Consider the following 72,089-nt stretch of genomic DNA (forward strand, 5'->3'; position numbering starts at 1 on the left):
AAATGATTGCTTAAGGAAACTCACAAGCTGATAAAAATTTTGCTCTTTTTGCCTCAGAAATTGTCCATAAAATTTCCAAGATGAACATTTGAATACAGAAGCTTCCAGTGCTAGGATGAGTTGATATATGCCATACTTCACTAACATATCACTGGACATGACATCAATTTGATGTGGTTTGAGGGGTTCAGGGACCCCCCCCAAAGGACTGAAGTACAGGATAGGGTCCTCTGGAATGAATTCATGGACTCAAGCATTCTTTAAGTCAAGTTGGCAAAGGTTTATTTTTACACTATTCAGTGAGCAAAAGTTGTTAAGGAACCTGCAACCTTAAACGGGTACAGTTAAACTTTATATAGGAAAAACTATAGTAAAACATGTGCCAAATATGCTAACTAGGTGATTCAGGGCGGGATTAGGGAGTGTTTAAGGAGTAGTCAGTTCTTAAAAGAAGATGCACTTTTTGTTATCTACTGCACAGGCATTTTACCCAGAATTCACCAAGAAAAGCCTGGGGTGGGGGTGGGGGGGGTACATGAAGGTGTGGTTTTAGTCCTGCTAAGTCACTTAAATTTACTAGTGGTTGGGGCCAACTAAGGGTTGTCCAGTCTTCTACCAATCAATGTCTTGTTTGATAAGATAGATGTAGGAAGTATACATGTCTTAAATCTAGGGTATACATTAGGAGTCCAAGATGCAGACAATGGGGTAGGGAGTTGGTATAGATAGTCCAGTGGGTATGAATATCTTTATGAGCCAGTACAAAGCCAGTTGTTCAAACTAATAATTCCTACAGGTATAGTTTGTAACTGCACCAGGGAGAGAGATAAGTGTGTTGCTGAGGCTCACTCATGAGTAACTGCTAGGCATAGTGTCTTTGAGATAAGTGTGTTGCTGTGGCCCGCTTATGAGTAAATGCTAGGCATAGTGTCCTTGGGTTGGGGAGAAACTGCCAGGGATAGTGTTTCTGAGACTAGGGAGAAACATGGTCTTGGAATTGAGGTCCAAGTACAAACATCCAGGCACCTCATCATATTCACTGTGTGACGTTTCTGATGATCTCCTTCACAACTGTTCGGCTTACCTGAATGTGCTCTTCAACAACTATAATATTTGCCATTGCCAGCTTTGAACCTAGCTTATTCAGATCTGAAGTTTGTCATTTCATCCCTCTCTCTTTCCCCTTATCTTTCTATATTCAAATTCTGGATCCTTTTCAAGAAAGACTCCACCTAAATTCGGGGTTGGTAAGCAAATCTGCATCTTTGATCTATAATCAGATGAATTACATTTGTCTCTTAATAACATGAGTTCTGATATCCCCATCTCTCTAGTATGCTTTTCCCATTAAAAATGAACAATTGTCTTAGAAACTCTGAATAATAATAACTCTAACTATAAGAATTCTATCAGAAAACTCAGCAACAAAACGGTCCATGTGAAAAGACAGTACCTTCTAGAGCTACTTTACCTCTGCCTCTTAGAGTCCCTAATTTCCTTCAAGGTTCACTTACAGTGCTACTCCCTATACAGTGTTTTTGCTGATCACCCTAGTGTTGTCTTCCTCCTGAAATTGCTGTTTATTTAGGCTCTTTGTGAGTACATGTTATATCCATACACTGTAAGCACCTTGAAGTATAGGATTGTTTTATTTTGGTCTTAGTATCTTCAGAAACCTAGTAGCTTCCACATAGTAGGCACTTGATAATTCTTGGATAAATTAAGTTAAATTAAAATTTACATCACTGGATAATATAATCAATGGCTTAGATTCATAATAATTAGTCCAAATTATTTTAAGGAAGTAGCTTCCTTAATAAAACAGAAGATCCATTCTCCTATTTTACAGAGAAGATTGAGAACAACCAGTGTAAACTATCTCATTTATGATTTCGAGAATTTGTTCTTGAGATATCAGGCAAATAAGATGACTATACTTTATTTTATAATAATAACTTTAATAAGGTCAGCACTTGGATATTTGTAATGAACAGTTTCCAATTTTATTTACTACTGCTTCCCAACATAAGCCCTACATTGGAATCAGGATAGTCTTTTTACTGTCCCAGGTAAACACCAGGATTATTTCTTTTCTGCCTATACAAATCTACATGTTAAGGCACATTTCAAATACTGCTTAAAGTGTTCAATTTCTTCAGAAAATTAAATTCAATAAACATCTACTATGGGCAAAACGTTGAGGTGTTCTAGGTTCTATGATTTTTTTTTCTTTTTTGGACCAGAGGTATGATTGCATTGATATTGGAATCTACTGCTGAGGAAACCCCCTCTACCAGTTCATATGAGCTTTCACTCTGCAACTTATAACACGTATAGGAAATTACCTAGGGCATTGAAAGTTTAAAGAAATTTCCCAGGATCACAATTCAGTATGTTTCAGAGTCAGAAACTGAGCTCGTTCAAATAATTCCAAAGGTGGCAATCCATGGCACTATGTCAGTGGTTGTTAAAGTGGAAATCTTTTTTCTGGCCACAAGAGATATGTTATCATCTAAACAAAGGGTGAGAAGATGGATCAAATCCCACCTTCTCCACAATAACTGATCATGAAACTTGTATCCAGTATAGTCACATCTACATTTATCCTCCAACTCATGTACAACCCTATGAAAGAGTGCAAGCTTCTAGTGTTCTATCTTTTTTTTAAAAAATCAGGTTTTTAGAACAGTTAGGAAGTAATATACCCAGGCATCCACAGTAGCTGTTGCACATTTAACATTAAACAAGTTATCTTGTATCCCAGAATGTCTAAGTCTGTCCTCTAGATCATGTCTTGGGTAAAGCAGATGCCCCTCAGAGAGATGACTTGGGGTTTAGGATAGTGACTGATAAGTTGAGTTAGAGTCCTGCTTCTTTCTTTTCATCTTGGTACATGTAAAGAGCCAATAACAGTGGATAAGCAGGCATGAATAGGTTGTGATATTCATACATAATCTCTCCCCACAAATCCACCTCTCTTCCAAGTCTCAAGTCTCTCCACTATCCAAAAGCTCATTCTTGCAGGTGAAAAAAATAATTTTCATAGAAAGTATGTCTGATTTTATTACTCTCTTACGGGGAAAAATTTCAGTGGGTCCCTGTTGATTTGTGAATAAAATATTTTTCATCCTTTCTAATACTTTTTAATTTAAATATGTATGTAAGTTTACAATTTACATTATTGTTTGTGATGCAGCTAGGTGTTGTAGTGGATAGAGTGCTAGATTTGGAGAAATACCTGACTTCAAATCCTGCCTCAGAGTTACTAGTTCTGTGACCCTGGGCAAGTCATTTAAGTTGATGCAGTTTTCTTCATCTGCAAAATAGAGATAATAACAGAACCTGAATCACAGGAATTATTGTAAAGTTAAATTAAAATAGCATATGCAAGGAATTTTGATAATCTTAAGTGCTATAAATATACTCTTACTAGCTATTATTATCATAGAGTTGTACATAAATATGATGCATAAATAAGTAAACATACATATTTTGGAGATGTTTCCTCAGAAATTTTCCCAAAAGGGCTCTATGATGTATAGTAAAAATCTAATAATAGTAGTTCATACTAGTGATTTATTTGTAGACCACTACATCAAGAAATATTCCCTCTCTGAGGCAGTTGAGGATGTTAAGGAAATTTATTAATAATTAAAGAAATTCACTGACACTAAGGAGCCTGCCTCCTACAAAAGGTAGAACACATGCAGAGGTAAGTAAACAAAAAAGAGGCGTAAATGGATTGATGCAAAGTAATTTCACAAGTAGAGAGCAGTAATAACTTGGAGGACAGCACTCAGTTCATATTCTTTTTAAAAATAATTTTAGAATAATTTTTATTTTGTCTTCTATCAACAGAATTCCTTCCATTATCCCTCCCACTATCCTCCTATAGAATTATCCCATATAACAATATTTTGTAAAGAAAAACAAAAAACCAGAGAAAACCACCAAAAGTTATTATTACATTGAAAAATTCTGAAAATATGTGCAATATTTATATGCATATTATATGTGTGCATGTATATATACATGTAAATACATATATATATGTGTGTATGTGTGTATACACACACATACACACAAACAATGCTGTGGACTTATCATCTCTATAAACAAGTGATATGGGAGTGTCTTCTTATATCTCTTCTTTGAAGTCATTTGTGTTTTTTTTTATTTGATTTAATGTTTGATTTTTCCCCAGTTACATGTAAACACAATTTTTAACATTTGTTTTTAAAACTTTAAGTTCCAAATTCTCTCCGTTCCTCCTTGCCTACCCCCTTTCCCATTGAGAAGGCAAGCAATTCCATATATAATCATGTTGTGAAAGAAAACATAGACAAAAATACTAACTGAAGAAAAATAAAGAAGGTTTAGAAAAAAAAAGTATACAGCAATCTCTATTCAAACATGAAGAGTTCTTTCTCTGGGGATGGATAGCATTTTTCATCATAAGTCGTTCAGTGTTATCTTGGATTGTTGTATTGCTAAGAATAGCTAAATCATTCACAGCTGATCATCTTACAATATTGCTGTTACTTTGTACACAATACATTTCACTTTGAATCAGCCCATGCAAGTCTTTCCAGGTTTTCTGAGAACATCCTGCTCATCATTTCTTGTTGTACAATAGTATTCAATCATAATTACATGCAACAACTTGTTCAGCCATTCCCCAATTGATAGGCATCCTTTCAATTTCTAATTCTTTGCCCTCAGAAAAGAGCTGCTATAAATATTTTTTGTACATGTAGGTCCTTTTCCTTTTTTTAAATCTCTTTTGGGGTATAGACCTAGTAGTGATATTGCTAGGTCAAAGGGTGTGCATGGTTTTAGAGCCCTTTGGGCATGGTTCCAAATTGCTCCACAGAATGGTTGAATCAGTTCACAACTCCACCTACACTGCATTAATGTCTCATTTTTCCCATATCCCCTCCAAGATTTGTCATTTTCCTTTTCAGTCCTATTAGTCAATCTAATAGATATGAGGTTGTTCCTCAGAATTATTTTAATTTGCATTTCTTTAATCAATAGTATTTTTTTATATGGCTATAGATAGCTTTGATGACTTCATCTGAAAACTGATCATATCTTTTGATCATTTATCAATTGGGGAATGGCTCTTATTTTTTTTATAAATTTGACTCAGTTCTGTTTCAGAAATGAGGCCTTTTTCAGAGAAAAGCTTCATATTTTTTTGCTTTTATTTCCCTCCATCCTGTTGTCCCTACCCATTTATTCTGTTGTCTCTCCTTTCACTTTGTCCCTCCTCAACAGTGTTTTGCTTCAGACTGCCACCTCCCCCAATCTTCTCTCTCTTCTATCTCCTGCCCCCTTCTTTTATCCCTTTCCCTCCTACTTTCCTGTAGGATATATACCCAATTGCATATGGATGTTATTCCCTCTTTGAGCCAATTCTGATGAGACTAAAGTTCACTCACTATCCCTCACCTCTCCATTCTTCCCCTCCACTGTAAAAGTTTTGTCTTGCCTCCTTTATGTGAGATCATTTACCCCATTTCCCTTTCTCTTTCTCCCAGTACATTTTTCTCTCACCCCTTAATTTTATTTTTTAGATATTATCCCTTCATATTCAACTCATACTTATGCCCTCTGTCTATAAATACTCCTTCTAACTACCGTAATAATGAGAAAGGTCTTTTGAGTTACAAATATAATTTTCCCTTGTCTTACAAATTCTTAATGTAAACATTTTAATCTTATTAAGCCCTTTATTATTTCCTTTTTTCTGTTTACCTTTTTATGTTTCTCTTGAGTCTTGTATTTGAAAGTCAAATTTTCTATTCAGCTCTGGTGTTTTCAACAAGAATGCTTGAAAATCCTGTCTCGCTGAATGACCATTTTTTCCTCTAAAGGAATATACTCAGTTTTGTTGGGTAAGGTGATTATTAGTTGTAATCCTAGCTCCTTTGTCCCCTGAAATGTCATATTCCAAGCCCACTGATCCTTTAATTTAGAAGCTGCTAAATCTTGTGTTATCCTGACTGTGGCTCCACAATACTTCAATTGTTTCTTTCTGGATGCTTGCAATACTTTATTCTTGACCTGGGAACTCTGGAATTTGCTATAATATTACTGACAATCTTCATTTTGGGATCTCTTTCGGGAGGTGATTAGTAGATTCTTTCAATTCCTATTTTACTCTCTGGCTTTAGGATATCAGGACAGTTTTCCTTGATAATTTCATGAAAAATTATGTCTAGGCCCTTTTATTGATCATGTCTTTCAGGTGGTCCAATAATTTTTAAATTCTTTCTCTTAGATCCATTTTCCAGATCAGTTGTTTTTCCAACAAGATGAATATATCATTGCATTGCACATTATCTTCTATTTTTTTTTCATTCATTTGGTTTTATTTGATTGTTTCTTGATTTCTTATAAACTCATTAGCTTTCATTGCTTAGGTCTAATTTTTAAGGAATTATTTTCTTCAGTGAGCATTTGGACCTCTATTTCCACTTGGCCAATACTGCTTTTTAAGCCTCCTAATTGGCTTTTTGGACCTCTTTTGCCATTTGGACTAGTCTGTTTTTAAGGTGTTATTTTCTTCTCTGTTTTTTGTGTCTCCAGTACCAAGTTGTCGATTATTTTCTTATGATTTTCTTGCATCATTTTCATTTTTCTTCCTAGTTTTTCATCTGCTTCTCTTACTTGATTGTCAAAATCCTTTTTGACCTCTTCCATGGCCTGAGACCAATTCATATTTTTCTTGGAGGCTTTGGAAGGTTTGATTTTGTTGTCTTCTTCTGAGTGTGTGTTTTGATTATCCTTGTTACCATAGTAACTTTCTTGGTCAGAATTATTTTCTGTTTTTTTTTTCTTATTTTCCTAGTCTGTAACTTTACTTTTAACTGTTTGTTAAAGTAGGGTTCCACTTTCAGAGTGGAGGATGCACTGTCCCAAGCTTCAGGGATTTTGCACAGTTGTTTTCAGAGATTCTTCTAGGGACCTGTAAGTTTTCAGTTCTTCCAAGGTGGTGTGATCTAAGGAGAGGTGTTTACTATTCTCCTTGCCTATGCTCTGGTCTGTGAGTGACCAAAAGCTCTCTTTTCTTCCCTGGAACTGTGAGGAAGGTCCCTTCTCCACTGTGGTCTCAAACTCTGGTGTGCTAGTACACCTCCTCTGTTTCACCCCTGATTGCCACCCAGGACTGCAAACTGGATCTGAATATGGGAACAGCAACAGAATCCTGTGTCAATGCTAGCAAAAAGACCTCTATAATCTTCTGACCAGTTGCTCATCCCTGTTACAGTGTGTGGGCTGAGAGTTCCAGAAGAAGCTGCTGCCATTGCCTCTGCTAATTCAGTCCCTCCTTAGGCCTGTTCCTGGTTTCTTGGGGATGGGGCTAGGGCTTTGCTGGCCTTGCCTGAGCTGGACTGCCCTCCACTCTCACGCAGGTGCAACAGACATTTCCTGCTGACTTTCTAAGTTGTCTTTGGTGTCTGTGGGCTGAGAGGTCTGGAAACTTCTACTGCTGCTAATGATTCAGTCTCCCTAAGCCCTGCCCCTAGTTTGCTGGTGCCAGGTCTGTACGGGCATGGTCTGAGATGGATTGTACTCCTCTCTTATCCTGTTGTGACAGACCTTTCCTGCCGACTTTCCAAATTTTCCTGGGCTGGAAATTTGTTTTGTTCCATCTTTTTGTGGATTCTGCTGTTCTAGAATTTGTTTAAAGTCATTTTTAAAGGTATTTGAAGGCGTTTTGAGGGAGAGCTCCGGCAAGTCCCTGCCTTTACTCTGCCATCTTGGCTCTGCCCCCACCACTCTATTTCTTAGCCACTACCAAATAGTTTTGATGATTGCCACTTTATAATATAGTTTTAGACCTGATATGGTTGTCCACCTTCCTTTATATTTTTTTTCATTAATTCTCTAATATTCTTGATGTTTTATTCTTCCAGGGGAATTTTGTTATTATTTTTTCTAGCTCTGTAAAATAATTTTTGGTAGTTTTGATTGGTATGGCACTCAATAAGTAAATTAATGTAGGTAAAATTGTCTTTTTCATTGTATTAGCTTGACCTACCCATGAGCAATTGATATTGTTTCCAGTTGTTTAGATATGATTTTATTTGTGTGAAAAGTGTTTTATAATTGTGTTCATATATTTCCTGAATTTGCCTTGTCAGGTAGACTCCTAAATATTTTATATTCTCCACAGTTATGTTAAATGGAATTTCTTTCTAACTCTTGTTGCTGGGCTTTGTTGGTAATATATAGAAATGCTGATGAATTATTATTATTTATTATGAATATAATTATGAATTTATTTTATATTCTGCAACTTTGCTAAAGTTTTAATTGTTTCAAGTGGTTTTTTAGTTAATTCTCTAGGATTCTCTAGGTAGACCATCATATCATTGGAAAAGAGTGATCGTTTTCTCATTGTCTCTTCTAATTCCTACAATTTCCTTTTCTTCTTTTATTACCAAAGCTAATATTTCTAGTACAATATTATATAACAGTATTATATAACAGATATTGGGCATCCTTGTTTCACCCCTGATCTTATTCAAAATGTTCTAGCTTATCCCCATTATGTATAATGCTTGCTGATTGTTTTAGATAGATACTGCTTATCATTTTAAGGAAAATTACATTTATTCCTATGCTCTCTAGTGTTTCTAATAGTTTCTAATAGGGTGCTATATTTTGTCAAAAGGGTCTGCATCTATTGAGATAATCATATGATCTCTGTTACTTTTGTTATTGATGTGGTTAATTTGCTTATAGTTTTCCTAATATTGAACCAGCCCAGCATTCCTGGTATAAATCCTACCTGGTCACATGTATTATACTCATGATAAATTCCTGTAACCTCCTTGCTAATTCTTTATTTAAATTTTTGCATGAATATTCATTAGGGAACTTGTTCTATAATTTTGTTTCTCTGTTTTCACTTTTCCTGATTTAGGCATTATTAGCACCATATTTGTGTCATTAAAGTAGTTTGGTAGGACCAAAAATTACTATAGAAATATATATTATATAATTATATATATAATATATATATTATATATATACTATACATAATATAATATGTTATATTATATATAAATATATATAAGAAATATATAATAAATAGATCTATAGAAATAATTTTAAAAATACTAAAATGTGGTTCTTGGAAAAGGTTATAAATATTTATAAATGTTTAGATAATCATTATTAAAAAGATCATGCAAAAATTGAATCAATAAAATAGAAAATGAACAAGGTGAACTGTTAATCAAACCAGAAATTTAAAAAACTTAGAAAATACTATGCCCAGTTATATGCTACCAAAACTGGGAACAGAAAAGAAATAAGAGGGATAACTTTATACATATACACACACACATACATATGAAACAGCTAAACTAACAAAGGACTAGAGATCTTAAATGATCCAGTCTTTAAAAAAATAGGATTAGAACTAGCTTATTACTATACATATGAATAAAAAATGTAGGAGTAACGCAAGCACGTACACTCTCACTGTTGTTAATATAGTTCTAGAAATATAGTAACAGCAATAAATTGAGAATCTATTAAAGGTATAAAACTTGGCAGCAAGAATATAAAACTATACCTATTTGCTGATTACTTGATGTTTTCCTTAGAAAATCCTAGGGGAAGCAATAATGTTATGGATTGAATTTTAGCAAGTTTAAGGCCACAAAATAAACTATCAAAAATCAACAAAATGTCTACATATCAATAAATTTTAATAGGCAATGATAGAAAGGGAAATATCATTAAAAATAACTTGTTTAGTCATATCTGATTCTTCATGACTCAATTCAATATTTTCTTGGAAGAGATACTAGAGTAGTTTGCCATTTCCTTGTCTAGGTCATTTTACAGATGAGGAAACTGAGGCAAAGAAGGTTAAGTGACTTGCCCAGGACGTACAAGTAATAAATGTTTGAGACCAGATTTGTACTTAGGAAGATGAGTCTTCCTGACTGCAGGACTGCACTTTATCTACTATGCTACCTAGCTGCACTGAACAAATAATAAAATCCTTCTGGCCTGGTCTGCACTGGCACAACCTGCACTAAACTAGATCTTGCCTGCCAACCTTCCAAGTTGTCTTAGGCTGGAAATTTTTTTCACTCCATCTTTTTGTGGGCTCTGCTGTTCTAGAATTTGTTTAGAGTCATTTTTAAAGATATTTGGAGGGCTCAGGCAAATTCCTGCCTTTACTCCACCATCTTGGCTCGCCTCTCCATTCTTAACTTTTTTATATTTTTGCAATATTCAATTTTGATTCTTTTATGATTATTTTTTCCACTTACATGGTTGTAATAAATATATAGTTTTTTTCATTCTACATGAAATCATATAAGTTTTCCGTATTTCTTTTTATTTATTATATTCATCATTTAATAGAGCATAACCATATTCCATTGCATTTATGTATGACAGATCATTTAGTTACTTCTTAATTGATATAAATATACTTTGTTTGCAATTTCTGTGATCAAAAAAGTGATGCTATGTTATTTTGTTATGTATGGAAACCTTATCAATGATCACCATAGTGTAAAAGCCTAATAATGGAATCATTTCCAAAATGATTATTCCAGTTTATAACTCCGTCAAAATGAGTCAGTGGGCCCATCTTCTCACAATACCTCCAACACTGGTTGTCTATTCAAAGATTTTGTCACCTTTGCCAATGAAGTGAAACTTTAGAATTGTTTCCATTTGCATTTCTCTCATTGTTGATGATCTGGAAATTCCTTTCATGTGATTGTTAAGAATTTGTAATTGTTCTTTTGAGAATTATTTGTTCATATCCATACATCTCTTATCTATGGTGAAAGCCTTTTAGTATAAATACGTAGATATATCTGTGTAAATATATGAAATACACACATATATGTAACATACTAAGAGTTAAAAGTCAAGTAATAGGCTGGGAAAATGAGCAAACAGTGGAAAAAATCCCTGACTGTAGAAAGTTACTGTGGTGACAAGGAAGATCAAAATACATACTCAGAAGAAGACAACAAAGACAAAGCCCCTATATCCAGAGCCTCCAAGAAAAATATGAACTGGTCTCAGGGCATGGAAGAGCTCAAAAAGGATTTTGAAAATCAAATAAGAGAAGGAAAGGAAAAATTGGGAAGAGAAATGAAAGTGATGTAAGAAAATCATGAGAAAAGAATCAATAGCTTGGTAAAGAAGACACAAAAAATACTGAAGAAAATAGCACCTTAAAAAAAAAAAAAGGCCAAATGGCAAAAGAGGTCCAAAAAGCCAATGAGGAGAAGAATGCCTTAAAAAGCAAAATTGGCCAAATGGAAAAGGAGGGCCAAAAGCTCACTGAAGAAAATAATTCCTTAAAAATTAGAATGGAGCAAATGGAAGCTAATAACTTTATACAGTAACTGGGTGGGGGGGAATAGGTTGGAGGGAAATACAGTTAGCAATAGTAACTGTGAAAAAAAATAAAGCATGTTTCTCTGATAATGGCTTCATTTCTCAAATGTATAGAGAACTGAGTCAAATTTATAAAAATAATGGCCATTCCCCAATTGATAAATGGTCAAAAGATATGATCAGTTTTCAGATGAAGTAATCAAAGTTATCTATAGCCATATGAAAAAATGCTCTATTGATTGGAGAAATATAAATTAAAATTACCTCTTACCTATTAGATTGGTTAATAGGACAGAAAAGGAAAATGATAAATCTTGTAGGGGATGTGGGGAAAATGAGACATTAATGCACTGTTGGTGGAGTTATGAATTGATTCAACCATTCTATAGACCAATTTGAAACTATGCCCAAAGGACTATAAAACCACGTATACCCTTTGACTTAGCAATACCACTATCCCAAATGAGATAAAAAACACAAAGGAAAGTGACCTACCTGTACAAAAAATATAGCAGCTCTTTTCTAGCGGCAAAGAGTTAGAAATTGAGGGGATGCCTATCAATTGGGGAGTGGCTGAACAAGTTGTGGTATGTGATTATGATGGAACACTATTGTACTATAAGAAATAATGATCAGGATGCTCTCAGAAAACCTGGAAAGACTTGCGTGGGCTGGTACAAAGTGAAATGTACTGTGTACAAAGAAATAGCAGTATTGTAAGATGATTGGCTGTGACTGACTTAGCTATTTTCAACAGTACACGATCCAGGGGCAGCTAGGTGGTGCAGTGGATAGAGTACCGGCCCTAAAGTCAGGAGGACCTGAGTTCAAATCTGGCCTTAGACCAAACACTTGGCACTTACTAGCTGTGTGACCCTGGGTAAGTCCCTTAACCCCAACTGCCTTAAAAAAAAAATACACGATCCAAGACAAGTCTGACGGACTTATGATGAAAAATGCTGTCTATCCCCGGGGAAATGACTAATGGTGTCTCAAAACAGATTTAAACATATTTTTTAAAACTTTCTTTATTTTCCTTGAGTTATTTTTTGTTCGTGCTTTTTTTTCCCCCAACATGACTATTATGGGTATGTTTTACATGACTACACATGTATAACCTATATTGAATTGCATGCCTTCTCAATGGCAGGGGGGAGGAAGGGAGAAAATTTAGAACTTGAATTGGAATTTGAAAGTTTTAAAAACAAATGTTAAAAATTCTTTTTACATGTAACTGTGGAGAAAAATAAAATAATAAGTAAAAAAAAAGAAATAGAGTGGTGGATCAGTGCTATAGGTTAGGTACATAAGATATAGTAGTAAATGACTATAGTAATCTACTATTTGATAAATTCAAAGACTCCAGCTTCTGGGATAAGAATTCATTATCTGACAAAAACTGCTGTGAAAACTGAAAAGAAAAAAGTATCACAGGAACTAGGCATAGACCAATATCCTATACCAAGATGAGGTCAAAATGGGTACATGATTTAGACATAGAGGGTAAAACTGTAAGCACATTAGGAGAGGAATGAATAGTTTAGCTGTCAGTTCTATGGAGAAGGGAAGAATTTATCATCAAACAAGAGATAAAGAGCGTTATGAAATGCAAGGTGGATAATTTTGATTACATTAAATTAAAAGGTTTTGCACAAACAAAGCCATTGTATCCCAGATCAGAAAGAAAGGAGAAAGCTGGGAAACAATTATTACATCTAGTGTTTCTGACAAAGGCCTCATTTCTCAAATATATAGAGAACTGAGTCAAATTTATAAGAATACAAGTCATTCCCCAGTTGATAATTGGTCAAAGGATATGAAGAGGTAGTTTTCAGATGAAGAAATTAAAGCTGTCTGTAGTCCTATGAAAGTGTTCTAAACCTCTGTTGATTGGAGAGATGTAAATTAAAACAACTCTCACCTCACACCTATGAGATTGGCTAATGTGACAAAAAAGGAAAATGATAGATGTTGGAGAAGATATGGGAAAATTGGAACACTAATGAATTGTTTGTCTGGTTGTGAACTGATCCAACCATTCTGGAGACCAACTTGTGGAACTATGCCCAAAAGCCAACCAAACCATCTGTACCCTTTGATCCAACAGTACCACTAATAGGTCTGTATCCTAGAGAGAACGTGAAAAAGGGATGAAAAATATTTGTAACATTTCTTTTTGTGGTGGCAAAGAACTGGAAATTGTGGGGCTGCCCATCAATTAAGGAATGGCTGAAGAAGTTGTGGTATATGAATATAATGGAATGCTATTTTTCTATAAGAAATGATGAGCAGGAAGATTTTAGAAAAATCTGGAAAGACTTGTATGGTCTGATGCTGAGTGAAATGAACAGAACCAGAACAATGAACTCAGTAACAGCAACATTGGGCAGTGATCAACTATGATAGATAACTCTTCTTGGCAATACAACAATCATAGACAATTCTAAAAGACTCGTGTTGGAAAATGCTGTCCACATCTAGAGAAAAAACAGAGTCTGAATGCAGATCAATGCATGCTCTTTTCACTTTTTTGTGTTTTGTTTTTTGCTTTTCTTTCTTATGGTTCTTCCCTTTGTTCTGATTCTTCTTTCACAATATGACTATTGTGGAAATATGTTTAACATAATTGTACATGTATAACCTGTATCAGATTGCTTGCTGTCTTGGGGAGGGGGAGGGAAGGAAGGGAGGAAGCTAGGGAAGGGAGGGAGAAGGAAGGGAGAAAGGGAGAGAGAAAACTTTGGAACTCAAAGTCTTACAAAAATGAATGTTGAAAACTATCTTTACATGTAACTGGCAAAAAACAAGATAATATTAAGCACAAAATACAAATAAACAGCATTATTAAAATATGCTTTGATCTGTATTCAGACTCCAACAGTTCTTTCTCTGGTGGTGGATAGGATTTTTAATTATATCCTTTGGGATTGTCTTGGATCATTGTATTGCTCAGATTAGCTAAGACTTAGCTAAAAGTTATTCATAGTTGATCATCATTACAATATTGCTGTTATTATGTAAAATATTTCCTGATTCTGCTCACGTCACTTTGCCTCAGTTCATATGAATCTTCCCAAGGCTTTTGGAAACTATCCTGCTCATCATTTCTTATGACAATAATATTCTATCAAGCTCATATACTATAATTTGTTTAGCCATTCACCATTGGATGGGCTTCTCTTCAATTTAAAATTATTTGCCACTACAAAAACAGCTGCTATAAATATGTCTATATATACAGGTTTTTTTTTTCATTTTTCCTTTGATCTCTTTATGATACAGAACTAGTAATAATATTGCTGGGTCAAAGGGTATGCAGTTTTATAGCGTTTTGGGCATAGTTCCAAATTGCTTTCCAGAATACTTGGATCAGTTCACAACCCCAGTAAGAGTGCTTTGGTGTGCCAGTTTTTTCCATATCCTCTCCAATATTTGTCATTTTCCTTTTTTATGTCTTATTACCTTGACTTGGCATCTCTGTTCCCTACTTCATCATTTTTTTGTGTGAAAGTCCCATGTGGTTGTAAAAAAAAGTGTATTTTTTTTAGCAGTCCTATTTAGAAGATGCTACAAGCTTTTTAGCTCTGATTTCTCTAGCTATTTCTTCAGTTCTTTATTATCTTTCTTGGTTATTGTGCTATTATAGTGTCCAAAATAGAAAGGGACATTGAAATATCCTGCCACCATTTCTGCTGGCAAACCATTTAAAGTTCTTGTTTTTCATTTAACAGCATCTGAATTTCCCCATCATTTTCATCAAACTAGTACTGATGTTTACAGGTGTTCTGACCCAGACGAGCAAATGCAGTGCTATACACCAAATCTGTGAAAGCTGCCCACTCCTTTTCTGCACCACTGTTGCCAATTGTATGTTGGCTCAACCTTCCCTCCAAGTCAGCAAGAAACTTTTCCAGCTCAGAGAAGGGCTCTAATCTATTGACATTAATTTTTCTGGGTGGTGATATTCCCTTTGGGCAAAATGACACTTTTGTTGAATGAGAATATTTAGCTTGTAAAGATAGGTCTATGATCAGTCCAGCACTCTGCTCCACACATTGCCTTCATTACTCTCACACCCTATCTCTTCTCCTTACAATCATATAGTCTATTAAATGCCAATGTTTGCTGTGAGGGTGCATCCATGAAGTTTTATTGCCTTTAGGTAAATGGAAGACAGTGTTGGTAATGAGAAAGAAGGTCATGGGATGCACAAGTCTTCAGTAGTAAGTGACCATTGCTGTTGCTGTTTCCAACTCCATTCCTCCCTAAGACTTCCTGCCCATGTTTGATAGTCTGAGCCTACTCTAGCGTTGAAGTCACCCAGAGTCATAAGCTTGTCCTCTTTTGGCACATTGATGATAAGGTTCTCCAGATCTTCATAACATTTTTCTTTGACCACATCAGAGTTCGTCATGGTGGGAGCATAGGCACTGATGATGATGGCATGATGTTTTCCTACAAGCGACAATTACATTGTCATGAGCCTGTCCTTCACTCCTTTTGGTAGGCATACAAGCTTGTTAACTAGATTAGCTTTGACTGCAAAGCCTACACCAGCTTCACAGCGCTCCCCTTTACTGTCACCACTCCAGAAAAACATATATCCAGCTCCAGCTTCAGTCGGCTGGCTTTCATTTGCCAACCTTGTTTTACTCAGGGCTGCTATTTGAATGTGATACCAATGAGTTCTTTTGCAATAAGAGCTGTTTTTCTTTCAGGTGTACTGGATTTTGTGTTGTCTATATAAGTATATATTTTTTTTGTGGGTTTTGACCTCATGATGGGATCCCCACCTGGTGTGGTAATCAGGCCAGAGTTGGGCAAGAAGACAATTCTTAGGGCACCTTTTCAAGCCCCTTCCTCATATCAGAAGGCTAGCAGTGTGATCCTTAAAAGGCTGCTCAGATACTCAGATGGCTGCTAAATCCCACTGCTGCTTCCAGTGAGAAGATGACCCTATGGCCTGGGCCACCTGTGTGCAGGATTATGACTGTAGTTCCCAGTATATCTGTACCTGCTGCTTTGTCACTTGTCTGTCACCACAGGATTTTGATTTAGGTAAAAATGGTAAAATGGTATGGGTGATGTCTTTGGATTGATGCATAAATTGGATTTAAGTGAGGCAGAGTTGCATCAACCTCACTCTGTCCTCCAGAGACATCACAGTCCAGTGGCAGGACAGAATCAGATAACTGGTGATGGCTCAAGATGCAGTGGATGACCTTGGCATCTTCAATGTCTAACCAAGCTTCAAGTGCTTCACAGTGCCTGCTTCAGCTGCCTTCATGGCCATTAAAACAAACTGTTTTCATTAACCCATTCTTCCAGGGGAAGTCTTCACATGCCTGGGGTAGACACCGCCCACAACTCATCAATGGGTTTGAGACGCCTTGGTTACCCTCAACCTGGTTTAGCCTGTCTGACAAAAAAGGTTTATCAGAGTGTGGCCACTGTGCATGCTACAGCTTCTTCAAGCCACAGACGAGAGTTAACTGGAACAGTTGGACACCAAAGGTGTTCTCTGAACACACCCCACACCCTAACACTAGTACTAGTAGTATTGATAATAGCTAGGATTTATGTAGTGCTTACCATGTTCCAGGAAATGTGGTAATTACCTACAAATTTTATCTTACTTGATCCTCATAACAAACCTGGGAAGTAGTCACATTTGATAGTTGAGGAGACTGAAGCAGAGGTTAAGTGACTTGCCCAGGGTCATACAGTAAGTATCTGAGGCTCGATTTGAAATCAGATCTTCCTGACCCCAAGCCTAGCACTCCATCCACTGCACTACCTAGTTAGCTCTTGCATACAATTCTTCTTTTGGAGAGTTTTAAGAAACCATGAGGATCAGAAAAAATGTGTTGTCCTCTGTTTTATTTCTCATGTGACCAAGGCCTTAGTTCACTTCCATTTCTTTGAATCCTTTTTGTCCTTAACACAACTTACCTTGTGTTGTTTTGTTTTTTAAAAATATGAACTACTCACAAACAGATTTTAAGCTTGTTCAGACAGTTTTTAGAGGTGTGATTCAGTGGGGAAAAAATGTATTTTTGTGCTCTATGATCTCAGTTCAAATACCCCTTCTGACAAGTAAAACCTATGTGACCTTAAATGAATAGCTAAACCTCCTTGAAACTCAGTTTCCATATATGGAAAATTAAGAGATTGTACTAGATGGAAATTAAATTCTCTTCTAGCTCTAAGTGTACATATATATTTTTTAAATTTCTAATAGCATGAAAAGATTTGTTGGAAATTTAGTAGACATTGAATAAATACTTGAGAAAAATTAAAAGATATATACAAGTATATATATATACACACAAGTATATATATATATATATATATATATATATATAAAAAATATTATATTATATTGATGTAATGAATAAACTGGAGAATAAGATTCATTTTTTAAAAATCCTCATGAATATTTTAAACAACTTGGTAGGTGTATGACACAGACAGAATTAATAGTTAGAGATCCTAGGAGATAGTAACATGTTATAGTGTCTATCCTAAAATAGGTGAGTATATACTGTTTTTTATCCCCGTTATACAGCCATAAAAAGCACTCAGCATGAATTCCATTTACGTAGGTATAGTACTATGTATGCATGCAGTTATGCTCATGCAACAAAAGCTGTAAACTATAGGCCTTAGCTCACCTCTATCAAAAGGATATAATAATAATAATAATAATTACTTTTTAAAATTACTATAATTATTACTCAAAATAGCATACTCACTTTCACTTGTACACATCCAATACTTTCTCCACTCTGTATCTTTGCTCACTAGTCTTCGTATTATAATTATGGCTCTCTATTTTATTTTTTGAAACCTTATTTGTTCTTCAAAGTTCAGTCAAATTCTCTCCTTTCCACTAAATATTCATATATCCCCACAATTAAAAATGCTACTTCTTTCCCTTAAACTTACATGCCACTTTTTTTACTTTTCTTCTATTCTTAGTATAGTCAATTCTTTCCTATAATTATTGTATTGTTATTACATATTTATTGTTATGTCACATTCTCTCCTTTCTACTAAATATTCAATTCTTTCCTGTAACTATTGCATTATCATTACATATTTATTATGTCACATTCTCTCCTTTCTACTAAATATTCAATTCTTTCCTATAACTATTGCATTGTTATTACATATTTATTATGTCTTACATATCTGTATATTTCTTATGTCTCTACTGTTAGTCCATAAGCTTTACAAAAACAAGAAACATTTCTTAGTCATCTTTCATTTGTCCCCCATGCCTAGACAACACATTGTAATTAAATGATTGTTGCATGAATCAAATTGAGTAGTTGATGTTAAAGTCCTTTGGAATGAAAAAGTGCCATGAAAAATTTTTAAATTAAATTTTATTTTTTTATCAAAAAAATCTGGTTTCTCTCCCTACTTCCACTGAAGCAAAAAGAAAACAAAAATCAATGTTAGAAATATGTTCACTAAAGCAAAATGTATTCCAACATTGGCCATGTCCACAACAAATAAGTCTCAGTCTGTACTCTGAGTTCATCACCTTTTTATCAGGATATAGATATTCAGGTCTCATCATTAGTCCTGTAAATTGTGGTGATTGTTGCTCTGATCAGAGATCCTAAGACTTTCCAACATATTTGCTTTATAATATTGTTTACTTTGTTTCAATTATTCTGGTTCTGCTAATTTCAATCTGCATTGGTTCATGCAAGTTTTCCCAGGTTTGTCTGAAACCATCATCCTCTTCATCATTTCTTATTCCATAATAGTATTCCATTACATTTATATGCCATAATTTGTTTAGTTATTCCCCAATCGATGGGGGCCTCCTCAGTTTCCAGTTCTTTGTTACTTCTAAAAGAGATGCTAATAAATATTTTTGTACATCCTTAGAGAATAAATCCTCCATTAACCAACCAAACATGTTATTCCCTCTCTTCCTTCTCTTTTTATCTTATTTCTGTCCTGTTTTCCTGTTGAATGAACTGCATTTCTGTACTCAATTATGTGTGTATATCTAACTGCCTTTTGACTAGTTCATATGAGAATGAATTTCAGATGTCATGTATTTCCCCCACCCCTTCTTCATTTTATAGACTTCTGCTTAAACATCCTGATTATATGAGATTCTTCCCCCTTTTCTGACATTCCCCCTCTTAATGTTTCATCTTCCTCTTGCTTTCTATACTTAATTTAAGATCATCATAACATGATAGAACCATTCCCATGTCCTGTGTCTTATTAGTTTGATTTGAAGGCCCAACATGCTAGGAAAGTTAAGATAGGAAAACCATATGCCATTGCCCAATATTAAAATGTAAAACATGTATCCTTATTAGTATGATGGTTCATTCATGTTTACCTTTTTATGTTGTACTTGACATCAAAATTTCTATGAAGATCTGGCATTTTCATTAGGAATGGTTGGAAATCCTTGGTTTCAGTAAAGATCCATTTCCCCTTTAATTTTTACTCATTTTTTCTTTATAAATATTCCTGGCAATAAGCCTATGCTTTGTTTTCTAGAATTTCATATTCCAAGCACTCTGATCTTCTGTAGGATCATTGCTAAATCATGTCAGATCTTGACCATGGTTCCATGTATTGCAGCCCAGAGATATTGCAAGCAAATGTAAAAAGAAAGAAATAATAAATGCACCTTTACAGAACAAAAGTGCAAAAAAAAAAAGTAGTTATCGGTATCAGGGAACAAAAACAAAAGATCCAAAACCAAATGGAAATTTAGCAATGAAATCTTAAATAATGAATAGATCAAAGGATATAAATAGGAACTTTTCAAAGAAATCAAAGCTATCTATATTCATATGAAAAAATGCTTTAAAGTACTATTGATTAGAGAAAGCAAATTAAAAGAATTCTGAGGAACAGCCTCATCCCTATCAGAAATAATAAATGTTGGAGGATTGTTGATAAAATAGGTATGCTAATAAACTGTTGGTAGAGTTGTGAACTGATCCAACCATTTTGGAGAACAATTTGGAACTAGCTCCCATTTATCAATTGGGAAATGGTTTTTATTTTTATAAATTTGACTCAGTTCAGTTTTTTTGGGGGGGTGGGGGCAGTTAGGCAATGGGGTTAAGTGACTTGCCCAAGGTCACACAGCTAGTGTTATGTGTCTGTGGCTGTATTTGAACTCAGGTCCTCCTGAATCCAGGGCTGGTGCTCTATCCACTGCTTCACCTAGCCACCCTGATTCAGTTCTATCTTGTTGTTGTTTCATTCAGTTATTTTCAGTCATGTCCAAATCTTTATGATCCTATTTGGGGTTTTCTTGGCAAAAACACTGGAGTGGTTTGCTGTTTCCTTCTCCATCTCACTTTATGGATGAAGAAACTGAGACAAACGTGGTTAAGTGACTTGCCCAGAGTCGCAGAGCTAGTAAGTGTCTGATTCCAGATTTGAACTCTGGAAGATGAGCCTTCCTGACTCCAGGTCTAGCACTCTATCCATTGCCCAGCTGCCCAGTATATATACATACATACATACATACATACATACATACATACATACATACATACATGCATGCATGCATACACACACACACACACACACACACACACACAAATTCTGATTAGAGTAAGGGTCAAGGGTTGCCTATCAACTATCGTTTTCTCCTCCACTATAAAAGCTCTTCCCTATGCACCTCTTTTATGTGAGAAAAAATTCTCCATTATACATCTTCCTTGCCACTTCTCCCAGTGAACCCCACTTTCCTATCATATATTTTTTGGAGATCAGTCCAACATAATTGACTCATATCCATGTCCTCTGTCTATGCAAACTCCTTTCAACTGCCCTGATAATGATAAAATTCTAAGTAATCACTTGTAACATCTTTCCATTTAGTAATGAAAACAATTTAGCTTTATTGAAGCCCTTATGATTACTTTTTCATGTTTACCTTTCTATGTTTCTCTTGAGTCTTGTGTTTGAATGTCAAATTTTCTATTCAGCTCTGATCTTTTCATCAGAAATGCTTTAAAGTCCTCTATTTCATTAAATATACAGTTAATCCCCTGAAAGATTATGCTCAGTTTTTCTAGGCAGAGTATTCTTGGTTGAACTCCTAGCACCTGTCACTTCCAGAATATTATATTTCAATCTCTCTGCTCCTTTTAAGGTAGAAGCCACTAAATTTCATATAATCCTGACTGTGGCTTCATGGTATTTGAATTTATTTCTAACTGCTTGAAATCTTTTTCTTTGACTTGAGAGTTCTAGAATTTGGCTACAGTATTCTTCAGATTTTCATTTAGGGATCTCTGTCAAAAGATGATCAAGTGGATTCTTTCAATTTTTGTTCTGCCTTCTTGTTCTAGAATGTCAGGGCAGTTTTCATGTATAATTTCTTGAAATATGATTTCTACTTTATATTTTTTATCATGGCTTTCAGATAGTCCAATAATCCTTAATGTATCTTTCCTCATTCTAAATTCCAGGTAACTTATTTTTTTTCTGATGAGATAGTTCATAGTTTCTTTCATTTTTTTCATTCTTTTAACTTTGTTTTATTTTTTTCTTGATGTCTAATGAAGTCATTAGCTTCCACTTCGCAATTCCAGTTTTAAAAGAATTTTTGTACATCCCTTTCCATTTGGCCTATTCTGCTTTTTAAGTAGTTCTTTCTCCAGTGAATTTAATGTTTTAAGTATAATTTGAGTTTAATATACATTCTTATATGCTAGTGGTAAATAAATGAATGTACTATATACATATATGTATATATACTATATACATATATATGTCTTTATATCATTGTCTTTATATCTTTGCCACTAAACCAATTCTGTTGTTAATGTTATTTTCTTCAGTTTAATTTTTGTCTTTTTTATCAAACTGCTAATTCTCTTTTCCTATTTTTCTTGCATTATTTTAATTTCTCTTTCCAAATTTTCTTCTACCACTTTTATCTCTTTCTTTAACTATTACAGGAATGCTTTTTGGGCTTGGATACAATCAGCATTTTTCTTTGAGGGGCTTTGTTTGTAAATGTCTTCACATTGCTGTCTTCTTTGGAATTTATTTCTTAGTCTTCCCTGCCATCATAGTAGCTTTTTCTCGTTAAGCTTCTTTTTTGTTTTTTACTCATTTTTCCAGCTTATTTCTTGAATTTAAACTTTATATTAGAGTTGAGCTCTTCTCACCTGGGTGTGGGAAAACACTATCTCAAGTTTCAGGCTTTTCATGCTGCTATTTCAGAGCCAGTTCTGGGGGTTGGCAATTTTTTGATGCTTCCAAAGTGGTGTGATACTGGGAGAAGTATGATCACTTCTCTCCTGGTCTGCACCCAGGAAGGACCCCTGCTGTCCTGCAGCCACAAGTGCTAATGCCTTCTTTGCCTTAGAACTACAGTCAGGGTCCCTGCTCCCTTTTGACCAACCACAAGGCTCTTCTCTACCATAGAACTGTGACCCAGAACTGAATATGCAATCAGTAACAGTTGTACCCAGTGTACTCCCCCCCAATCTTTTTCTGATCAATTGTCTGTCCCACTTAACTGTCTCTCAGCTGAGAGATCCCAGAGTTGCTATGGTAACTGTTGCAGCCTTGTATTTGTGGGCTCCAGATATTTCCACCCTGATGTCATAAACTTCTCCTGCCAACCTCCTAAGTTTTCCTAGGCCAGAAGAGTATCTTACCCTGACTTTTCATTAGTCTGTTCCTCTAAAATTTCGTTTGGGATATTATTTTAAAGTTATTTGGAGGGTAATGTTTGTGAGATCTGCTGGGTAGCCTCTAATCCACCATCTTTGCTCTACCTCTTCTTCAAACTTTAGTGTTCAGAAGATAAAGACTGATAATCTTTTAGACAATCTGATTATAAAAAAGAGGCTAGAAAATCAAATCAATAAAATCACAAGCAAAGTAAAATCGTAACAAAACCAAACAAAATTTTTAAAAAATGATACACAATTTTTGTGGTTACATGTGAAAAAAACTTAGAACACAAAAAAGAGGAATAACTTCAGAAATGTAAAATACTGAGATTGACAGAAGACCAAATACAGATCTTAAATAATGCAATAGCAGAAAAGAAGATAAAAGTTGCTATAAAGGAAGCACCAAACAAAAAGAAATTCCTGGACCATATGGCTTCCCAAAATTCCATGACATTTTTAAATAACAATTACTACCCCTACACACATTATTCCCAAAAGTTGAGAAAGGAAGGACCATACCAGAATCTTTTTATAAAACAAACATTTTGTTGTTGAGTCATTTCAATTATGTTCAACTCTTTGTGACTCCATTTGGGATTTTCTTGGCAAAGATACTGGAGTGATTTTCTGTCTCCTTCTCCAGCTTATTTTATAGATGAGGAACTAAGGCAAACAGGATTAAGTGATTTGCCCAGTATCACACAGCTAGTAAGTGACTGAGGTCAGTTTTAAATTCAGGTCCTCCTGACTCCAGAGCCATCATTCTATGCACTGAGTGATAAACCAACATTACTTATGTATACTGATTCAAAAATTTGAAATAAAATTCTGGATAGTTTCTTGAAAGATGATGTCTAGGCTCTGATCATTGCTTTCAGGTAGTCTAATAATTTTAAAATTCTCTCCTAGATCTGTTTTCCAGGTCAGTTGTTTTTCCAATGAGATATTTCATATTGTCTTCTATTTTTTCATTCATTTGATTTTGTTTGTTTCTTGATTTTTCATAAAGTCATTAGTTTTCATTGCTTAATTCTAATTTTTAAAGAATTGTTTTTTTTTTTTCAGTGAGCTTTTGGACCTCCTTTTCCATCTGGCCAATTCTACTTTTCAAGGCATTCTTCTCCTCTTTGGCTTTTTGGACCTCTTTTACTATTTGGCTCAATATGTTTTTTAAGGTGTTATTTTCTTCAGTATTGTGTGTCTGTGTGTGTGTGTCTCCTTTACCAAGCTGTTGACGTATTTTTCATGATTTTCCTGCATCACTCTCATTTTGCTTCCCAATTTTTCCTCTACTTCTCTTACTTGATTTTCAAAATTATTTTTGAGCTCTTCCATGGCCTGAGACCAATTCATATTTTTCTTGAAGGCTTTGGATGTAGGACTTTGACTTAATTGTTTTCTTCTGAGTATGTATTTTGATTTTCCTTGTTACCATAGTAACTTTCTATGGTCAGATTTTTTTTCTATTGTTTGCTCATTTCCCATCCTATTACTTGACTTTTAACTCTTCGTTTAAGTAAGGCTCTGCTTCCAGGGTAGAGGGTGCACTGTCCCAAGCTTCAGGGGTTTTGTGCAGCTGTTTTCAGAGATACTTCTAGGTACCTGTAAGTTTTCAGCTCTTCCAATGTAGTATGATTTAAGGAGTGGTGTTTACTACTCTCCTTGCCTGTGCTTTGGTCTATAAGTGACCAGAAGCATTCTTTTCTGTCCTGGAACTATGAGGAGGTTCCCCTCTCCACTGTGGCCTTAAACTCTGGTGTGCTAGTGCACCTCCTTGCCCTGGGACTGCCACCCAGGACTGTGACTTGCTTCCAAGTATGGGCAAAACAACAAAGTCCTGCCCCCAGTGATAGTAAAGAGACCTCTGTAATCTCCTTCTGACCAGTTATTTGACCCCCTTGACATCTGTGAGTTGAGAGCTCTGGAAGCAGCCACTGCTGCTGATTCAGTGGCTCCCAAAGCCTGTTCCTGCTTTGCTAGGGCAGGGGCTATGCTGGTGTAGCCTGTGCTTGACTGTGCTCATTCTCACCCAGGTGGAAAAGACCTTTCCTTCTGACCTTTTAAGTTGTCTTGGGCTGGAAAAGTGTTTCACTCCATCTTTTTGTGGGGTCTGTTATTCTAGAATTTGTGTAGAGTCATTACTTAAAGGTGTTTGGAGGGATCTGAGGAAGAGCTCAGGAGAGTCCCTGCCTTTACTCTGCCATCTTGGCTCTGCCCTGAAATAAAATTCTGTAAAACAGACTACAGTAATTTATCCAAGAAGTTATTCATTATGACGAAACTGATTTTAGGCCAAGCAGGCAAGGATGGTCAATATTAGGACAACAGTCAGCATAATTAATCATATTAAAAACCCAAACATCCCAAAATACATCATTATCTCAATAGGTACAGAAAAATACTTTCATGAATTACATTTATGTTTTAAAATAAACCTACAAAATATAAATTTAGAGAGCTCTTTTCTTAAAAATATCTTAATGATCATCTATCTAACACCAAAAGCAAGGATCACATGCTATGGGGATGTGCTAGAACTTCTTCCAATGAATATATGAAGAAAGAAAGAAGTTCATGCTCTCCACTAATTTTTGATATTGTTATAGAAATGCTAGCATTACAAAAAGATAAAGAAATTAAAGATATACTGATAGGTAAAAAGGAGAAAAAAAATCCTCCCTGTTTTCTAATATAGTGGCATACTTGGAAAATCTAAGGCACCAGCAAAAATACTCGTTGAAAGAATTAATAGCTTCAAGAGATTTCCAGACTACAAACTAGCACTCAAAAATTAACTGCCTTTTAATATAATAATGACAAAAACTCAAGAGGCAATAATGGAAAGGGAAATCCCATTCAAAATAACTACAAAAATACAGTAAGTGTCTGGGGATTAACTTGCTAAACTGACAAAATTTGTATAGATTCAATTTAAAAGCGCTCCTTATGGAAATCAAGAACAACTTAAATATCTGGAAAAAGAATTCAGTACTCATGGTTGGTCCATGACCGTATAATAAAAATGACAGCAATATCAAAGTTAATTTGTACTTTTCATGCTATACCAATCAAATTATAAAAGGGATACTTTATGCAACTTGATAAAATAATACAATTCATTTAGAAAAAAAAAAAATCTAGAATATCAAGGGAAATGAGGAAAAGAACTAAGGAAGAAAGGGGAATAGCATTTCCAGACCTAAAACTATATTATAAAGGAACAATCATCAAAACTATCTTGTACTGGTTAAAAAATGAAGAATAGATCAATTCAATGCACTAGACAAAGCACAATCAGAAACAATGGAACTCAATAACCCAGTGTTTGATAAAGCCAAAAACATGAATTACTTAGGGAAGAAGCCTTTATTCAATTAAAAAAAAAACTACTGGGAAACTAGAAAGATACCTAGCAGTAATTACACCTTATACCATATTCCACAATATATATAGCTATGTGACCTTAATGTTAAAGATCATACTATAAAAAAATTAAACAAGAAACAAATAACATACCTCTCATAGCTATGGGTAGGAGATATATTCTTAATCATACAAGGGATAGGGACAATTACAAAAGATAAAAATAGACAACTTTAAGCATATAAAACTAAAAAGCTGTACTCAGATAAAAATTAATGTACCTACGATAAGAAGAGAATCAGTCAAATAGAGAAAAGATCTTTGTATCAAATTTTTGTGGCAAAGAGTTGATATACAAGATATTACATGTGTGTATATATGGGCATGTACATATGTATACACACATAGATGTGTATATATACATATATGAGATGAGTCATATCTTTCAAATCTCATGTATCCACACCTACATATATGTTTGTGTGTATACATACATGCCACCTCCTATATTCTGTATATCAAATATATGTATATGTGTGTAAGTATGTATGTATGCATACATGTTTACATATACATATACATATATACACATAATATACTTGTATGTGTATAGATACCAATAGATAATTGGACAAAGCATATAAAAATAGTTCTCAAAAGAATTGCGGAGCATTCATGACCACATGAAGAAATACTCCAAATCATTAATAATAAGGGAAAATCAATAAAGCAATCCTGAGCCTTGATGTTGCATCTTGAAAACTGGAAATAATGATAAAAAATCACAATAGTGTTGGAGGAGTTGTGAAAAGAGAGTCACACTGCTTCATTGTTGTTGGAGTTGTAAACTGATGCAACCATTTTGGAAAGCAGTTTGGAATTATACAAATAAAATTACTAAAATTGCATTGCTCCAGAGATTCCCCTACTGGGCTTATGTCCCAAGGATGCCATTGATAAGAAGAAAGTCCCTATATATACCAAAAATATTTATAGCAGCACTTTTTTCTGATAACAAAGAATTAGAAATAAAGTAGATGCTCAGTGATTGAGGAATGACTCAACAAATTGTAGTTCATGAATGTGATGGAATATAACTATTCTGTAAGAAGTGATCAATATAATGAATATGGAGATGCATAGAAAGATCTATAAGATCTGATGTAGAGTGAAGTTATGCAGAGACAAGAAAGCAACATACATAATAATTTGATGTTCAATTGTTTCAGTCAAATCTGACCCTTCATGACCCTGTGGACCTCTGTCAATGGGCTTTTCTTAAGAAAGATGCTGGAGTGATTTGCCATTTCCTTCTCTAGTGACAAATAGAAGTTAAGTGACTTGTTCAAGGTCACACAGCTAGGAAATTTCTGAGGCTGGATTTGAACTCAGGTGTTCTTGACTCCAGCTTCAGCACTCTTCCACTGAGCCACTTAGCTGCTCCCATATATAATAATTACAACAATGTCAATGGAAAGAACACACACACACAGAGAGAGCAAAAGTAAATGGGTGCGGTTATAAAGACAAAGAATGACATGAGACAAAAGTTTTGAGAGTATGCTCCCAACCCACAGCTTTATGGAGATGGAAGTCCATAGGTGTTGCACAATACACATGTTTTAGAATTTTTTTAATGTAATGATTGGTTATGCTGATTTTCCTCTTCTTTTTTTCGTATTAGAGTGCTATCTCTTGAGGAAGAAGGCCTAAATTTGCATCTTACATATGATGTAAGCTGTATGTACATATGGTATAAGATGTAGCTATCTGAGCCTGGCAAAGTCATTTAGCCCTTTTCCATCTTATTTTTTCCATCTGTAAAATGACAATAAAAATATAACCTATAATTTTGGGATATTTGTGTGTGTGTGTGTGTGTGTGTGTGTGTGTGTGTGTGTGTGTATAAGTAAAGTTTTTTGGAAACCTTAAAGTCTTAATGTAAATCTTAGTTGTTATAATGATTGATGATGATAATGATGATGATGATGGTGATGATTGAAAAGTTACAGAATTTGGAACTTGTTTGATTAATAAAAATCATAATTATCTGTTAAAATGTGTGTCCTAATGCTTTGGTGTCACACAAAGGGATCACCTGGGAGGATATCTCAAGTATATCTCAAGAAAGCAGTTTTTATAAACTCCAAGTTATTGCTGCAAGACAGAAATTCCTAACTGAGGATTCATATTCAACACAGAGAGAGTTAGAATATTTTCACTTGGGCTTCTCCCTCTGATCATCAAACTGAATCTGTAACACTGTAGGAAGCTAACTTGACTGGCACTGAATCATGCATCTGCCATTATAGAGAGCCTGGTTTGAAAGGAAACTATTCCATGTCTGGGGGTGGGGGAAAAGAGGGCGTGGATGAGCAAAGAAAGTGGCACCCAAAAGGAGTAGCCCTACGTACATAAAGTTGATAGCATGGGGGCAATGACTTAACTGTACTTGTCTATTTTACCTACCTGCCTTGGAGCAAGAAGCACTATTTGCAGGCAATAATGAATTATGAGAGTAGAAAACTTATAACAGGAGACCATAGGACCTTAGATTGAACTGTATAATGGTCCTCAGAATTAGAGCTTTTTGTTCAGTGTTTCACATGTTGGTATGTCTTGCATCTATGACCTAGGAGAGCAGGAATTGCCAAGGGCTAGAATAAGCTAACATGATTCCTCCCCTCTCTAGTTAATGTTATGTAGAAGGCTGCAACTCCAGTTAATCCTTCAGTCCTTTTTCTCCCTATCATCTGTTCTGGAAGACCTTCATCTGTAGTGTCCCATACTCCAAAATGTCAATTAGTGAATAGGAGTTCTAGTTGCAGAAATATTAACATATTCCTATTTTGTGCCTCCTGTTTGCTTTGATTGGCCCATTTAAAATATATCCTCAAAATATTTTTTGTAATATAATTGCTCTAGGACAAGTTGCAAATGTTTCAGGAAAAAAAATAACATTTTCTAGCAATGGAACTATATAAACATTAATTTAACTGCTTAGTCTTTTCTTGCTCAACGGATATGTTTATTTTTCTTTAGCTTATTTTGTGTGACCAGTTTGCATGGCAAACAGTCTCTTTGCTTTTTGCTTACTCAAAAAGAATGAAACAAATTCATCACTCTTAATGAAATTTCTTTTCTTATTGAAATATTTTTTATTGATGCCTATGTTCAGCTTTATGTCATATGCTTTTTATAGGTTGAGGAGTGATTAATTTTGGTTTTTTGCAAGTTTATTTAATATTTATTTATCTGTTTATGTAATGATTTGTGATTTAATCAGTTTGAGGAACTCCCAGCATGGAAACTCCTTCTAAACAAATTTGTTTCAGTAAGTCATAACTTATAGTGTTAGAGAGAGAGAGAGAGAGAGAGAGATGCCTGAAGCACTGAGACTTGTGATTTACACACGATCCCACAGCTGCAAGGTATCAGAGGCAGGACTTTAACCCAGGTATTCATGAATTGAAGACAAGCTTTCTATACATTTCACCACAATTAATTTTCGAATATTATATATATTTTTCTTTCATTTGTCGTGAGCAAGGAAGTCATGTGATTTCAGACTATTTTCCCTTGATATGTAAATGAATTCCTGAAAGATTGTTTAATGTTTTAGTTCTAATGTTGACCATCATGTTTCTGGACAAGTTAACTTTGGAATTTATCTCTCAAAGATATGTGTGTCCTATTACTTTGTATCTGATGTGCTGCTTCCCAAATTCCAAGGAGATTTCTTTATATGATTTTCTGAATTGTGCTATTCAGGCTTTTAAAATTTTAATATTTATTTTATATTTTTTTGCTTTTTAACCTATGATTCTCAGATAGTTTCTGAGCAGTTTGTCTTCAAGGAGAGTTGCCTTGGCTTATATAGGTCTCAAATTTTCCTTTAATCTTGACTTTCACTTTTGTTCTGACAATCTCTTGTTTTGGGTTTTGTTTTTTAATCACTGCATTTTTTTTTTGTTCAGTCTGTGGTTCTTTGTTTCTGTCTCTGTCTCTCTTTGTTTCTTTCTGTCTGTCTGTCTGTCTCTCTCACTCTCTCTCTCCTGAAAAAGCATGTTATAATGTAAATTATAGTAAATTAAGACTCCAGAGATGGGTTCAGATCTCAGCTCTACAACCTTCTGACTGACCTTATGACTACCAATTTATGAGACAATCCCATCTATGGAATCTTTTAATGAAAATATGAGTAGAAGGCATACTTGATGAAACCATGATCAAGGAATAGACAGACTACCACACATCTTCACCATCACACAAATGATTGAAAAATACACAAAGGAAGGGCAGAAGGGAAAGGGAAAAGGAAAGTAGAGAGGAGGTGGCCCTGCCCAGATTGGGAAGGTGAAGGGAGCTGCCATGACAGCGGAGCTGTAGGTTATACTGATCAGTTATAGTACCAATGCCTTTCCTGGAGAATACAACCTTGTCTTTTACAACTATTCTGTCAATGTTATGTAGATGGAAAACCTGTGAATTTAGATATATCTGCTACAGCAGTCCAAGAAGATTGTGACGTATTAAGTCCCTTATCCTGTCCACAAACAAATGCATTCTTAATTTGCTTTTCCCTTGTGAGTACTGCATCATTTGAAAAAGTCCATGCAAAGTGGTATCCTAAAGTGTGACACCATTGTCCTAACACTCCCATAATTCTAATGAGCAACAAACTTGACCTTAGAGATGATTAAGACATGATTGAGAAACTAAAGGAGAAGAAACTGTCTCCAGTTACTTACCCACAGGGCTTAGCCATGGCAAAGGAGATTGGTGCTGTAAAGTATCTGGAATGTTCAGCTCTCACACAGCAAGTCCTCAAGACAATGTTTGATGAAGCTGTTAGAGCAGTTCTTTGCCCACCCACTGTCAAGAAGAGGAAGAGAAAATGTCAGCTGTTGTAAATGTTACAGCTCTGCCCTATTTCCCTTTGAACTTTTGTAAGGTTTGCTTAAAGAGTGGAGCATTCACTCAATGCCAAGTTTTTGTTATAAATTAGTTTCTTTCCATAAAACCTTCTGAACCAATCAATAATTTCATGATTTTGTTTAAAGTGTTAGAGAAAGGTTTTTTTTCCCATTCTATTACAACTAAATCCTGAAAAAGACAAACCTACTTAATGCCTTATTTTTCAAAAGCCCTGTTCCTGCTCAGATTAAGTGTTGCCAAAACGTCCACTAAACTAAGTTGCATTGTTCTATGAACACTAAGCACTAAATTATTTTAAAGACCTCTGTATTTAAGAATACTTTAATTTCTGTTAGTAGGAAATGCAAAAATACTTTCTCACTCATTTTTCAGATATATGACTACAGTATACTTAGTAAAAATGTTTAATGCATTGAATAATTTATCAACCCATGTTCATTATATAACATCATACTGTACATCAGAATAGAATGTGTATAACCAAACTGTAGTCTTTGGATCGATCTTTTGCATTCGCAGTAAAGATTCTTCTAAGAATTAAGCTCTTCCTGTAATTTCAAACAGAAATCCTATGTGTGTCTTTGTTAATGGAGAATTCTCCTCTTTAACAGCAATGTTTTGGGTCGGATTATTTGAAATACTTGGTTTCGCCAAGGAATAGAGACAGTATTTTGACATACTGTGGAACCTAGGATTAATTTGCACTACATTGTATACTGAAGATTATAAAATTGAATAAATTTTGTCATAGATAAAAAGTTTAGAAAGAAGAACAGTTAATATCTGTCAAAGGCAGTAGATAAGAAAGGTAGATATTCTAGGTAAGTGTTTTGTTTCTAAGATTTTTTTTTCTTTTTCTTCTTTTTCCCTCCCCCTAAGTAAGGCATTCATTCAATACAATTCTGAACTGGTCATTCCCACGGTTGTGAACTTAGTAAATGCTTTTTTTCATCAAACCCGTTCTTACTAAGCAATATTACTCTGCTTGTATTTTAAAATCTTTCTGATTATGTATTAAAACTTTGCATTTTTGTAATTTAGAAAAAGCGTATTCTTTTCATATTACTTTGTTCCAACTACTATGTGTTTTCTTTAATCTTTTTTTTTAGTAATGGAGTGTAAAAATTATGTGATGAAGCTTTAAGAAACTTTTTTTTAATATACAAAATATGAACCTTCTTAAACATCACTGTATTGCCAGGTTAACAACACTGTAACACTACTGATGTTGACCCTGTTTTTGACCTCACTTATATGTACACATGCTTTCTATTGCTTTTCCTAGTAACTTGATCTCGGGCCTGTGAGGTTCTGTCAGCTTAGTGCTAATGCTAACAATGTTCTGTACATCCTAAACACTGGCAAGAATACACAATATTGAACTACAACCTTTCAACCACTAGAACAAAATTTTGAAGATTCAAAAGTTGCAAAATTGTATGATGTTTTTACATCGATCTGGTTGTTAATGTAATTAGCAGTGTGTTTTGAATGTAGGATTTAATAAATCCTTGAATCACGTTAAAAAAAGTACACAAAGAAGAAATGACTTACTTTTTTTTTCACAATAAAAAGGCATTTCAAAAGAAAATTCTACCTTAAAGGATTTCCTGCAACAAGGTGTATACGTTATACGTTTCGAAACCACATGAGATCCCCTGAAAGATATAACAGACACAGTTTTCTTCAGTTAATATGATTAGTATTACCAAGAAAGAGATAAAATAGCAAGATGTAAGCTTGTCTGAAGATAACTAATAAAAACAATAGTAATATATGCTAAATTAGTAAAATGAAGATATTTTCATCAAAATAATTTCTTTTTAAATATGATCAAAAGCACATCCATAACTCTAGCAGCACTTTAATGAGAGAAATTCTAAAAAACTTTCTTAAGTTTAGATGTGAAACAAAGATACCTTATTCATCTCCTATTTGACGTAACATAAGACACTGTAGTTATAGGGCAATAGATAGAAACTAAATTAAAAAAAGACACAAAGAAAGTGACAAATTATCCCTATTTTTATATGATATGATGGCTTCCTTAGATAAATCCTAGTCAATCAGCAAAGAAATCAATTGACATATTTAGTTTTGTCAGGAGTATATAAATTTAATCCTTTAAAAATCGTTTATTATTTCTTTATATTACTAAAAAAAAAAAGCAAGAATAATAAAAAAGAAATTTCCACTGGGGGGAAAAAACAGTAAAATGCATGCTATATTTGGTATTTAACTACCAAGGAAAGATTATTTATGTTAATACAGTTATAAAACAGGTTTAACAGAAATAAGGAAATATTACTATATAATTGGAAAAAAATTCAATATACCTTTATGGATCATACCAACATAAATTTTAAAACATAAACCTAAATTAATAAACAGATTTATTTCTATGCCTGACAATCATAGCATTAAAGAGCTAAACAAAGTAATAAAATTAATGTGTAGGGAAAAAAAGATCAAGAATGTTGAAAGAAGTAATGAAAAATGAGAATGAAATGGACCTATTATTACTAGATATAAAAATTATATTAAAATTCAATCATGAACAAAACTCTTTGATATAGGCACACTAGTAGAATAGACAAGATAAGCAAGACTTAAAAATAAACAAACACACTAGCTGATGTTTACTAAAATCGAAATCAAAGCTATTTCAGGAGGGACTCCTTATTTGACTTGAACTGCTAGAAAAACTGGAAAGTAATTTGATTAGACTAATATCTTACACCAGACATTATAATAAGTACCAAGCAGATAATTGTTCTAAATAGTTAGAAGTCTCATCTTAAAAAAAAATAAACAGTGAAAAATGTAAGGTCATATCTTTCATATATATGTTTAAGGAGACTTCATAACCAAAAAAAAAAAAGATAGAGGACATTATAATAGACAGTATGGAATAGTGTATAGAGTGGTGGACTTGGAGTCAGGGAAGACCTGAGTTAAAATCTTGTGTTAATTACCTACTAGCTATTTGACCTTAGGCAAGTGACTTAATCATACTCATCTTCAGTTTCACCATCTGCAAAATAAGGGGGTTGGAGCTGGTGACATTTAAGGTCTTTTCCAGCTCCGAATCAATACTTCTGCTAAATAGTTTTATTAAATTAAAAGGCTTTTTTTCCATTTTTCAAAAACAACAGATAAATTTGCTAAAATAAAATAATATGAGCTGGATAAAAATTTAATATTTCTTAAGAATTCCTAACATACAACATGTATAGATAATACAAATATATGAACTCAACAACCATTCGCCACTTGATAAGTATTTAAAGCATGTGAACAGTTTTCAAAAGAATACAGACTATTAACAACCATATGAAAAAATTTCCAAATCATTAGAAAGTAAAAAGGAAATTAAAGTAACTCTGAAGTACCTTCCCAAATCCATCAAATTGGTAAAGATTACAAAACATTGAAACATTCAATGTTTATTGAGACACTAATACCAGTGATGGTAGTGAATCTGTTAGTTGGTCTTTCCAACATGGGAAATAGTTTCGAATTTCATGAGAAAATTCATTTAACTCTTAATACTCTTTGATACTGCAGTTCCATCCGAATCCATTACAATTGCTGTATTAGGTGGTTATGTGTATATGTGTGTGTATGTATATATGTATATATATTTATGCACACACATATATATACACACATACATATACATGCATATATACATACAGATATGTATAATTATATGTGTGTACGTATATCCCATGGTATATATGTGTATATAAAATAAAATTCATCAATAAAATATTTAAAATGACTAATTATCTTTCAACTAAAAACAAAACTTTTTCTCTTAACAATCAGCACATAATATTCCAGTCTGTTGCACATGTGTGTAAACTCATTTCTTCCCTTTACTATAAGTTCAATGAAACATCGTTGTTGTTTTCCTAAACTGAGTCTTCAAATGTTTTTTTTTTCAAGGACAAAAAGACAAAAAATTTGTTTTTCCTTGTAACAGATATATTTTACAGTTAAAAGTAAATAGTACCAGGGCAATTCACCCCCTCCTGATTTTATATCTATCTGTGTGTTTGTGAATCTTTGAGAAGCAGGATTAGAAAAACCTGCAGGCAAATTATTAAATAAATTTCACATGCTGTTAAATATTAAGTAAATATTCCGTTAAATATTTCTTTAGGGGGTTGTGATCTTAAAGTCTGTAGATTTCTAATTTCGTTACCTTTGACATGTGGTGGGTGCTATGAGGCTTTTCAATAAATTAATTTTCAAATATTTTTAAGCATACAAAAAGTGCAACGAAGGTATATATCCAAATCTTAATTTACTTATTATGTGCCTTAATATGTTAATTTTATATAAAAGCCCAATAGTAATATACAGAAGATGTACAATCTGCACTTCTGTTTGTTTTCAATCCAATGAAATCCATAGCACTATTCTGCAGAAAAATATTAAAATACTTTGTAACAAATTATTAACTATGGTGAAGATTATCTACGTGAGTGAATTTGAATGTTTTTTACTGCACATGCCAGATTATACACAGTTAAAATACAAATGATAATTAAACAGATGACAATTGAACATTTCAACAACAATAGAAGGAGTGTTTGCCAAATTGACTATCATAATATTTAATAAATAATATCATTAGGTAATTATAAAACATCTGTGTTTAGGGAAAAAGAAACTTAAAAGAAATACTAACATATGTTGAACTGTATTCTCTTTGATACCTCTCCTGTATTTTGATTGTGATAACCCTTAGTTTAGGCCAACCTGTAGTTATTAATTTGATTTTTTATATTTTCTGTCAGGCAGAACAAAATCATCAAGTACCTGGAAGAACAAACAATAGAAAAAAGAGACAGATTCAGAAGCAGAAGCAGATGAAACACAAAGCCCGGGAAAATAATCAATTATCAAAAAGGTGGGGTGCTATTTTCATGGTCCACAATTGTTTTTTCAGCCTTTTCCCTGTCCCCAATTTACTGTTGTTGAATTGTTGAATCTTCTGTCACTCTGCCCCAATTAAGAGCAATTTATTGCTTCTCAGGGCTGTGACTGTGTGGTAGAGGTTTGGGGAAAAGTCAGAAAGGATAAAAGCTTCCATCACTGGACTAAATCTGTATAAAGAAACCAACCTCAGAAACTTTGCCTTTCTCTTCTTTGTTGTTTGTTTGTTTGTTTTGGTTACGCAATGGGGTTAAATAACTTGCCCAGTGTCACACAGCTACTATGTGTTATGTGTTTGAGGTCGAATTTGAACTCAGGTCCTCCTGAATCCAGGGCCTGTGCTCTATCCACTGCGCCACCTAGCTGCCCACCTTGCTCTTCTAAGACTTTCCCCAGGACCTGAGCCACAGACATCAGGCCCCTCAGCAACAGGGCCAGAATCTCCAACAAAGCCTCACTTGTGGGACTCAACAAAGAGTAGATGATGCCTTGTCATATATTGAAGGTTCCTTCTATGTCTAGGTTGGACTAGATGGCTTCTGAAATCCTTTCCAACTTAGGTTCTATGAGTTTATGAATCAGAATTTGTTATTCAGTAGTTATGTCTAGAGACTAAAGATTCCAGCCACTTTGCTATGATATCCTCATCTCTAATTCTTCTTGAAAGAGAACTAATCTCTGTCACTCAAAGGAGTTTTGAGGGTGGGAGACCCAGTCAAAATGTGCAAAATACCTATTCTGTGGCTAGAAAAATTACAATGTTTCCTTTCCAAATCAAAGTGAAAGAGAACCTCAACTACCTAAATAAAAAAAAAATTACTTCCCCATCCCACCTTTCCAAATTCTCTTTTCCCCACACATACATCTCATTCTTGCTCCTCGTAATCTGAAAATTAATTTCTACAGTGTCCTTTAAAGCACTCATTCTTTTTCTTTTTAACAAACTTTGTTTAAACTTTGACCATTTCCTGGATCATTCCTTCAATTTTCTGACCCTTACCTAGTTCTTATATAGAAACACATCTCCTTAGAAAGGCAAGCTGTAGTGACTCTCATGATGTTCAGACGTAAATCAAGTTGAAGGGGTCCAATTCCATGTGGGTGAAACCTTTTATGCAGTTATGAGAAATAATAAATTGCACCTCCTTATTAATTTCTTCCCTAGTATATTCATTTTTTTTCTCCTTTAATATACCAAAACAGAGCAAAACTGCTCCCAAAGCCCCTTGTTTACCTGAATTTGAATTACTCTGTGAGACTGGAAGATATTTAGGTTCTTATGGGACACATGTCTTTTCTCACAATTACAATATAAGCATTTCATCATACTATAACTTTTCAATTCTTCAAGCATTTTATCTTCATAGTTTTCTCTTGACTCCTATGTTTCCATTTCAGAGCACTTACTCAGCTCTGGTCTTTTCTTCAGTAATGCTTGTTAAGTCAGCCATTGCATTTAAGGTACATTTTCCCCCCTGTAGGTCTGTATTTATTCATTCAGGGTATGTTATTCTTAATTATAAACCTTTATCTTTTGCCTTTTGGAACTGATTTTAGGATAAATTAAGAGAATCTTTGTAAAGCATTTAGCATAGTGTCTAGCACATAGTGTTTAATAAATGCCTGTTCACTCCTCCTTTCCCTTGAAATATTGTATGTCAGGATTTTCTCCTGTTTATATTAAAGTCTCATGTGATTCTGACTGATTCCTTATTACTTGAACTCTTTCTTTATGGCTGCTTTCAATATTTTTTCTTTGACTTGGAAGTTCTGAGTTTTCATCATGACATGCACGAAAGTTTTAATTTTGTGGTTTCTTTCAAAAGGTAATCTTCTTAGGCTATTTTTCCCTTTGTTCTCCATTTCTAGTACTAGGCAGTTGGTTCATTTATGATTTTTAAAAGCATGATATTAATGTTTTTTTAAATGATTTTCTGAAAATCCAATTCTTATTAAATGTTCTCTGCTTGACTTTTTCCTCAATGTCACTTTTTTAATGGTATTAAATTTTGTTCTGGTTTTCCCATTTTTAATGTTTGGTCCTAATGTTTCTTCTTATTTCAAGGGAGGTTTTTTTTCCACAAAAAAATTCTGTTCTAAGATACTTATTCTTCTCTAAGTTCTTTACTCTGAAGTTTTCGTTTCACTTTTGTTCTTATAAAAAAAAATAGAAACGAAAACCTCTCACTTTATTTCTTCCAGGTACTCACGCAGTGCTTGTGGCCAACATTTTTATTTTCCTTTTTTATCTTTTTTTTTTCCTCTGAGGCTTTGCTTATAGTTGTTGAGTTACTCTCTTCTTGCTAGTGTACCTTTTGGACATCTCTTGACTCACAGTATTTCATCAAAGCATTTGATGTTTTTAATTTATTCATATATGCAACCTTAATTCTATCTTGAAACCTCATGCCATGACCTCACACTTTGTGTAAGGGCTTATTGCTTCAATTGCTTTTTCATATTGTCTTGTTATACCTAGCATTTCTACAACCTTATCATAAACTTCTTCTTTAAATGTTTAATAAAATTGATTTGTAAGCCCATCTAAATTGTTTTGCCCACTCTGGGAATTCACTTATAGTTAATTTGATTTTTAATGAAACTTTCAGTCAGTAAACATTTATTAAGTGTCTACTATGTGGCAAGCATTATAATAAGCACTGTGGACACAAAAAAAGGAAGAATACAGTCCCTGCCTTCAAGGAGCTCATAATCTCATTGGAGGGACAACAAGCAAACGAATATATGCATACAAGCTACCTACAAAATAAATAGGAAATAAATAAGAGAAGGAAGAGACTAGGATTGAGAGTCTGGGAAAGGATTCCCAGATGAGACTTTAGCATTGCCTTAAAGGAATCCAGGGATGGAGATGAGAATGGAGAGTATTCCAGGGATGGAGGAGAATGAAAGAAAATTCCTGGAATTGAGAGACAGAACAGCCAGGACAGTGTCATGGAATGGAAGGGTACATGGCAGGGAATAAGGTAAAAGGAGGGGACTAGGTAACAAAGGGCTGTGAGTGCCAAATAGACAGTTTTCTATGAGTAGGGAAGGTCATGTGGTCAGATCTTCATTTTAGGAAAATCACTTTAGTGGCTGAACAGAAAATGGATTGGAATGGGAAGAATTGTAAGCCAGGCAGACCCACCAGTAGGCTATTGTAATAGTGCAAGCATGAGGAAAGGAAGACCTGGACCAGAGTGGCAGCAGTGTCAGAAGAGAGGAAGGGGCATATTCCAGAGATGTAGCAAAGGTGAAATCAACAAGCTTTGGCAACAGATTAGATATGGGGGTGGGGGCTGAAAGGTAGTGGGGAATCCAGGATGACTTCTAGGTTGTAAGCCTCAGGAACTGGTGTTACCTTCTACAACAGTAGGGAAGGTGTGGTTGGATAGGGGAAGAGGGGTTAGAATGAGACAGGTTTTGAATGTAATTAAGTTTAAGATGTGCCCTGAACATCTAGTTTGAAATGTTTGAAAGGGCAACTAGAGATGAAATATTGCAGGTCAGCAGAGAGGTTATGGCAGGATAGGTAGATTTGTGAATCATCCAGAGAGATGGTAATTTAATCCATGAGAGCCGATGAGATCACCAAGTGAAGTACAACACAGGTAGAATTGAAGAGGGTTGAGAACAGAACCCCATGGAACACTTTTATTTAGAAGATGTGATTTGGATGAGAAGACTACAAAAGAGATTGAGAAGAAGCAGTCAGATAAATAGAAAAACCTAGAGAGAAATGAGCATCAGGAAGAAGGTGATCAAAAGTGTCAAAATCTACAGAGAGGTCAAGAAGAATGAGGATTGAGAAAAGGCCATTGGATTTGGCAACCAGGAGATCCTTGGTAACTTTGGAAAGAGCAGTTTTAGTGGGATGATAAGGTCAGAAGTCAGATTGTAAGGTATAAAGAAGAGACTAGGAGGAGATAAAGTGGAGTCATCTACTGTAGATGGACTTTTCAAGGAGTTTAGCTACAAAGGATAGAGGAGATAGAGGATGATTGATGAAGATTTTTTTGAGGATAGGGTTGGGGAAACATGAACATATTTGTAGGCAGTAGGAAAGGAGCCGGTAGACAAGGAGAAATTGAAAATAAATAAGGATAACAGAGGGGAAAACATATTAGAGGAGACAAAATGCAATGTAATTGAACAGGTAAAATGTTTGACCTTGGTAAGAAATGTCTGTCTCATTATGTGAGTTGGGGTGAAAGTCGGATAGTGGCAGAAAACTGCAGTAATAAGACAAGAAAGAGGGGAGAAAAGGGAGCTCATGGATAATAGCCTCAACTTTGGGGTAACATATAAGGCAAAGTTCTCAGCTGACAGAAGGGGGGAAGTCATGGGCAGTAAGAGCAGGATTGGCACTGTTTAGGTTGTGTAAAATACATTTGTAGTGAGCTCAATCAGAAATATTGTGTGATTTTCTCCACCTTGGTTCAATAACATATATATAGAAACAAAGTTGGCAGATGGTAGAGTGATCTAAAGATAAAACATAGCAGAACACAATTGGTGAAATTATAAGGGAGCTGGGAACTCAAGAGAACAGGACGTTGTATCGTTGAATTTGTACAACAAAGAGTAAGTCAAAATGGGAAAAGAGTAGAGAGTGGCTAGTGCAAGGGAGGTGGCATGGGAGAAATCTGAGGAGTTAAAAAATTAGAGATCATAATGTAGAAGAGTAGAATTTGGTAAGGGAATGCAGATAGAGAGATAGAAAGTTAATAGGCTGTGATTGGATAAGGGGATTTGGGTAATCTTAAATGTGAAAGTGATACATTTATAGCTGATGGCAAGATCAAGGGTATAACTATCTTTGTGTGGGCCAGAGGTGGGGTGGAGGAGTAGGTCATAGGAACTGAGTTGATTGAGGAACTGAGTAGTAAGGGCGTTTGAGGGAGAGTCAGTATGTGTAATGAAGTCCCCCTGCTCCCCCTAGGAGCAGGAATTGAGGAAGAGAGAAAAATTGTGAATCATCTACCAAATTCATTGAGGAAGGAGAGGATCCAGAGGTCTATAGACAACAGCTTCCAGGATTTGATTGGGTGAAATAGTGAATCTCAAAGAAGGAGAGGTTTTATCAGATTTAGGAGATAGAGAACATTACAAAATGCAAAATGGATAACTTTGATTACAGTAAATTGAAAAGTTTTTGCACAAAGCCAATGCAACCAAGGTTGGAAGAAAAGTAGAAAATTGGGAAAGAATTTTTACAAGCAGTATCTCTGATAAGGGCCTCATTTCTAAAATATATAGAGAATTAAGTCAAATTTATAAGAATACAAGTCATTCCCCAATTGATAAATGGTCAAAGGATATGAACAGGCAGTTCAAAGATGAAGAAATTAAAGCCATCTGTAGTCATATGAAAAAATGCTCTACATCACTATTGATTAGAGAAATGCAAATCAAAACAACTCTGAGGTACCACATCACACCTATCAGATTGGCCAATATGACAAAACAGGAAAATGATAAATGTTGGAGAAGATGTGGGAAAATTGGAACACTAATGTATTGTTGGCGGAGTTGTGAAATGATCCAACCATTTTGGAGAGCAATTTGGAACTATGCCCAAAGGGCTACAAAAATGTGCATACCCTTTGACCCAGCAATAGCACTTTTGGGGCTGTATCCCAAAGAGATCATATAAATGGGAAAAATACCCACATGTACAAAAATATTTATAGCAGCTCCTTTTATGGTGACAAAGAATTGGAAATTGAGAGGATGCCCATCAATTGGGGAATGACTGAACAAGTTGTGGTACATGAATGTAGTGGAATACTGTTATGCTATATAAGAAATGATGAACAGGCAGACTTCAGAAAAACCTGGAAAAAACTTGTATGGTCTGATGCAGAGTGAAGTGAGCAGAACCAGGAGGACATTGTACACAGTAACAGCCATGTTGTGCAATGACTAATTAACCCTTCTCAGCAATGCAAGGATCTAAGACATCTCCAAAGGCCTCATGATAGAAAATGCTATCCACATCCAAAGAAAGAACTATTTACTCTTTTTGTTTGTTTGTTTCTTCTTTCTCTTGGTTCCTCCCATTGGTTCTAATTCTTCTTCACAACATGACTAATGTGAATGTATGTTTAATAGGAATGTATATGTATAGCTTATGTTAGATTGTGTACCATCTTGGGAAGAGAGGTGTGGAGGGAGGGGGAGAAAAAGATAAAACTCAAAAGCTTATAGAAATGATTGTTGATAAATCAAAATAAATTAATAAAATTTTTTTAAAAAGGGAAAAAAAGGAGAGTTACTGAGTGGTGGAGGTAGGGGAAGAACCTGGAAATGGCAAAGGGAGTACAGGGTATTCAACTCCCATGCATTGACCAGGGAACCAAGAGAAATGAGGGAAAGTGCATAAATTCATGAAAAGGGTCATAACAGAATCTGAGTCATCAGGAGAAGCCAGGCTTCAGCAGTAGCTAGAAGATAGAAGGAGTGGGAGAGGAAAAGATTAAGAATGAAGGGAAGTGTTGCTTTTAGAGCAAGCATTCCAGAGGGTACAGCGGAACAGAGGAGTTGTGTGTGGTTGGAACTTTAGGTGGGAGATTTAAAAGGGATGGGAATAAGAAACTGGGTCTTGGGGGATAAGGAATAAAGTTTGGATGGTAGCCTATAGGGTTTAGAATAAGGTTCAGAAAGCATAGGTTATGACCAAAGGTAAGAATATTCATCATTGAATGGAAGATGTCACTCTTCTTCCCAAAGGAGACTGTAAATCAGGCTGGAGACAAATGTAGCATGAGACAGAAGACACAGTGTCAGATGGTGAGATGGGAGTCCACATTTCATGATTCCTTTTCCCTCCAATGGCTGGAGATTAGGCAGAAAATAGCACAGCAGAAATCGTTAAGTCAAACCTTTCTCCTGCTATACAGCAGGAGAAAGAAGTCTTGTTCTCCACCAACATTCTTCCTCTTCTTTCTTTGAGAGAAAGGCACAGCAAGATATGAAATACCTAAGGCCAGAGGTACAGGGAAACTGAAATTATGCTCTATTTTAGAAATCTATTAGCTATGTGATCTTAAATAAGGTATCTGTTTGCCTCAGTTTACTGATCTGTTAAGAGGAAAATAATAATGCTATCCATCTCCCAGAATTGTCATTGGATCAAGTGGTATAGTGACTGTGACACGCTTAACACATTGAGTGTCATATGGTAAACAACATATAAATGTTGACTATTTTGTAATCATTATTATTTCTTTACTTAAATGTAATTATTCCATACTTCATAACTCTATATTTGATTTTAGATGTGATTAGTATAAGATACCAAATGTCATAAGATTAATGATTTCTATGTAGTATAGTTTGGAAGTACATTCAGCTGAACTGCTGTCATCTGATTAGTAATATATTTTGTTTCATGTTTTAAATACATGATATTGTATATGTAATTATTATATTTCCAAGTTATTTAATATTGTAAAATTTGAAAGACAATTATGTCAGAAATGCTGTTAGACAAATAACTTCTTTTTTTATCTGGATTATGTTAGATTACAATTGAGCTTTTAATAGAATGTGATAAAATAGTTATTTGAAAACTGTTCAGTATTTAATGGGGTATATTTTGTTTTAAAATAGACAAGAAGAATAATAAGTTTACTATAATAAAATGAGTTTTGAGAATTTGGAGCTATCATATGAAATTGTGAAAATTTATAGGGTGGTTTAAAGATGTAACTTTTAATATATTAATATGAGTCAGCTATCAGGAATTTGCTATATGTCTGAAACTTCAGAATATAGTTAGTTTTAACTTACAAGTAAAGGATAAATGAAATGTTAACTGTTAGGGAAACCTAAGTAAAGATATTCAAGCCCTAAGGTATGGTTAATGAAATTTTGCTATCTGAGATAAAAACTCATGAGACTATAATTTAGTATTGTTTTGAGTTGTGATTACAAGGGTGGTTGTTTGAGTTGTCATAAAGCCAATCATCCTTTTGATTCCAGGGCTGGTGTTCTCTATACCATACCACTTAACTGCCCCTAAAATTTTAAGGTCTTTTTTTTCCTTTTAGCTAGGCAGTGGGATTAAGTGACTTATCCATGGTCACACAGCTAGTAAGCATCAAGTGTCTGAGTCCTGATTTGAACTCAGGCCCTCCTGACTCCAGGGCTGGTGCTCTATCCACCTAGCTGCCTTCAAGAAAGAGATTTTTAAAAAAAGAAGACAAAAAAAAGTTGTTAATCAGATCAGAGCAGTAGAGGAAAAATTGGGAAACAATGAGCTGTGCAAAAAAAAATGAAAAGAAAATTAAAACTTGCTAAAAAGAGACACAAAAATACTGAAGAAAATAACTCCTTAGAAATCAGAATTGCCTCCAACTAGCCTGTGAATGGCTCCTGCTGCACACTGTAACCACTCCTTCAGAAGGCACCAACACCAGCAGGATATCTGAGTGCAAGTCTGTTAGCAACAAGGCCCACAGCCCTGCCACCCTGCCTGCCACCTCCTCCTCCCTGTCCAGCCCTGTGACTCCTTCACATGGCTCCCTCAGTTCCCATGGGCCTACCACTACTCACTCAGTTTTTCCCAGCCCCACATCGGCACCAGGGGGCACTGCTACCGATAGGGCCACCTCAAACTTTCTACAGACACCGCCATCTACCAGCAAGGGGAGCAAGATGACTATCAATGGTACCCCAGCTGCCCCCTTAACCTGAGGGATTAGGGCTTTCCTCCCTATTTGTGCAGCCTCATTTCTCTACCCATCCCCCTTTTTCTTGACTTCCCTCCTTGACTCAAGCTCCTTCTACCCCACACTGGGAGGGTGGGGGGGTTGGTTTTATATACATACATATATATGCATATACATATATATATACACATACATACACATGTACATACATATATGCACATATGTACATAGGAAAGCCAAATATATGTACTTATTTTCTATGGGGAAAAATAAAAGAAATTAGAATTGGCCAAGTGATTAAAAAGGGTACAAAATGTTATTATAGAAATTAACTCCTTAAAAATTAGAATTGTTCAAAGTAAAGCTAATGACTCCATGAGATATCAAGAAAAATAAAAGTGAAAAGGCTGGAAAAAATGGAAAGAAATGTAAAATATTTCACCAGAAGAACAATAGACCTAGAAAATAGATCAAGAAGAGATATTTAAGAATCAAATAATTTTTAAAAAGATTTTAGGCACTATATTTCAAGAAATTACAAAGGAAAACTACCCAGACATGTTAGAAGCAGAGGACAAAGTAGAAATTTAAAAAAATCACTAGTCACCTCCCAAAAGAAATCCCAAAATGAAAACTTCCAGGAATATTATAATCAAAAGCCAGAGCTCCCAGGTCAGGGAGAAAGTTCTATAAGCAACCAGAAAGAAAGCATTCAAATACCTTGGAGGCACAGTTAGGATCACACAAAATTTAGTAGATACCAGTGTAAGGTGTAGAGTGCTTAAAATATGATTTTCCAGAAGGCAAAGAAATTAGGATTATAAACAAGAATAACTTAGCCAGAAAAACTGAGTATAATCCTGCTGTAGTAAAAATGGATATTTAATGAAGTAGAGGACTCTTGAGTATTCTTCATGAAAAGAGTTAAACAGAAAATTTGACGTTCAGTCACAAGACTCAAGATAGGCATAAAGTGAACATAAGTGAGAAATCATAAGGGATTCAATAAGATTAAACTGTTTACATTCCCATATGAAAAAATAATGCTTGTAACTTCTTAAGAACATTATAATCATTAGGACAGTTAGAGGGAGTCTATTTAGAGGGCATGGATGTGAGTCTGTTATGTTAGAATGATCTCCAAAAAAGAATGGAAAAATGATATAAGGGGATACTTTGGGAAAAGGGGAGAGGGAGAGGGACAGTAGAGAAAACTGTCTCACATAAAAGAGTCAAACAAGGAAGAGTTTTTACAGTCAAGGAGAAAATGAATTGGGGTGAGAGAAATTAACAATGCTTGAACATCACTCTCATTTGTTTATGAACTTTATATGTCTTTGCAGAAATCAGTTTTTGTAAAGATGACACACATAACATGGAAATGAGAATTTGCTTTGTATTCTCATTCAATAACTGCCAGAGAATCTGGCATATCTAATACTTTAAAAAATTCTATTCAGATCCTTAACTTTTTTTTTCTTGTTTACTTTTATACTTAATATATCTTTAAATTAAGCATTGCTTTGGAAAAGCTGATTGATATTGATTAGTAAATTGGAACTAAGGAATTGCTAATTACTTGTTAGCATTGAAGAAACCCTCACTGAAATGGTAGCTCAAGTTGATAGCACTAGAGAAAAATACCACCAACCCCTCAGGGGTACTCCGTGAGGGGCAGATTTAACCAGCCTAGCTCTGGAAGGTTGAATAGAATTGCTGAAATGATATTCTACTTTAATTTCTCACAAGAAATCCAATCTCATATCTCTAAATGCCTGAATATCTTGCCAACAACTGAAATTAAAATGTCACCAACATTTATCACCTTGCCTCCTAAATCTACCTATTCTATAAACTCCTAGCATCCTCCTAGTCACTTGATTTGGAGTTCCAGAGAAATACTTGACTCTTCCCTCTCCTTCATCTCTATACTAATTTACTTGTCAATACAATAGAGTGGGAATCAGAAGAACCCCTGATTTTCTAGACTAGGGGGCCTGCCATGAAACTGGACATGTGCTCTGATCTCAAACAAAATTTGCCTTGCCGAGATGAAACGGGGAAATCTATTCATAAATTCTATTCAATATACATTTATTAAGCACCCATTGTGTGTCAGGCACTGTTCTAAGTACTAAAGATAACAAACTTATTTATAATCTAATGGGGGAGACACTGTGCAAACAAATATTTACAAAGCAACCTATGTATAAATAAATAGGAAATAATTAAAAGAGGGAAAGCACTGTAATTAAGAGGGGTTAAGGAAAACTTTCCTGTAAAAGGTGAGATTTTGAGTAGGACTTAAAAAAAGCCAGAGTGTAGTGAGAGGAGTAGTGAGAGCAGAGAGGGGAGAGCATTCCAGGCCATGGGAGGCAGCCAGAGAAAATGAATGGTTCTAAAAAATGCAGTGTCTTGTTCATGGAACAGCCAGGAGGCCAGTTTCACTGGATTGAAGAGTACCTCTTGGGGAGTAAGGTATAAGAAGAGTGAAAATATAGGAGGGGATTAAGTTATGAAGGGCTTTGAATGACAAACAGACCATTTTGTATTTGCACCTAGAGGCCATAGGAAACCACTGGAGTTTATTGAGTCAAGGAGAGAGAGTGGTTTGATATGATCAGACCTGAATTTTAGGAAAATCACTTGGGTAGATGAATTGGAGTGGAGAAACTTGAGGCAGGCAGACCCACCAGCAGGTTATTGCAGTAATGCTGGCAGTGTGAAATCGATAGGGGTAAGAGATAGGGAGGAATCCAGGATCACTCCTAAATTGCATGCCTGAGAGATTTGGAGCATGGTGTTGCCCTCTACAGTAATAAGGGAGGTAGGAGGTAGAGAAGGTTTAAGGGGAAAGATAATGAGTTCTATTGTTGACATACTGAGTTTTAAGATGTTTACTAGACATCTAGTTCAAGATATCTAAAAGGAAAGTTGGAGATGTGAAATTGGAGATCACAAGAGAGATTTCCAGTATTTTGCCAACACAAAAAGGGCTACTGTAGATATTTTTGCACAAGTAGGTCCTTGTTGCCACCACCCCCCCTTTTTGGAAACTCTTTGGAATACAGACCTGTTGCTGGGTTTTGGAAGTAATTCCAAATTCCTCTCCAAAACAGTTGGATCCATTCACAATTCTACCAACAGTACCTTAGTATCCCAGTTTTCCCACATCCTCTCCAACATTTATCATTTTCCTTTTCTATCATATTAGCCAATCTGTTAGGTATGAGGTGGTACCTCAGGGTTGTTTTAATTTGCATGTCTCTAATCAATAGTGATTTAGAGCATTTTTTCATATAACTTTAGATAGCTTCAATTTCTTCATCTGAAAACTACCTGTTCATATCCTTTGACCATTTATCATTTGGATAATGATTTGTATTCTTATAAATTCAACTCAGTTCTCTATGTATTTGAGAAATGATGCCTCTATCAGAAACATTGGCAGTAAAAATTGTTTCCCACCTTTCTGTTTTCCTTCTAATCTTGGTTGCATTGGCTTTGTTTGTGTAAAATTTTTTTTTAATTTATTGTAATCAAAACTATCCCTTATAAAATTATGAACATTATGAAATGTTCTCTATCTCTTGTTTGGTCATAAATTCTCCATAGATCTGACAGGCAAACTATTCCTTAATAAATGTCTTTTGAATATTTTCTTGTTTTTCCAAAAGCCTAGAAGGTAATAATGTAGCAATGGAAAAAAATATTCATTGTACTTTTACTTCTTAGTGACCTGAAATTTTCCATTTACTTTTCAAGTATAGCTTATTTATAGTCTCAGAAGCTATTAGAAAGCTTTCTTCCCTGTGAGAATATATATAGTTCACAAAATATTTATATGAAGGTGATAGGCTCAGAGATACTTAACTGTACTTGATTCCTTAAGTAAAGATGGAAGATATTATGTTAAGTAACTGTTACAGAAATTTCAAACATTCACATCAATTTTAATGTAGCTCCTTTAGGTCTACTCCTCCAACTTTCTTTCACATTTGTAGATTCATTCCTCAGAGGATGGACTGCTACATCTGATTCTAGGTACTAATATAGTTCATAAGTCCCCACCAGTGTGCTTCCAGTTAACAAATTAGCCACTAAACACAATTAGCTCCTTGCAAAAAAGATAGCATTGTAAGAACAATGAAAGAAGTCATCATTCATTTCACCATAAAACTGAAGTACCTCTATCATAAATACATACAAATCCTTGGGAAAAGTGAGCACAAATTTAGAGTACAATAGTAGTGAGATATATTCCTAAATTACAAATATGGCCATGCAAGTACACAATTCCAGTGTTACATGGCTCCAAAGCCCTTTCTCTTCTTGTGAAACGATCATAAATTCTCCTTTTTATGTAGTATCTCTACATATAGAGTGGGTTAGCTGGGCTCTTGATCCTACTCTTTTCCATAGTCTAACAATTTCCTAGGCTAGCCCTTTCTTAAAAAGCAAGTAAAATTTCTTCTTTTCTGCCACAGGCCCTACTTATTGAAATTGTTTCTGATCTCAAATTACTAAGAATAAGAGTTATATCTCCATGTCTGTTTGGAATGTGAATCTGATCCCTCAACTGTGCCTTGAACTCTCTGGAAATGGCTCTTCAAATACTAGTCAACACTGCTAGAGTTGAAGGAAGAGAAAAAAATCCATCCTCTCTACCAAAAGTGAATGCCTCTCAGAGTCTGAGTTCTTCCTCTATTTCTGAAGGAAGTTTCAAACTAAATCCAATAGTCTCCTAGTTTAGACTAACCTCAAAAATAGCAATTCTGTTTTTTTTAAGGCCCTCAGAGGAATGATCGGTTCTCTACTCCTCCAATATCCAGGCTTGTTTTAATTCCTTAGAGAAATGTGTTCATACTTTGGAAAGGGACCATTGAGTATTATACTTTAACATCTCATTGCCTCCATTATGTACTGTTTTTTGTGACTATGCCAACTATAGAAATGGGGCAATCAATCCCTTCCTACTTATACAAATTTAAAAATTCCCTGAGGCCTAATATGTCTCTAAGCATTTCATTGGAAGTTGAAAATGTTTACATTTATGTTATAGATTCAATTATAACAAATCCATTTCTGAACTACTATGTCCTAATAGCTGGGTGATGATGCTTTTGCTGTATGGAACTTTTGACCAAATCAATTATGCATAAGCAAACATGGGGGAAAAAAATCTTAGAGAATAAACCATTTCTTATAAATGTCTATATTACTTCACAGATTCCTTAGTGAAATGTATTCTGAGTTCATCATTGCCCTGACCACTGGCTTTCAAACTGATTTCATGAAGCATGTCTAAAGATTTCTTAATTTATGTCATTTTATAATTTTTGTATCCCATCATAATGCTGCACTGGAATGAATGTTCAAAGTATTAAAACACACATATGCATGTACACCTGCATATAAATTGTGTATATACACAAACACTGCACACAAGGGATCAATAATTTCAAAAACTGTGAAATCCACTGGCCTAGAATATGCCTTATACTGTAAAGAGCACAGAGTTCTACTATTTTACTAAATTACTGGGTGAACTTAGCCAGAAAATATATTTTCTAATCTGAAAAAGGGGAAAATAGGCTAATCCAAGAAGGTGTGTTACAAGAATTCATTATTTGATGTTCCCCAAATCTTAAATAAATGCTAAACTCATTACAATGTACATGCTGGCATGTTACTAGGGTTTAAGAGATAATTGAAGAGGACACATAAATCAAAACTTGAACATGAATGACCTTTTGGACCACAGAATGATTAATCATATCACAGTGTATACAGGTTCTGGTTCAATAAGTAGGAGTTGAAACCCGTAGGTTGTATTTGATACTTCTTCTCCCCTTTCCCTTTCACACCAGGGGAGAGGAAAAAAAAAACCTGTCAATTCTACACAAATTCCAAGTACCTTTTTAAACCATTGATATTGTAGCATAGAATATGTATGGTTTGTCTACTTGTTCACTCTTATGAAGTAAATGCCAAATTGCTTCTTATAATAAACAAGATTCAGTATTAGTGTAGTCTAGCTGAATCTTTAACATGAAATATAAGCTTTTCTGTACAAACTAGGTTTACAGCATAATAAATGTTACAGATAGAAAAAAGTCTTTAGATACTCATTGTCATCTCTGATCTACTAATTTTTCTGTTGTTTTTTATTAAATAGGATTTAACTATAAAAATAAAATTAGTAGTTTCTTTTTAAATAATCAAGGCCTAAAGTAACTCATTTTAATTATCTTGATAAGAAATTCATTTGTAGTTGAACAGTCTCTACAAATTCTGACTTTTTCTAAATTCTGTTTTCTAAATTAAAAAGTCTAATTGTACTGACCAAGGCAGGAACTAACCTGAAATGAAAAGAAAACCATGTCTACCCACATTGAATAGAATGTTATAGTCTCTAAAACAATTGGTTATTTATGTCTAATTCAAGATTCTGATACTTATGGTGAAGGTGCTCATTCCCTTTTGCCCTTGGACATGGGGAATTGTTCTCCATAACTATTCCACAAGTAACCATCATGAGGTCAACATGGAAATGAAGAAGAATAAATATTCACTCTCCTGGGCAAAAGTAAAATAGTGAATTACTTTATATGGAATTATTCTACTCATGGACATTGCCCAACAAATAATTTGGGTGTTTTAATAGCCTAACATAGATTGGGCCCAACAATTCAAGAATTTGGACACTTGGGAGTTCATTACATGGAAGCTGTCAGGTCTATAAGAACACTCAGGAGACTCTCTTTTACTTACACATTTGTCATAAAAGGGAAAATTAAGATTAACATTCATGTCATGGTCATCGTCATTCTGTTATCTAGAAACGCCCAGATAGTACTATACAAAAGGCATCCCAAAAGTCTTGGTGCGGTTTTAAGCATTAAAATAGCTTAACAATTAATGCCAAATAGTGTTTGATATTAGCCCACCACAAGGTGTCCAGAAAGTCTTAGTACAGTTTTAAGTTGATTAAAATTGTACTAAGAATTTTGGGACACACTGTATCAATGCATAATTGTCAAGTATCCCATTAAATTATGTTTCTTATTGCCTCAGGGTATATTATAAAAGCCACTCCATTAGGTTCTTTATTTTTCTGAGAAAGTACTTATGAGCCATCTTTCCATTTAGGTACCACTTCTTCCTCCTGGTTTCATTATAATAAGAATGCCATGATTCATAAGATTGAGTTCTTCTCTCAGCGTAGTCACTCATTGGTTGTTGGAGAAGGATGTAATATTTAGAACATGCTAACGTGACTCTCTGTAATTAGCTAGGATGCTCCTTTCTCTTACCTGGATCCATACTCACAGCCTTTGCACTGGTAGAACTTGCCAGAGCTAACATAGATTTCAAGGAATCAGGGTCACCTGCATGTTACAATGGGGCATTGGAGCAGAATTTTATAGATAAAAGCCCCATAGACACTTTTAATCATGCTTTAAAGATATCCTCAATAGGGATACTGGCAAGAAACAATCAGACTTCTGCTAGTGCTGTTTCACAATGGATCACATTACACCATTTAGATTTAATGTGATCCATTATACAATTCAGATTTAATTTTAAGCTATAGATAAAATGAGATCTAATTCTGTTTATTATTTGTTGATTACAAAATATATTCGATTAAGAAGAATTAAGGCTAACATTCCTGTAAAATAAGGTATCTCCTATTTATATATTGAGATCATTCAAATTTCTTTGAAAGACACAGAAACAAAAATAGTTCTATCCAGTGACTGAGCATAAACATCGCTTGAGGCATAAAACAAAGAGATGCTAGGGCCCATCTTTTTAATATGAACATTCTACTGCTAAATAATGGAGATTGGGGGGGTGGAGCCAAGATGGCAGAGTAAAAGGGGTGACTTGCTTGAACTCTCCCCCAAACCCCTCCAAATACCTGTAAAAAAAATGAATCTAAACAAATTCTAGAGCAGCAGAAACCACAAAAAGACAGAGTGAAACAAATTTCCAGCCCAAGCAAACCTGGGTGGTTGATAGGAAAAGTCTGTTACACCAGGCTGTAAGAGGACCACAGTTCAGCTTGGAGCATGCAGGTGAAGACAGAGCAGGCCTCAGGAGACTTAATCACGGGGAGCTGTGGCGGTTTCCAGACTTCTCAACCCACAAATGCCAAAGACAACTTAGAAGATCAGTGGAAAAGGTCTGTCAGGCTGGGATAAGAGAGAAACATGGTCCATTTCTGACCCTAGCACAGTGCAGGGGCAGTGGCTATAGCAGCTGTGGCTGCCTCTGGGCTCTTGACCTACAGACAGTGGGGGGATAGATCTCTTTGCTGGTGCTGAGGCAGGATTCTCTCACTTTCCCCCTGCTTGGAGCTGGATCCCAGTCCTGGGTGGTGGTCCTGGGGTGAGGAGGAGCACTGGTGTGGAGGAGCTTGTGGCAGCAGTTGAGAGAGAATCCTCACAGTTCCAAGGCAGAAAAGAGTGGTTGTGGTAACTCATAGAGTGGGGCACAGGCCAGGAAAGGAGTATACACCTCACCTTTGATCATACCACCTTGGAAGAACTGAAAATTTACAGGTATCTCTGAAAACAGCTGCACAAAACCCCTGAAGCTTGGAATAGTACAGCCTCCACACTGGAAGCAGAGCTCTACCTTAACAAAGAGTTATAAAGTCAAGTAATTGGCTGATAACATGTGCAAACAGAGGCCAAAAACTCAGATTATAGAATCTTACGTTGGTGACAAAGAAGATCAAAATATACAACCAGAAGAAGACAACATAGTCAAAGTTCCTACATCCAAAGCCCCCAAGAAAAATATGAATTGGTCTCAGGTCATGGAAGAGCTCAAAAAGGATTTTGAAAATCAAATAAGAGAAGTAGAGGAAAAATTGGGGAGAGAAATGAGAGCAATGCAAGAGAATCATGAAAAATGAGTCAACAGCTTGCTAAAGGAAACCCAAAATATACTGAAGAAAATAACACCTTATAAAACAGACTAACCCAAATGGTAAAAAGAGATCCAAAAAGCCAATGAGGAGAAGAATGCCTTGACAAGTAGAATTGGGCAGATGGAAAAGGAGGTCCAGAAGCTCAACAAAAAAGATAATTCCTTAAAAATTAGAATTGAGCAATGAAAGCTAATGACTCTATGAGAAATCAAGAAATTATAAAACAAAACCAAAAGAATGAAAAAATAGAGGACAGTGTGAAATATCTCAGTGGAAAAACAACTGATCTGGAAAACATATCCAAGAGAACTAATTTAAAAATTATTGGACTACCTGAAAACCATGATCAAAAAAAGAGCCTAGACACCATCTTTCAAGAAATTATCAAGGAAAACTGACCTGATATTCCAGAACCAAGGGGTAAAATAGAAATTTAAAGAATCCACCAATCACCTCCTGAAAGAGATCCCAAAAGGAAAACTCCTAGGGATATTATAACCAAATTCCACAGTTCTCAGGTCAAGGAGAAAATATTGCAAGCAGCCAGAAAAAAACCAACTCAAGTGGAAACACAATCAGGATGACACAAGATTTAACAGCTTCTACATTAAGTGATAGGAGGAGTTGGAATATGACATCGTGGAGGTCAAAGGAGCTAGGATTAAAACCAAGAATCACCTACCCAGCAAAACTGAGCATAATCCTTCAGGTGAAAAAATGGATATTCAATGAAATAGAGGACTTAAGAATCCTTCATGAAAAGGCCTGAGCTACATAGAACATTTGACTTTGAAATACAAAACTCAGGAGAAGGATGAAGAGGTAAACAGGAAAGAGAAATCATAAGGGACTTATTAAAGTTGAACTGTTTACATTCCTACATGGGAGGATGATATTTGTAACTCATGAGACGTTTCTCATTATTAGGGTAGTTGCAGGGAATGTGTGTGTGTGTGTGTGTGTGTGTGTGTGTGTGTGTGTGTGTGTGTGTGTAGACAGAGTAAGTTGAAAATAAAGGAATGATATCTAAGTAATAAAATTAAGGGGGAAGAGAGGAATGTATTGGGAGAAGATGAAAGGGAGGGGTAGGATGGGGTAAATTATCTCACATAAAAGAGGCAAAAAAAGCTTTTGGAGGGGAAGAGAGGAATGGTGAGAGGGAATGAGTGAATTTTAGTCCCATCAGATTTGACTTAAGGAGGGAATAACATACACACTCAATTGGGTATGAAAATCTATCTTACCCTATAGGAAAATAGGGGGGAAGGAGATAAGAGATGGGGGATGATAGAAGGGAGGGAGTAATGGGAGGCAAACACTTTTGAGAAGGGACAAGGTCAAAGGAGAGAATAGAATAAATGGGGCAGGATAGGATGGTGGGAAATATAGTTAACTATGTCTTTCACAACATACTATTATGGAAATGTTTTGTGTGACTACACATGTATAACCTATATCAAATTGCTTGCCTTCTCAATGTGGGTGGGTGGGGAGGGAGAAAGGGAGAGAATTTGGAACTCAAAGTTTTAAAAACGAATGTTAAAAATTGTTTTTACATGAAACTAGGAAATAAGATATACAGGCAAAGGGTTATAGAAATCTGTCCTGCCCTAAAAGGAAAATAGAAGGGGTTAAGAGAAGGGTGGAAGGTGATGAAAGGGAGGGCAGATTGGAGAAAGGGATATTCAGAATGCATGCCATCCTGGGGTGGTGTGTGGGGAGAGATGGGGAGAAAATTTGGAGCTCAAAATCTTATGGAAGTGAATATTGGAAACTAAAAATAATTAATAAAAAAGGAAAAATAATGGAGATAAAGTGTTAATCTTCACTGAGATTTGTAAATTCTTCAGACATCTGAAAGTTGCAAAAACTGTGACCACTTCAATGGATTCCATTTGTTACTAGTTAATTTCACAAATAGCAAAAAACAAAAGATTCAAATAGCTCATTAGGCAACCTCTTCATTTTCAAGCTGTGGCATTGTTTCATTTGTCTGGACATGAATAGGCACCCAGGAGACAGTATTGCTCTGAAGGAGCTAATGACAGACCCAACACCGATGGGGTCTGATGATTTTGGCTTGATCTAGAATATGTCCTACCTGACCTTGGAGTCTAATGACAGCATCATTTTTTGTCCAGTCATCATGAGGGGGGAGCTAGAAAGGAGAAGATGGTAGGTAATGGTGCCAAGATTAGAATGACACAGCATGATTGCAGTATACACTCCTTAAAGTTACAATAAGTTTGATCACTGTCTGAGTCCTACACTTGTACTGGTTCAAACAAGGAGGCAGGTTTAAGTTCCTTTGAGTCTTCATCAGCTATAACAGATGTTGAATAATTAGAGTCAGAAGACAGGTACATTATGTATCAGAAAATAATACTGGTTTTATGTGAAAAGAGTGAATCCAAGAGTCTTTTTTTCTCTGATCTTGATGGCAGTTGGAGTGGCCAGCAACACCTGAAAGGGATCTTTCCAAGTAGTTTTTGTTCTTTTGTTCTACTAGAAGTTTTGGATGTAGACCTTGTCTTCTGGGTATAAATCATGAAATGAAAAGTCTATAGGTCCAGTTTGCACTGCTACTCCTGCATCATGAATTTCATGCAGCCTGCTTTTCAGTTCCTGTATAGATGAAGCAACAGAGGTATCTTTTCTTAATAATGATGTTTGAGATAAGTTAGAATAGTGCAATGGGTGCCTTTGTCAGAGTCCATGCATACCACTGAACCAAAGCAGAGAACAATCTCACTCAAAAGTATTTTAGCAACAAAATCTACAATGGCACAAGAGACAGGAAAGACCTCTAGAAACTGCATGAGTTGGATGATGATAACAAGACAGACTTTATAATAGCTAGCCTCAGGAATACAGATGATATCAATCTGCAAATGCTCAAAAGGTATATAAACTAGAGAGCACCTACCATAGGCTTTGGCACAGAATGTGTATTAGTTATAAGCCTTACAAGTAATGCAAGAGGCACATACACAAGCAGTTATGTTGGTGAAAGCTGGGGCAACCAAAACTCTTCTAATTGAATACACAATTCCTTGAGTGTCAAAGTGCCCTTTCCCACTGAACAGACGGACATACTTGGTGATAGAAGCACCAGAGAATGAGTGGTTTGCCCTCTGCAGACATGTAGACCCTGGAAACCTGTTTTGCTTCTTTCCTGTTTCCACTTCTCAACCTCAGTCCTATCATCATAGGAAAAAAAGATAATAGTATCAACAGAAGTACAGAGGTTGAAAACATATGCAGAGTGGGTGTCCCTTCTCCGAGTAGACAAGTCAGTGGAACTGAAAGGTTGATGTCACCTCTTAACCACTAGATGACCAAGATGATTGTGGATGAAGGGGGAAAACACCAGTAGGCTTCTCCTCAATACCAGAAGCCATTAAATCTCCCACTAATTGGCAGGAGAGTAAGATGGAGTTGTAGAAGATAGTGGAGTAGAAGGGGTGGTGGTGAAGGAATAAAGGTGAAAGGAAAGAGCTGAGGGAAGAGGAAGGGGAGTCCTGGTAGGCAGGGAAGGCAGGGAAAGAGTCCTAGAGGGTTGTTAGGGGAAAGGAAAGGGTAAAAGAGTGAGCAAAGGATCAGGAAGGGCCAGAGAAGAGGGAGATGGTGAAGGCAGGGCAGGGGAGGGGGGACAGAGAGAGAGGGCACCTCCAAAGGTGTAAGACTGATGGCAAGCTTCCTGCCCTTTAATGGGAAATACCCCTCTCCTTTTAAGATCAAGAGCCTTTTTGAAGAAGAAATTCTTCAGAGTTTAAGCACATTCCTAGCCTAAAATCAAGATCTCCCCTGAATAAATACTCTAAGGTTTAAGAACCCATTCCTGGTCAAAAACCAGGAGCCCCCTCAGAGAAAGCAAATTATCTGAGTTTTAAGACTTCCCAGAAAAGGGTATCAGTCCTTCTCAAGGTAAACTGAAAGCTCTCCTTAAGAAAGAAAAAAATTGCCAAAAATTTGTTACCTATTGACATAAACTGAGAATCCCCTTGAAGAAGAAATTTTTTTAAAAAAATTTATGTTCCTTAGGGGGATTGCCTGGGCTTTATATTGTCAATTATTGTCAAATTATCAAAGTAAAAACAGATAACACCCCAAGACAGACATAGGCAAAAACTATAAATTTTCCCCAGTGGGGTGCTTATCTTCTAACTCAGAGTCAAAATTGTGGATTTGAGGTTAAGGGAAGAGTCAGATCTCTACTTAGAGTTTTCCAGGAGTAGTCCCCCACCTGCTCCAAGTGCAAAAGTACCGAGGAGCACTCAAAAATGGGAGAATGTTGCCCAAGAGGGCTTTGAGGACCAGCCTCTCTCCCCCAATCCTGGATGAACCCTCAGAATTGTGGTATTAGAAATTAATAAAGGCAGACTGAGGTTCAAAATTTCCAAGCTTTATTTTTTATTAACAGAGTGCATGATTCTGTTAACAAAGTAAGTATAAATGGTTTCATCAGTTCAGCCTGACTGAGGGCTGACCAGGTCTTTTAAACCTAGGTATGTCTTCCTCCTGACTGGCTTGACAGTGTGCCACTGGTACCTCCTCTGGCCAAAGTAAAACAATTTAACTTGAAATTTTCTTTTCTTTGGTGAAGCAATGGGGTTAAGTGACTTGCCCAGAGTTATACAGCTAGTAAGTATCAAGTGTCTAAGGTCACATTTGAACTCAGGTCCTCCTGACTCCAGGGCCAATGCTGTATCCACTGCACCACCCAGCTGACCCTGAAAGGCAGTTTAATAAAGAGGTGGGATAAGAGTCTCCTCAGCTCCTCCTAGTTCAGAAAATGGGAATAGTCTTCAAATAATGGGATTAGGTTGCAAGGATAGTCTTCAGTAGCTTTGGTTGAAATCAACTTGAATTTGAGTTAAATGGATGGTAGGTAAGGTTACAAAGGAACTGTCAGAATAAGTGGGTAGTGGTTGAGGTTTCAATTCACAATAGAACTGAGTCCTGAGTGGGGGTAATTAATTACAAGACAAAAGTTTGACTTTTAGGCAAGTTTTTTTCCAGAATGTAGGTGAAGAGTGAAATTACAAAGGTAAGGAATTTGGAGTTAGATGTAGTGGGAAAGTATTAAACCTATGTCAGCTTGATTTCAGTCTTAAAAGTAGAATTAGAATTAATTTTGAATTTCACATACTGATGGATTTTCTTCATAGGTTGTGCTTTTACCATGTGCTATAGTTTCAGCAATAGGCATCCACTGGAATAGACAATGAATTGAGTACATAATTTAACAGAAGAAGGACGTAATGGATTGGCTCTGAGAGATCATATTATTTCTTTAATAGCCCCAAACTTCTCCTGGAAACAAAGGCCCATCTTTTTAGTACTGATATTCTACCAGTGATTATTTTAATAATCAAGAGGTTCTATTATCTTCAAAGAAGTAAAAATAAGTATGGTTAAGAGGGTAGTGAAGAGGCGCATGATGGGTGTGAATAGGTTGCAACACATTAGAATGAAAGTATTATGGACAATCAGAGTAATGATGTTATCAAAGAGAACTGTGATCCAAAAATATGGGTTGGTAATGTGGCATAAGAAATGACTAATAGATGCTCACTGGTACCCACACATTAAAAAAGCAAGTAAGGACACTCACATAGAGTAAACCATTATGACAGACTTAAGGATGGACATAGAAAAGAGACCCAAGATTGGTAGATATCTATATCATTGAAGGGAACAGTCACATGGATGAAATTACAGATCCATTTGAATCATTCCATACCACATGATTTCAAGATAAATGTATATTCCTTAATATGCTCATTAAGTAGATGCTGGTTTTTTTTTGCAAATTCAGCTTTTTGAATCCAACTTTACTGTCCTTATTCTTGATTACAGCCAAAGTGGTCTTCTCCCTGTTACTCGTACTGAGCATTCCATCTCTTGCCTCTATTCATTTGTATTAGACATTTCTCAATTCCTAGTACTCTCTTTCTCATCACTTCTGCCTCATAAAATAAGTCCCTGCCTTCCAGACTCATCTGCTACATGAAGCCTTTCCTGATCTTCAAAACTGTGAGTGAATTTTCTCTCTATTTACTTTGTATTTATTTTAAATTTATATATTATATATATACATACATATATATGTATTTGCACTTATATGTGCATACTATCTTCTTCAATAGAACGTAAGCTCCCTAGAGTACAGATTGTTTCCTTTTTATAGTTCTTTATTTTATCTCTAGTCACTAGCAAAATACATGGCCCTTAGTAGGTATCTAATAAATGAGTATTTATTGATTCTCTTCACTTCTATATTTTTCATTTCCCCCCCACTTTTTAGAAAGGAGCATTAAAATTTTGTATAACTATTATGTTATACACTATGACTTTTCAAATTTAACTAGATTTTCCTTTATGAATTTAAATGTCATTTGTTGCATGCTTAATAATTGTTATTATTTTTTATATATGGTGTTTTTAAGCATAACTTAATTTTCTTTCTTATGTCTTTTGAAATTGTGATTTTAAAATAAAATTTGGTTTGCATGAGACACCAAAGATTTTGAAAGAAACCTGTAGATAAATAGACTGGATGTTGAAAATGTTAATAAAACTCCCTAGAACACTTATTCATAAGAAAAATAATTGAAATTAAAATGAATATTACCTGAAGTTCAAATGTCAAGAATAATAATTGTGATGAATTTCTGTCAAAAAAATTCCTGCCACTGTTCAAATATCCCTTTTTAATTCTTACTTCAATTATTAAAATTGTTATGCCAAATTTTTATTTGAAACTCATAAAATTTGGTTATTCAGAAATCTGTGAATTACCCATAAAGATGTTATACTCACCCACCTCTACACAGTTCCAAGGTGGAAAAGACTGCTTGTGGTTACTGACAGACAAGAGGAAAGAAAGGGAGAGTAGTAAACACATCTCTCACTAGATCATACCCCCTTGGAAGAACCAAAAACTTACAGGTCCTTGGAATTACATTTAAAAACAGATGCACAAAAAATGTGAAGCTTGGGACAGTGCCCCCTCTACCCTGGAAGCAGAGCCCCACATTAGCAAAGAGTTAAAAATCAAGAAATAAACTAGAAAAATAAGCAAACAGAAGGAAATGACCCTAACTATAGAAACTTATTATGGTAATAGTGAAGATCAAAACACAAAATTAGAAAACAAAAAAGCCCAAACTCCTATACCCAAAGCCTCAAAGAAAAATATGACTTGGCCCCCAGCCATGGAAGAGGCTAAAAAAGATTTTAAAAATCAAGTAAGAGAGGTAGAGGAAAAAATAGGAAGAGAAATGAGAGTAATGCAAGAAAGTCATGGAAGAAAGAGTCAACAGAGTGCTAAAAGAGGGACAAAAATATTATAGAAGACAGCACAATAAAAAAAAAAAAAGCAGAATAGGCCAAATGGCAAAAGAGGTCCAAAAATCCAAAGAAGAGAAGAATGCCATATTTTTTTAGATAATCATTCCATCATATTCAACTCACACATTGCCCTCTAAGTATACTTTTTCTTACTGCCCTAATAATGAGAAAGGTTTTAGGCATTACAAGTATAATTTTCCCATGTACATATATAAACACTTTAACTTTAATGGAATTCCTTGTGATCCAAGACCATACTCCCCATGAGCATCTCCATCCAGGAAACATCAATTCCTAGCTCTTTCAGTCTATCCAGATTTGTGGCAGGAGGAAAAACGCAGAAACCACCATAATCTCACCTTAGTTGCCCAATCTGGATTGTAGGAGAGGGAAATTAAAGTTCTGATATTCCAATTTAGGCAGGTGAGATTATGGTCACTTCAGGCTCTACTAAATCCCTTTCAGGATTCTGAGAAGTGGCTGAGCCTTATCCTGATTCAGCATCCAACTTCATGACTGTAGCTAAAGGAAGGCCTCAATGATCACAAAAAAAAAAAATTGAAGAGTTGCCCAAAACCAGCCTGATAGTCTTGATGAGTGTAGGAACAGAGCAAATAAATTAATATGTAATTATTGGGTACCCCAACTAAGATCTTGACTTCTTCCTTAGTATCCCACTACAATATTTGTAGAGGGTATGGAATTAAGAAGCCAGGGGAGCCCACTACCCTACTCAAGGCTGAGCACTAAGAGCTTAGTGTAACTGCTTGTAACCATCTGGTGTAATTTGAGGTCCTCCCTAAAAAAAGCCATATTACAATAATTCTGGCAATTACAGAGAAAAATTAAAAAGAAATAAAAAGGAGGAAGACTTTTACCTATCATACCTAAAAAATGAAGAAATGATCAAAGAAAACAAAATTCCTAATACAGTGAAGAAATACTAGGGATTAATAAAGCCCAAAGATAAAATTCCAAAAGAAAAAAATCAATAATAAAAATTAGACCATTTTTAAAAAATCATGTTTTCACAATCAATTAAAGTCTACTAAAAGATATTAAGGGAAAACACAATCCAGGATAAATAATTGAAATTAGAACTCTTAATGAAAAACTTAGAAGAATAACCAGATTAAAACAAAAACAGATAAATCTTAAAGTAGGGGACACCTTAAAGAATAAGACAGAACTAAAAAAAAATAGGATGCAAGAAATATTTAAACAAAGTCTAAAGCAAAAAAACATAGAATACATAAGGTATGTACTATTTAAAACGAAATACTGAACTGGAAAACAAAATGAAGAAAAACAATTTTAAAATATTTTGGTTCCATGAAAACCATGATTAAATTAAAACCTGGGAATCATATTGCAAAAAGTCATCCAAAAAAAGGCAGTCAAATTCACATCACCTCCCTAAAGAAACCCAAAATGTCACACACTAAGAAATATTATCATCAAACTCTAGAACTTCCAGGCAAAAGAAAACAATATTGTAAACTGACAGCAAAAAAATAAGCCTAGGTTGAACAACAGCAAAGGAAGTGGTAATCAGTAGTAGTGGCTTCATGATTTAGTGATGGCTATATAGGCAAAGTTTTAGCTAGAACTGACTGTAGAGGAGCCAAAGGTGAACTAGCTGACAGTTATACAGCAGACCCGGTTGTGATTGATTTGCAGAAGCAGCTAGTAAAAATTAGGAGACAAAAAATTCCAGGAAAGCTTTTCCAGCTACAATTCAAGCTAGTCACTTCACTGGTGTCCTTAAAGTATTATATCACCCCTCCATCCCCCATTCCCTAACTTCTACCTGGGATTTCTTGCCCTTTCCTACTGCAATAGTAATTTCAGGGTTTAAAGTTAGATTATGAAGCATTTCAAATTATTTTCTTGGAAGAATTTCTTTGTTACATTTTGTTAGCATCAGTCAATTTAATGTTTTATTATTTTAGTTCTGGTTATTTGACTAGTTTGTATCAGTGGGGGCTTAAGTCAAGAATATATTTCTCTTTCACACGCTGAAGTCATGGGCAGCATGAAGACCCCCAGAGTAGGCTTCATTAATGTTACTCAAAAATGTTTCCAAATGTGAAGCTCAATGGTTATTTCAGGATTGGCAAGAGCATCATTAAATAAACAATTAATATACTGTGATGCAGGGACAAAACAATCAAAGGAAACAAAATAGTGAAAGAATATCATCAGTAAGTTTTGCAATCAATGCACTTTTAAGTTTCCATTCCTTACCACCAAAATTACGTGTGTGTGTGTGTGTGTGTGTGTGTGTGTGTGTGTGTGTGTGTGTGTGTGTATGAATGATAGAAAAATTTTCTGTGTAAAGAGGAATAAGGATGGGGGGACAGTTGGAGACATTCTGGAAAACAAAAGATTAGGGACTAAGTGGCTTCATGACATTTTTACCTTAAGGATCAGAATTGGAGTTATACTTTAGGTCTTAGGTGAAATGAGTTTGATGGATTAGGTTTGGTTACTAGCTGTCAGTAGACCACATAAAGAAACGATATACACACAGTGTTTAGTGTTACTAGCTGTATTCTGTACTGAAAAATTCCCTGGTAGAGTTAGCATGAAGACAAATGAACAACCATCTCCAGAGAAAACTGTCCCTTTGTGTTAGGTGTGAGGCAAACAATTCTAAAGCAAAAGAACACTTGCTTTTCAGTGCTATCAGACTCCTTAGCTTTGTAAATATCTGGGCTTTCCTCTGGCTTCCAAGATTTTTCTTTGAGTTGCCAATAAGTGATCATAGAATTCAACAGAAATGCTAAAGGCATCAAAATGTGTGCAGACAAGATGAACTTCACCAGCTTTGTTCCATTGCTTACCTTCAGGTAAAATCAGGTAAAATATTTTTTCCCCTTTTTTTCCCCATGTTTCAATCCCCATATTATTTCTTTGAAATTCAAGTTTTTGGTCTATAATAAGTAGGTAATTGTTTCTCGAGTTATATTAATTTGTTTGAATGTCCATCATCTGTCATAAGTTTTCTCTCCATATATATTCTCAACCAAACAGTAGATTGGTGGTTATAAAGAACAAATTTGATAATAAATTATTTCTTTTAAAAAAATCTCCTATTATACTGTTTCAAATAGTTTGCTGACATTGACAAGTATGAGTACTTCTTAAAACGAATTTATAAAGGTAGTTTTATTCATTTGCATATTACTATTTGAAAATTTAAGGGAGATGAAATATAATTGCATACGTAATGCGAAATAGCTCTTGCCTGACAATGAAAGCAACTTTGGAATAATACTAAATCGATAAAATAGAACTCATGGATGAGGTGAAAAATACAGTGTAGCATAGATGAGAACTATGGCTTTTGATGTAACATTCTACTAAAATTTAAGGAGATGGTGAATTCATACAACTATTTATGGAATCATGTGCATCTTATTCCAGAGCAATAGAATATGCCATTTTTTGCTGTTATTGATGTCATGTAATGTTAACATTAAGTCCAATTGGTGATATTCTTCAGTGTGAAGATTTTAAAGAGTAGAATTACCTGCAAACAGTTGATAGACCCTATTACAATTGATGTCTTTGGAAAATAATCTATTTGAAGTCCTACAATACACTTTTAGTAACCAGAAGATAATTTTAGGACTGTTTGACAACAAGATCAAAAGCAAAGATCTAAGATCAATTCACACACATGCACATTCACATACACACACACACACACACACACACACACACACACACACACACATACACACACACCACACACACACACACACACACACACACACACACAAGTAATTCCTCTCAATACTCTGCGCACTCCTCATTTCAACAAACCTTAGGACAGTGTATAACCCTTCACTAGATCTTTGTACATGTTTCAGGAATGGGAAGATCACCTGAATGGGTTTAGATCAAATAAGAACATTTCCATTAAAAATAAAAAAAGATGAAAAATGAGGGTAAATAGGATAAGAGAAATTTATAAAATTATGAAAAGCATGGAAGGAGAGATGATAGATTTGGTCATCAAATTCTAGACTACAACTAAGAAGCACCTCCTGGAATTTGAAAGAGGGAGATTTAGGATCAATAAAATTTGGCAACATTTCTTACAATTAGGTAGTAAATTTATAGAACTGTTTATTCCAAGAAGTGATATCACCAAAAAAAAAGTAATTTCAGAAGAGTTTAAGATGAAATCAGTAATGATTTTAGCCATTAGTCAAAAGTTATTAAACAAGAGAAATTTGTATATAAAATTAATCTTCCTAAAGGGATAATAAAGAGATAATTCACCTCTCCATTCTGTAAAGTCCAATGGTTCCCAGTCACTTCTAGGATCAAATATATATCCTATTTTTGGCATTCAAAGTTTTTCACAATCTGTCCCTCTCTCACTTTTTTAGTGTTCTTATGCTTTCCCTTCCTTCCACATACTCTGTGATACAGCTAAAGTAGCCTTCTTGCTCTTCCACATACAAGACATTCTTGACTGCAGGCATTGGATTAACTCTCCCTCATCTTGCCTTGCTTCCCTGATTATCTTCAAGTCCCAATTCAAATCCCACTTCCTATAGCATGCCTCTCTTTATCCCTCTTAATGTTAGTGCCTTCCCAGTCTTGATTATCTCTAATTTATCATATATAGATATAGGTAGATATATGTATCATATAGATAATATAAATATATTTATATCATAATTATCATATACAAATTATCATATAGAATATGCTATATTTATGTAATAATTTCATATAAACATATATATTTCTATTTTATCATATATATATACATATACATATTTATACATACATACACACATATTTAATATGAAAGAGTCAAGTTAGCACAAAGGGTTTAAACAATTCAACATCCACCAAAAACATTACTATAGACAATTAAAAAATAAAGAAATAATAAATTAGAGAGTATACCCACAAAATGAGCTTGTGGAAAATTTCTAATAATTCACATCTTCCTAAGAATCCCCATGTAACAAAATGCAAAATGGATCAAATGATAATCAGAAAGATTGCTCACTATCAATGTAATGAATAACAGTTACTTCCAAATATATAATGGCAAGATTCTCTGCAAAATTAGAAAGCATAGAAACTGGATATCCTCTGCAAAACTAGAAAGCAGTTGGACTTGATTGCATCTATAAACAATAATTTAACTAGCCCTCCTCAAATTTGTGGAATGACCAAGTCATATTAATGGAGGAAATACATTATATCCATTTTCATGTTCTCACTATAAATGAAAGAGTGAAATTAAAAGGCATAAAGAACTTAGGGCTAAATCGAATTATGCCTCACTTTGTCCTGAAACAAGTGAAAGCAAGAGTTGTTTTCATCATCCATCCAAAAGTAAAGAGAAACATAATTTTATGAAATAATTTGCTATCTTGCCTTGCAAAGTTCATAATAAGCATGAGCAAATGGACCACAATAATTGTACCTTATTGACAATATCTTTTTTTAAGTCGACAAGTAGAGAAAAATCAATGAAGAATTTGACAATATTATCCAAACCAAAATAATGATATGAATTAACTTCAATATAAAATGTCAGTACAAGGAAGAATAGAGTGTGTGTGGGAGGGTGTCAAGAGACATGAGGTCAAGAAATGAAAAAAAAGAAATTCTAGACATCTAGGGAATTTTATGCCTATGTATCATGGATACTATATTTTGGGGGGAGGTATCAAAATATGCTGGGTATGGCAAATAACAAACACTGTGTCTAAAATTATTATTTTTTTTTACATTCTTTTAAAAAAATTTGTTTCAGGTTTTCTCTTTCCCTCCTTCTCCTCCCCTACCCATTGAGAAGGCCTCAGTTATTCATATGTATCAATTATACATATGGCATCATGTAAACTATATTTCCATATTACCCATGTAGTAAAAAAAAAAGTGTAAAAATTGTGCTTCAATCTGCACTCATACCTTATCAAGTCTCTCTGGAGGGAGATTGCATTTTTCATTATAAGTCCTACAGAATTGTCTTGGATCATTGCATTAATCAGAATAGCCAAGTCACTCAGAGTTGGTTATCAAACAAAATTGCTGTTACTATGTAAATTTTTCTCCTATTTCTTCTCACTTCACTCTGCATTAGTTCATAAGTCTTCCTAGGTTTTTCAGAAAGCATCTTGCTCATCATTTTCTTTCTTTTCTTTTCTTTTCTTTTTTTTCCAGCCAAAGACAAGGTTTATTAGAACTCTGATCAGGGCGGGTGAGATTCTAAGAATCTGTGCTATTGTTCAGATTTTAAGAATCTGAGCAGAGACAAGGTTTGTAATAGTGCCAATAGAAGTGGGCCAGACTCTTAAAGGATCTGAATGATTTAATGGGAGAAAGCTGGGCACTTATATACAGTGGTCAAGGAGTGCCCAATAGCTTGGGTGACTGAGAGGTAATAGACCCAGAAGGCCTGGGTGCCCCAGGTGAATTCCAGGCACACAGGCCACACGGAAGAGGTCTAGATGGAATCAAGGAGTGGTGATCTAGGGTGGGGCCAGGTGCAGACAATGAGGACCACAATGAAAGAGCAGTTGAAAGAATTAACTGTGAAGGACCAGGTGCCCCAGGCAAATGTCAAGGACCTGGGCCATGTGGGAAAGTCCAGGGCATTTTAGGAGTCCTTCATTATGCCCCATCATTCCCCCCTCAAACAAATGGGACCCAAATTCTTTTGGAGTAAGGGCAAAGGTCTCAGCTCCTGAAACTGTTTCCTGCTAGCAAGGGGCATGGAGCTATCCCTGCCTTGAGGGGGTCCCAAATTGGAGATTGACTGGAACAGAGCACAGGCTGTATCCAGGGGATGATGGGGGGACATGGGCTGGTACCCACTGTTTGTTGCCACCTGTAAGTGAATGGCCTGTAGTCTGGAAGACACAAATCTGAGAAGTGAATCTGCAAGGCCCAGATATAGGGGGAAGTAAAAGTTCAGGAGTCCCATTAAAATCATTTACATTTGACCTGCAGGATTATCTGATTTTGTTGCCCCAAGACAATCAGATGCTATTGGGAAGTAACAACACTTTTCTAGGTAAAAGTTTTCCACCCTTGGCCAGATAACCAAAGACTTGGGAGGATACTTAAGTAATGATTAGTCCAAATAGATTAATTGCACTGAAATTCTCTTCCCTAAACCAAACTGAAGATGTTTCTAATTTAATTTCAGTAATTTGGGATATGGAATAACTATACATTCAGGTCAAAACAGTAAGATTCCACACACTTGCATTGTGCTTGTATCTTTTACTGACCACTTGCTCTGATTACAGAAATTTTCTATAAAAGGATAAATCGGGGACAAGATTTAAATCAGGTATGACAGTATTTTCCAACCATGCAGTATCAATTCCACCTCATAGCCAGACTCAGGAATAGCCTGGTGGGTAACATCCCTTTTCAAAGGAACAATGGGGAAATTGAGCCAGGGTGATCCCATCTTAGACTGAGGCTAAAATTGTCCTCTCAGCTTTTCCCAGTGCAGACCTCCCACCTGTATCACATTCTCTCTGAGTAGCTTGTGACATTTCTCTCAGATGATGGATTATTGACTATTGATTATGGATGGATTATTATGATCCATCAGACAACTCAAAATCAGTTATAGTCCCAAGGGCTTTTATCTCAAACAGCAAGTTTTGCTAATCACAGTTAGGGAAATTTTTTTCCTGGATTTCATCTCAAATTTAAATTTGTCCTGGTGTAAAAGCCAATTGTTAGAGATCATTTCTACATACTTGCAAATTCTCAGCAAGCCAAGTTCATTGCTTAGGAACTCCAAAACCCAAATGAGCTTTTTGGGAAGTTTACACATTAAAATAATAACCAACAATCTTACAGTTTTAATAAGTGACAGCAAAATTGTTTTAGCTACAACCAAATTATGAAAAGTTCCTTGACATAACTGATACAAAAGTTCACCAATTTGAAACTTGAGACAAACCCATTACCAATCAGGTGACTTCAGTATCATTGAATGCATTTCCAAATTACTCTACACAGAGAATGAGCATCTCATCATTAACATGTTAAAATTACAACTTTTAAAGAGCTGGCTTATTCAAGTTTGGAGGCTGGCTGGATTCTTTACCTTGACCCATTTCCCTTCCCTCTCTCCCCACAGCTGCTGGGAGAGGGGTGGGGGTGGTTAGCAGGATGTGCCAAACCTGAGTGATGCTTCCAGGCTTTCTGGGTTGCCCCAGAGCCCAAGGCCATTGACAGTGAGGCCCAGGCTGCAGCTGCTGCCCCTTCCCACTCCTTGCCTTCTCCAGGTTGGGGAGCATGAATTCTAAGGGGGGGAGAAGAGTGAAACTCTCTTCTCCTATTTGATCTGAGATGAGAGGAATTAACAGAAAAACCTGGGTATCTTTTCAATCCAGGCACTCAAGGGAAGGGAGTGACCAGGTGTTTCAGAACTCCATAATGATCAATCACAAAACATCCAGAATCCGCTAAGATGTTTTTAACTCTTCTAACTTTTCACCGTAGCCTTAGCCTGGGACTACAAGAAGAACAATCTTAATTTTTCTTTGAACTTTTACAATTTATCTTGATCCTCTAGATCATAGAGGCCAGTCACAAAGCTTTCCTTTTCAAGGTCTTGGAGGCCAAGCTTTTTCCAGTTCTAATCTAGGGTCAAATCTTGGGGAAGTCCAGCTGGGTCTGGCATCAAGGATCTGGTGGCCATGAGGCTGGGAGAGAGGGGAGATCCTGCAGGTATGGGCTTGGGGATAAGGAGTCACTCCATAAAGGAGGATCCAGGGATGTAGAGGGAAGGGAATAAGTAAGCCTCAGGGAACCAAAGGGTGCCTGCAGTTTTCCCAATTCCCTAGTGTGGAGAGAATTGAGAAAGCTGACACAATTAGGCATATACTTCTGGATAGGGTGTCCATCCTTGTCCTCCATGCTTCAGAAGATGTGCCCAGGTCCAACTGCTGGACTGAGAGCCTGAGAGCAACAGGATGAGCTCGAGACCTCCTCATAACTGTCTGACCTGAAAGAACCTGAGAGACAGCATTAGATCTGAAAAGCACCTCCAAGCCTTCCTAGGTTCTTGGAGAATGACCCCAACTGCAGGGCAAGAAAGGGATGGGGTAAAGGAAGGAGGCTTACATACCTTCCAGTCTTGGCTGGAGAAGAGCTTGAGTAGGCAGGTTTTCCTGGTCTCAGGGAACTAAAATGTTGAGGTTTAGTGTGCTGGGACCCCCAAAATTCAAGGACAAGCCAACACAGGTCCTGCCTCTAATGAATTCGACCCAATCCTTCTTTCAGTCAGAGACAAGGTTTATTAAAACACTGATTGAGTTGGGCAAGATTTTAAGAATCCTTGCCATCAGCCAGATTTTAATAATCTGAGCCTTTGTAATGTGGATACAACCAGGCCAGACTCTTAAAGAATCTGAGTTGCTCATCATCTCTCATAGCACTATAGTATTCCCTCACAACCATATACCACAACTTCTTCAGACTTTCCTCAAATGATGCTACCACAAAAAGAGCTGCCCCAAATATTTTTATACATATAGGTCCTTTTCCTTTTTCTTCGATTTCTTTGGGATACAGACCTAATAGTGGTGTTTCTGGGTCAAAGTATATGCACTTTTACAGTTTTGTTTTTTTTTTATAGAATAGTTGGATTAGGTCACAAGTCCACCAACAGTGTTTTATTGTCACAATTTCCCCACATCCACTCCAACATTTGTCATTTTCCTTTTCTGTCACATTAGTCAATCTGATAGGTATGAGGTGGCACCTCAGAATTGTTTTAATTTGCCTTTCTCTAATCAATAGTAATTTTCTTGAATTTTATATGACTAGAAAGAGCATGGATTTCTTTTCCTGAAAACTGCCTATTCATATCCTTTGACTATTTGTCAATTAGAGAATGACTCATTTTTGAAATAAATTTGATTCAGTTCCTCATGTATTTGAGAAATGAGGTTTTTTTCAGAGAAACTTACTTTAATTTTTTTCCTAGTTTCCTGCTTTCCTTCTAATTTTGTTTGCATGAAACTAGTTTAATATAATAAAAATCATTCATCTTACTTCCCAAGATCTTCTGTATTTTTATTTGGTCATAAATTCTTCCCTTAGTCATAGTTCTATCAATTAAAATATTCCTTGCTGCACCAATTTGTTTATGATGTCACCCTTTGTGTCTAAATAATTTATCCATTTTGACCTTATCTTAGTTACACACTGTGAGATATTGGTCTATACCTAGTTTCTGCCAAACTGCTAACCAATTCTCCTAGCAATTTTTTTTTTAAATATTGAGTTCTTACCCCAAAGGCTTTGTGTTTATCAAACACGTTACTAAGGTCATTTACTACTGGGTATTGTATACTTATTCTGTACTGCTGATTCACAACTCTATTTCTTAGTCAGTACTCAGTTTTTATTTATTTCTTTCTAATGAGCCCCTCTTTGTAATGTAGTTTGAAATCTAGTACTGCTATGCTGCCTTCCTTCATAATTTTCTTTCATTGATTCCCTTGATATCCTTGACATTTTGTTTTTCCATATGAATTTTGTTATTATTTTTTCTATCTCTAGAAAATGGTTTTTGTTAGTTTGATTGGTATGGCACTGAACAAGTAAATTAATTTAGGTATAACTGTCATTTTTATTATGTTGACTCAGCATACCCATGAACAATGATTATGTCTACAATTATTTAGATCTGACTTTATTTGTGTGAAAAGTGTTTTGTAATTGTGTTTGTATATTTCCTGAGTTTGTCTTGGCAGA

General features: G+C 35.3%; 1 pseudogene; it reads left to right on the forward strand.

The window, feature by feature from the left end:
* The first annotated feature begins 16,352 nt into the window (after positions 1-16,352).
* On the forward strand, positions 16,353-31,366 carry LOC110213765 (ras-related C3 botulinum toxin substrate 1 pseudogene; annotated as a pseudogene).
* Positions 31,367-72,089: the final 40,723 nt, after the last annotated feature.

This window comes from Phascolarctos cinereus, unplaced genomic scaffold (assembly GCF_003287225.1).
Source record: "Phascolarctos cinereus isolate Bilbo 61053 unplaced genomic scaffold, phaCin_HiC Scaffold_1;HRSCAF=81, whole genome shotgun sequence".
NCBI lineage: Eukaryota > Metazoa > Chordata > Mammalia > Diprotodontia > Phascolarctidae > Phascolarctos > Phascolarctos cinereus.